Consider the following 67140-nt stretch of genomic DNA (forward strand, 5'->3'; position numbering starts at 1 on the left):
AGCCCCGAGGCACTGTCGCACACAGAGAGAAGCTTATTTAGCTCCTGATTCTGGACGTCCCAGTCCAAGGACGCCATCGTGTGGGGCCGTGGTGAGGGTGGCCCATCACGGTAGCAGGTTGGGGGACAGTCCAGTCACACCATGAGGCGGGACGCAAAATGAGGAGGAGAGAAGCGTCACAATCCCCTCTTGGACACTGCCGCAGTGACCCAGGACCTCCCACCAAGCCCCCTCCCAGAGGCCCGGCACCTCCCAGCAGGGGAACCGAACGGGGGACCAAGCCTTTAACTCAGGGACCTTTGGGGACACTCATTCCGATCTCAGCAAATGGCAGAGTGTGGCTCAGTGACAGGGCACAGGGCCTGGGTTTCATCCCCAAAGAACAACATGAAATGAATAAAGAAGCCGAGTCCCTGGCAGGGCCTCCCAGGGTCGTGTATTGAACCGCTCCTGGCTATCGGCTCCACATGGCAGAGCGCCCTCCTGCCTGCCCGGGGCCAGAGAATGAAGTTGGGGGCGGGGGGGGCTGGCGCCCCTGGAGTCCCCAGGGACCCTCTATCTTGGGGCTGTCCTCTAGTTTCTGGAAGCTGCTGACAATACTTGGGGCTCCCCGGGGAGGGACTGCCTCAGGTGCCCCCAGGAAGCGGCAAGGGACCTCCGGACTGGGGCTGCGGAGCCTGGCCCTGGGCATCCAGCTGCAGGGCCGGCAGTGACTGTGGCCTGTGGTCCCCACTGCATCCCAGGGGACTAGGCAGACCCCACCCGCCACCCAGTCACATCAGCGGCAAAGCACTCGGAAAAGCTGAGAGGGACATGGCTCCCAGCCAGCCAGGTGTGACCCTGGCTCCGTCCCCTGCAGGAGCTGGCTTCACCCTGAGCCTGCGCCCTGTGTACCCAGTGACCGTGTGAGGAGTCACCCACTCACCCCCCGAAGTCAGCCCAGCACGTGCTGAAGGTCAGGTGGGGACGTGCCGATGAGGAGTGTCTTTGGAGGGGACAGACACAGAAACTGCTGTCCGCCCGCCCACACCTTGAATCTGCAATGACAGTGCCATCTGTTAGACTCGACGCCCACGCCCCATCTGGCCTTCTGTCCCTGCCACTCTGCCCTGCTGGGAATGGTGTCCCGTGCTCCTCCTTCGTCTCCTGGTCACACCAGGCCACCGCTCACCCGAGGAGCTGGCCAGGGCTCCGGGCCCCTCCCGGGGCTCTCACCACCTTAGTTGGCTCACATCTGTCCACATGGCCCTGCCAAGGGCCACCTGCCCTGGACCCACCCTTCTCCAGCTCTGAAGCATGTGAAGGACGTCCCCAGGCCCGGCTGGGGCTCAGTGGCAGAGCACTCACCTGGCACATGCGAGGCCCTAGTTCGATCCTCAGCACCACATAAAAATAAATAAATAAAATGAAGGTACAAAAAAAAATCAATCAATTGCCAGGCACGGCGGCACAAGCCTGTCATCCCAGCGGCTCAGGAGGCTGAGGCAGGAGGATGGTGAGTTCAAAGCAGCCTCAGCAACAGCAAGGCGCTAAGCAACTCAGTGAGATCCTGACTCCAAATAAAACAGAAAATAGGGCTAGGATGGGGCTCAGTGGTAGAGGGCCCCTGAGTTCAATCCCTGGTACCAAACAACAAACAATCAATTGAAAGAGCTGGTCCCAGAAGCAGACACCAGTGATCTCAGCAACTTGGGAAGCTGAGGCAGAAGAGCGCAGATTTGAGAACAGCCGGACAATTTAATGAGACCTTAAAATTTAACAATAACAGAAGCTTTAAGGGCTGGGGCTGGGGCTCAGCGGTAGAGGGCTTGCCTGGCAGGGCGCCTTGCCCAGAAAGCCCTGGACTCCATACTCATACCAGCAGCAACAACAAAATCAACCAACTGGACAATTAAATTAGAAAGACCCCAGCTTGGTTCAGGAGCTATCCTGAGCTCCGGCTCCCAGGAGGGCCCCAAGGCAGGAGGGCCCCAAGGCAGGCGGGCCCTAAGGCGGGGTTGGTGGACCTCAGGCCCCAGGAGGAGAGGCAAGGCGCAGGCAGGCCGACAGTGCCACCTAGAGGCAGGACGGTGAACAGCCAAGGGCGAGTCGGCTTTGCAACCACCGAGCTGGAGCCCCAGAGCACTCTCCCAAGAAGGGGCACCAGCGGGTACCCTAAGGTCATCTCAGTTCTCAGCTCCAAGGACAGAATTGTGACCAGTGGGGACATCATAGACATGGATTCCTGGCCTCACACATGTGAGGTACTGGGTTCCATCCTCAGCACCACATAAAAATAAAATAAAGATATTGTGTCCACCTACAACAAAAAAAAATATTAAAAAGAAGAAGAAGAGGAGGAAGTAGTAGTATGAGTAGTAGTAGTAGTAATAGTAGTAGTAGTAGTAGTAGTAGTTTGGGCCTGGGTATAGTTCAGTGGCAGCATTTGTCTAATGAGTGGGAGGTCCTAGGTTCAGTACCCCGTGGGGGGGGGAACACTTTCTAATGATTGGATCTACTCTGAAGAAAGCAGATGGCTGAGAAGACCCAAAACTCCATGAACTGGAAGAAGTTGGGAGTGGAGGACCCTGTGGGCCTCTGATTTCTGCCTCCATTTTTTTCTCAGGAAGAGGCCAATGCAGGTAGGAGACCAGAAGAGAAGGTGGAGAGGGACCCAGGGAGCGGAGGATGGGGGTAGCAGAGGTAGAGGAATAGGGGGCACCATCAGATCAGAAAACTAGGAGTCAGACACAGTTCGTTGTTTGTACAAGGTCACACTGGGTAAAAAAAAAAAAAAAGATCTTGACTCCCCCCTAGGTCCGTGTCACTCCAATCAACGTTGCCGCTCCCCGGAGGTGAGGACATGCCCAGCTGGCTGAGACTTAGTTACCTCCAGTCCCATCTGTCCCCACCTTCACATCAGACACCCATTTCTGGTTCTCAGGTCCATTTACCCTAAACCTGCCCCCAGGAACCATTTTCCTGCCAACCGGGACCCCTGGGTTTGCAGGCCACAGAATCAGGATGGATTGAGTATAACAGTCTCCGGGTCCTTGAGCTCCAGTGGTCAAGGGCTCAACGTGGCTCAGTGGTGGAGCACTTGCCTAGCATGTGCAAGCCCCGGGTTCAATACCCTGCGTGGGGTTGGGGGAGGTTCAAGGTCCTTTAAGGTATTGCAACTCCGCTCCTCCCCCTCTCCCAGCTGGCCAAGAAGAGCAAGTTCCACGGCCTCCCCAACTGAGCCACAAATCCAAAGTCTAAGCCTGGACGCGTGGCACATGCCGGCAAGCCCGATTCCGGAGTCTGAGGAAGGAAGATCTGAGGCTGAGGCCAGCCCAGGCAACCGGGAGACCCTGTCTCACAAAGTAAAGGGGCCGGGCGGTACAGTGCTTGCCTAGCGTGCCTGAGGCCTTGGGTCGGTCTCTGGTACAAGAAGCATAAATATATAAATGAATTCTCAAAAATAAATACGAGGGCTGGGGCTGTGGCTCAGTGGTAGAGCACTTGCCTCGCATGTGTGAGGCACTGGGTTCGATCCCCAGCACCCCATTAAATAAACAAATAAAGGTATTGTGTCCATCTACAACAACAACAATAAAACAACAATAAAAAAGAAGACTTAAAAGAAGTAAATAAATAAATACGAGTAAGAGTCACCCATCATTTTTCTTTTCTCTCTTTCTTTCTTTTTTTGATTGCAGTGCTGGAGATAGAATCCAGGGCTTTGTACATGAGAGGTGTTCTACCACTGGGCCACACTCATAGCCCTCCATCATGAAATTCTGAGGAGACATTTGTTTGCCTGGGTGCCACCCATCACTGAGTGTGAACACAGTGCCACCCAACAAAGCACATGACAATGATGTAAAATCAGGACATAACTGTATACCCAATACTGAAGCGCATGACAGCGATGTGAAAATCGGGAAGGAGGAGGAGGGTGCCTCAGAATCCCAAAGAAGTTACCAGGCTACAGAGACCTCTGCATGTACCAGTTGGCTCTGTTGCTATAACAAAATACCTGAGAATAGGTCAGATGTAAAGAAAAGAGATTTATGGAATTCACAGTTGTAAGGGCTGAAAGTCCAAGATAGTACAACACAGCAAGCTGATCCCTGGTGAGGGCCCTCCTGACTATAGCATCATAACACGATGGAGGACTGGGGTGGATTACACTTAAAATCTTATTGCAAGACAGGAAGCCAGAGATGGGGAGGAACAAGCCCCTGGGCTTATGCAGTGCTGTGTTTTAGGTAGGTCTGTAGGTCCCCCAGTGGAACTATAAGAGGCAGAGACGGTGTGTGTGTGTGTGTGTGTGTGTGTGCAGTGGCACACCCCTCTAACCTCAGTGACTCAGGAAGCTGAGACAGAAGGATCGCAAGTTCAAAGCCAGCCTCAGCTACTTAACAAGGCCCTAAGCAGCTCAGCAAAATAAAACAAAAAGGACTGGGGATATGGCTCAGTGGTTAAGCCTGGGATCAATCCCCAGTAACAACAGAAAAAAAAAAGGCCAACCCAGGGGGAGGTCCTTATGTCAACTCCCCCCTTTTTTTAAATCCTTTTTGTGGTACCATAGAGTGAACCCACGGAAACTCGACCACTGAGCGACAACCCCAGTGCTTATAAACTTTTATTTTAAGACAGGGTCTTGCTATATTGTCCAGTATGGCCTCAAATTTGAGATCCTCCTGCCTCAGCCTCCCAAGCCACTGGGATTGGAGTAGTTTGCCACCACGCCCAGCTAGGAAACCCTCTTTTATAACACACCTTTCTCAGAACTAACCAGGACCCAGCAGAATCTCCCAACCCTGGGGGACACCCTCCAACCATATCCACCTCTTAGGACCTAGGGACCGCCCACCGACTCCACCTCTTAGGACAGAAGGACCGCCCACCGACTCCACCTCTTAGGACAGAAGGACTGTCCACTATACCTCTTAGGACATAAGGACCGCCCATTGACTGCCTCTTAGGACCTAAGGATCGCCCACGACTCTACCCCTTTAAGGCCCCACCTCTCCTTCGCTTCGCCACAGCAGGGACCAGGCTTTCAAAGCAGGCACCCTGGGGGACACCCTCCAACCATATCCAAAGCTCAGCACAGCAGAAATTTCAGGGAGCCCTCACTGGCCTGCCTTCCCACGGGTACCCTTGAATAGAGAGGGTCCCCTTTGGGGCTTCTCCTCCTCCCTGGCTCAGGGATGGAGGAAGCACCCTGGAAGGAGACCCCAGCCTCTCCCTCTGGGAGGTCACTGCCACACCTTGCTTTGACTCCGTCATCGTCATCGTGATGAAGGACCAAAAGTGGAGGCGAGAAAGTAACCTTTAAATATGGCCCAGCGGCCAAGCATGGTGACCTGCACCTGTAGTCCCAGGGACTCAGGAGGCTGCAGCCGGAGGATGGCTTGAGCCCAGGAGTTCAAGGCCAGCCTGGAGAACATAGTACATCTCATCTCAAGAAAATAATGTGCGTGCATGCCTGTGCACGTGTGCGTGCGCGCGTGTATGACAATGTATGTTATTTATCTCAGCACCTCATGCGCATGCATTTGGAGCCAATGGACGCCTGCCTGCGGGTGCCCTTGACACCCCCAGCCTCTACTGGCAGCCTCCACTTTGCCCTCTTTGCGCTTTCCTGTAGGCCTCTGACAGCACAGATACCCAGGCTTTTTGTAAATATGAAATATAAAAAGAACGGTGGGGTGGGGTGGCGCCGGCTGGTTGGGAGATGCCACCCCCATGATGCCCGCAGCGCAGCGAACGCCCCCTTCACATGTCCGCCTGTGCGCAAGCGCGCAGAGAGTCACGTTTAGCATCGGGGCTAAGGAGGCCGGCCAGCTGGGGGCCAGCCAAGCACACAAGGTCACAAGGCTTCCCTCCCTGGACAGAGCTGGCCCCGGAAGTGGCACACGCGGGTCACGCCTGCCCAGGAGCGCACCTCTTGGTGGTGACATGACTGCCTGCACATGGGGCTCTGGATGCTGGCCCCTCCAAGGGCTGCAGGCCACTTGCCCTCCCTGATCCTGCAGACACAGGCTGTGGATGTAGCCATGGGTCATCTGTTTCAGCCCTGTCTCCAGCTGGCCAGGTGGCCATACTTCTGCCCAAGGAACCCGCCTCTCCATGGCCATTTCTCTGCTTCCTAAGACCCTTCCTCCCCCATCGGGTGTCCAGCCAGCCCGCAGGCTCCCTGCTGATGCACTCAGCCAAGTTGCAGCCCTTTAAGAGTCCCTCAGCACCCCCAGAGCCACCAGAGGCATCCACCTCCTGCCTCCCAGGTGACCACACTCTCTCTGTTCCCCCACCTGCCACCTCCTGCTGTTCTTTTAACTTTATCCTGGGGGCAGTGGGGAGCCACGGAAGGCTCAAGAGAGCTGGTATGCCCAGACTTCATTGTAAAAGCTCACTGGCTTAGAGTCAGAAAGAAGAAAGGGGCTACTGGGGGCAGTGAGTTGATGTTTAATCGTGCAGCGTTTCAGTCTGGGTGATGAAGGTGTTTGGAGATGGGTGGTGGCCACCTTAGCACAACAACGGAAATGTTCTTAATGCCGCGGAACCGGGCACCTAAAAACAGCTGAAATGGTGAGTTTTCTGTGGTGTGTGTTTCAACACACACACAACACACTGAAACGCTCATTGGCTAAGGTGGAAGCAACCCAAGTGTCCATCAACTGATGAATGGATAAACAAACTCTGGTCTGCCCGCACAATGGGGTATTATTCAGCCTTAAAAGGAATGAGGCACTGATCCATGCGACGGCGGGATGAACCTCAAAAGCATTATTCGGAGTGAAAGAAGCCAGACATGAAAGACCACATAATGGATGATTCCATTGATATGAAGCGTCCAAAATAGGTAGATGCTTAGAGACAGACGGGTGGGGATGAATGGTGGTTGCCAGGGGCGGGGGAGGGGCAGTGCCGAGTTCCTGGCTATTGGGGACAGAGTCGCAGTTTTGCAAGATGCAAGGAGTTCTGGAGATGGGTGGTGGTGATGGTTAATGCAGCAAAGGGGATGCAGGAATAGTTCACTTTAAAATTGTTGATTTTGGAGGGCAAAGGTCGCAGTTCTGCAGTACAGCACTTGCCTAAGGTGGGAAGCCCTGGGTTCAATTGTCAGCAAGGCAAAAAAAAAAAAAAAAGAGTCTCAGAAATCCTGGGATCAAGGGTCAAGGGATGCATCCTACTGTGTCAGCCGCCAGATTATGGGCAAGTGGCACCACACCCAGCAAAAAGCCACTGGATAGATTTAGCAAGTCCTGTGTTAGATGGTTTCGACACCACTCTGGCCAACATCTGCCTCTTCTAATGTTGTATCAAGGTCAAGGAGTCTGGGAAGATTTTCTCATTTCTCCCAACTACAATGGAGGCTGAGGCAGGAGGATCGCAAGTTTGAGGCCAGCCTCAGCAACTTAGCAAGACCCTAAGCAACTTAGTGAGACCCTGTCTCAACATAAAACGAGCTGAGGATGTGACACTGGTTAAGTGCCCCTGGGTTCAATCCCCTGTACCAATTTTCAAAAATTAGTGTGTGTGTTCCCACACGCGCATGTGAGATGCTGGGGCCTCGCCTGTGCTGGGCAGGTGCTCTACAATGAGCCACACCTCTAGCCTCTGTGTCTAATTTATGAACTAAATTTTACCATAGGTATGTAAATATGGGCCAAATACAGTGTATTTGGGGCTTGGTCCCATCCACAGTCCACGCATCCCCAGGGGGCCGTGGGACATATTCTATGGATAAGGGGGACCACTGCCTAGGACAGAACCGAGCGTCCTGCTCTGCTCTCTCCCAGCCTGCCTACAGTCAGTTAAGGAAGAGAGGACAGCCTGGTGACCCAGGGTCCTGCATGGGGAGCTGGGCGCAGTGGCGCATGCCTCTCATCCCAGCCACTTGGGAGGCTGGATGATCATCTGAACCCAGGTGGGTCCTGGCAGGCTTGTGAGACCTCCTCTCAAAAAAGGGAGAGAAAACAAGGGCGCTCAGCAGGCAGGCAGCAGGAATGAAGCCGGTCCACAGTTAGCCCCTCCCGGGAGCATCCTGAGGGACAACGGGGCTGGGCAGGGGACTGTGGTCTTGTGTGTGCTGAGCACAGGCTGTGTGCCAGCACCTCCAGCCAGTTCTCCATTTTGCTTGGGGGAAGAAATGGCCAGAAGTCTTCTCCCTCCTGGAGCATTGGTGACGAGGAACCCGCCATATTGTATGTGGATAGATCTCTAAACAGCGTCGGGGGAGATGATATTTGAGTCCCAGGAGAATCACTGCTCACCAATGGGTGACATATCAGAGGAGGATTTTATTTTTATTTGGTTATTTGTATGGGGGGGACGGGACATTGAACCCAGGGGTGCTCAACTGCTGAGCACATCCCCAGCCCTTTTTTCACTTTGAGATAGGGACTCCCTAGGTTGCACAGGCTGGCCTTGAACTTGTAATCCTCCTGCCCCAGCCTCCAGCTCACTAGGATTATAGATGAGCACTATCGTGCCTGCAGAGGTGGATTTCAATCAAGTGGACAGGATGATCTGGTTTGGACAGACAACTCAGCCTCTCTCCCCAGCCGCCCTCCTGCTGCCCACAAGGGAGGTCACCATTAGCCATTTGGCCTGTGTTCTCGCACTCTGGTCTGACCACCATCGCGGCAGCTCAGGATTTCTGAGTGGCTCCAGTGGGCACACAGGGCACAGGCTCCTCCCCATATCCCAGAGGCCCCTTGTGCGGCCATGTCTCAGGTAGGAAGCTCTGGGCCCTGCTGGAGGCCAGGAAAGACCTGGCAGCCTCTTCCCACTGAGCATCCTTACAGCTTCTGACCACCCGGAACAAAGCTTGGGAACTTGCTTTAAAAAAAGAAAATGAGGTAAAATTCACATATATAAATATCCAAGTAGCATACGATTTGCATAACATTTGCATAACAATACCATATGATCTCACTTACATATGGAATCTAAAAAAGTCAAATTCATAGAAATAGTATCTGAAGCTGGGGGTGGAGGGAATGCGGACATGTTGGCCAAAGGACCCAAAATTTTCAGGCAGCAGGAATAAATTCAAGAAATCTACTGCACGTCAGGATGACAACAGTTAACAACAATGTGTTGTAGGTGGCCCACACCTGTCATCCCAGCAACTCAGGAGGCTGAGGCAGGAGGATCAAAAGTTTGAGGTAAGCCTCAGCAATTTAGGGAGACAGGTCTCAAAATCAAAAAGGCTTAGGTGTAGCTCAGTGTGTGTGCCCGGGGGGGAACCGACGGATGGACACCACTGAGCCCCAGCCCCAGCTTTTCTGATATTTTATTTAAAGACAGGGTCTCGCTGAATAGCTGAGGGTCTGCTAAATTGCTGAGGCTGGCTTTGAACTCGCGATCCTCCTGCCTCAGCCTCCAGAGCTGCTGGGATGACAGGCTAGGGCCCCCGGGCCCACAGGCTGGGCGAGTGCTCTCGCCTGAGCTCCAGCCCCAGCCTCCTCGGGTGTGTCTTGCGCGGGGGACTCCTGCGCCACCGCACACCTGGACGGTAGCAGGCGCACGGGCTCAGGGTCCAGCCTCCCTCCGGGAGCGCGGCCGCAGCCTCCGGCCTAAAGATGCCGGCTCTCGACGGCCTCCCTCTCCCTCGCCATTTCCGGCCTCCCCGCTGGCTCGAGCCCGGAGCGAGCCTCCCCCGCGGGGAGCGCGGCCAGGGGAAGGGGTCGGAGCCGTGGCTTCCAGGGCCGCGGCCGCTGGGGACGGCGGAAAGGCGGAGGCTGGGAGGGTCCCGCACCCCGCTCCCTCCCCGCCGGCAGCCGGGTGAGTCACGCTTCCCGCCGCCGCTCGGGTGGCCCTGGAGGGCGGAAGGCGGGCCCTCGCCCACTCGGCCTCGGGGGCTCCTCCCGCCCACGGCCCCGGGCTCACGCCCAGTAAATCCGAGGCGGGGCCGCGGCTCCCCACGCCCTCCCGCTTCGGGGCCACCACCGCCACCTCCCACCCTGGGAACCAGGAAGGAGGGAGAGGACAAGCTGACTCCACCCGCCGGAGGCCGCCCGGCACCCCTCTCCCCAGGCACCGGGCTGTGCCTGGCCTTGCTGACCACTCCCCAGGTGCCTGAACCTGCCAGTCACCCCCGCCACCAACACCGGAGCCCTGCCCAGGCTCCGAAAGCCCTGGGAAAGCCGGCTTGCCTGTGATCCCAGAGCCCGGGAGGCTGAGACCGGAGGATTGCAAGTTCTAGGTCAACCTTGGAATTTCGGAGGCCTAAGCGACTTGGCCAGACCCCGTCTCAAAATAAATAAATAAAAAGGGCTGGGGATGTGGGTCACTGGATCTAACCCGGGTTCAATCCGTGAGAGAGGGAGTCAGGGAGTGGGGGGCAAAGAAAGAGAGGCAGGGTTACCTCTGAGTTGGCACAAGTGTGCTGAAGCAGGACACCCACCTCAGCTTCCAGCAACATGGGGAGACACCTTTGCTTGTCACAGTGGTGGCTAAAGTTGGACTTGCAGTTTGAGGCCAGGAAAACTGTCCCCCCACCCCCCACACTGGGGATGGAATCCAGACTTGGCACTCCCCTGGGCGAGCACTCTACCCCTGAGCTGCAACCCAGGGGTTGAAATCAGGGGCACTCAACCACTGAACCCCATCCCCAGCCCTCTTTTGTATTTTATTTACAGACAGGGTCCCACTGAGTTGCTTAGCAGCTTCACAGTTGCTGAGGCTGGCTTTGGACTCGCAATCCTCCTGCCTCAGCCTCCTGAGCCACTGGGATTACAACTTGTGCCACCATGCCTGGGTCCCCAGCCCTTTTTAATTTTTCTTTTGAGACAAGGTCAAAGTTCTCCAGGCTAGCCTCAAACTTGCGATTCTCCTGCCTCAGCCTCCAGAGTCACTGGGATTCCAAGTGTGCACCCCCACGCCCGCTATTACTGTCATGCATAATCCCTCAGGCAAGGGCTGGGGGATTGAGTGGTACAGCATTTGTTGGGCCCTGGGTTCCATCCCCAGCACCACCACCAACTCTCTCTCTCTTTCTCTCTCTCTCTCTCTCTCACACACACACACACACACACACACACACACACACACGTTAAATAATTAAATCTCAGGCTCCCAGACCCATGGATCCAAATTCAAATCTGGCTCTTATCAGCTGAACTTGGACAAGGGTCGCAACACCCTTCAACTCAACTTGGGCTTCTCAATGGCTCAACTGCTTGTCTGGGCTGGGGAGGAACTGAGCTTCTGAGCTCACAGTGGTGACATACGCCAGGGACACTGAGGCCCCGAGGAAATGCTGAGCGACTACAAACTGAGCAGAAAAACCCAAGTGACTGAACTTGGAAGTGCCGCAGCCTGGAAGGGGCAGTAAGCAGCTACATCATCCTTTTTCTGGGTGCCACTGATGTCACTGTACCACGGCAGGGTGCACTAGGGACAATAGGAGTTGGAGGGGTTATGGGAGGAAGTGGCATTGACATCAGCAGGAGGGAGAGTGGCCTCCATCATGCCCGCATGGGGCATGGGTTGGCCTGGCCGCCAGAGGTCTGGGGGCAGTGGTTGGCAGAAAGGACATCAGGAGCACCCATTCTAGCTGAGGCTCTGTCCCCAGAATTTATTGCCAGCTGCAGAAGGGGAGCCACCGGGAGCAGGGGGTCAGGGTGAGGGTTATCCCAGGCCTCGCCACCTGCAGCCACCTGAGTGGGGGGCAGAGCTTCCCAGGAGCCCCATGTGGTGTGTGAGTGGCCTGGGGACACACTGGGCTAGACGCAGTGGCTTAGGTGTGGGGGAGGCCAAGCCTGCTCATCCAGTCTGACCGGAAACACGAGCTCAAATTTGTGATACCAGGCCAGGGGGGTGGATCATGGCTCCAGCCTTCCCAGCTTCAGGGACGGGGCGGCTGAGTCACAGTGGAACTGCTGAGGGGGAGGGCTATGTGTGTGCCCTGCCCCTCGCCCCCAGGGAGGTCTGGAGGTTTATGAGAAGAAGGGACAAGTCCAAGAAGGGAAGGGACCAGGGCGGGGGCCTAAAGCAGTGACGCTTTTTCTCACAAGGTTCACATGGAGCCAGGTGCAGAGGCGCAGCCTGTCATCCCAGTGACCCAGGAGGCTGAGGCAGAAGGACCACCAGTCGGAGGCCAGCCTGGGCAACGTAGTGAGACCCGGTCTCAAAATCAAAAGGGCCGGTGGTGTGGCTCAGTGGTTAAGCATCCCTTGGTTCAGTCCCCAGGACCAAATACACAGAAAAACTTTCATGTGACACAGGAATCTTCAGAATGATGAGTGAAGACCCAGGAAAGCAATTTATTCGCAGGCCTTGGGCTGGGGAAGAAAGGAGAGTGGTGCCGAGCGCGGTGGTGCACACCTGTAATTCAAGCCGCTCAGGAGGCCGAGGATCGCGAGTTCAAAGCCAGGCTCAGCAATTTTGCAAGGCCCTAAGCAACTTAGGGAGACCCTGTCTCTAAGTAAAATATTTTAAAAAGGGCTGGATGTGTAGCTGAGTGGTTAAGAGCCCCTGGCTTCAACCCCAGGAAGGAAGGAAGGAAGGAAGGAGGATAGCAGTATGCCAACGCGACTAGACAAAACGAGAACAGACTGAGGGGTGCAGACTCGTCTTGGCATCTCTGTGCAGCTCTCTTCCTCCGGGACGTGGGGCAGGACCCTCTGCAATGGACCCTCTGCAATGGGGGTCTCCGAGGGAGAATGGGTTTAGTTTGTCTCTTGATTGCAGTAGCTGCGGATGGGGCGGATGGGGCGCAGGGCCCCAGGGACGCTAGACTGCCCCGCCGCTGCGCTCACCCCAGCCCAGGAGAAGAAAGGGCCTCCTTCCAGGTTCCGTGGCTGGCGTTAGGGGAGAGGAGTTCTGGTTCCTGGGACCCGCTGGGGGTGAGGAATTCTGAGTCCTGTGACTTACTCGGGTGAAGGGCTAGAGAGAGGCTGGGTGTGGTGGCTCATGCCTGCAATTCCAGTCTGGGGATGGGGACCGCAAGGCAGGAGCAAGGAGTGCCATAGTTGGGGGGATCAAGTTCTGAGTCCCAACATAAGAGGGAAACTGAGAATGCGAGGGTGTTTGCAAATGTGGAAGTGCCCGGAACCGCTTCCCCTCTCCCACCAGCAGAGCAAAGCACAGCCCCGAGGTGAAGGCTGCGGGCCAGGGTGGGGCTCAGCGGGGAGCCCTCGCCTAGCAAGGAGGGGCCCTGGGTTCCATCCCCAACACACGAAGAGAAGAAAAGAAGAAAGAATTCAGGGCTGAAAGAAAGCTGTGCTGTGCCCTTCTGAACTGGCTTCATGGCCACCACCCTCCCAGGGGACTTCCTCCTCCCCAACCCGACAGCACAGTTGAAAATTCCAGTAGCTGTTTATAAGGCAGCATCTGCAGGGATTCAGCAGGTACCTGGGGGACACCAGGAATGTTGGCTGCTTCTCTCCACACTGCCCCAAGGGGGGACAGGGCTCCAGGAGCTCCCTGTCCACCCCAGGCTAACCTGAGTCTGAGAGCTGCAGCCGGCAGGGACCTGGTGGTGAGTAATGGCAGGGTCACTTCAGCCTTTCTGGAAGAGCAGGACATAGACAGGGCCAGGAGAGAAGAGAGGGACCTCAGGTGAGGCTGGTGGGCAGGGTGGCAGCCGGGGCTCAGTGGCTGGACAAAGCCCAAGCCCCTAGGGCCTCTGACACGCCATCCTGGGGTCCTCCAGACCCGCCCTCCCCTCTCTCAGGTCTAAAGGGCGAAGCGATGAGCCATTTCATTTCCTGTGTGCTCAGCCAGGCTGGGCTGGCCCCAGACACCAGCCAGGAGGGGGTGGGGCAGGAGCAGCCGCCTTTCAATTTTCTTTTTCTTTTCTTTTTTACTTTGCAGGCCTGGGGATGGAGCCGAGGGCCTCACACCAGCGAGGCCGCACCCCCAGCAACGGCAGTTTGGTTTTTCTCTGTAAATAGTGAGCATCTCAACAACCAATTTTGTCTTCATCAAGCCCCAGGGCTGAGCACGCACAAATTGGAAACTGGGGAAGTTTTCACCCTGTGGAAGGGAAAGAAAAAAAACACAGCCACTCAACAAGGAACCTGAGAAACCCGTGAGTGGAAGGCAGAAAAGGCGGAGAAGGGCGGGGGTGGAAGAGAACCCTCAGCCCCAGCCCCCCCCTGCTTTCCTTATCTGAGGATCAGAGACTGGGCTGGAGCTAAAGTCCACTGGCCAGAACAAAGATTCCTACTCCCTCCCCACCCCCAAAGCAGAAGAGGAAAAAAAAAAAAAGACCTTGTCTTTACTGGATGTGTGATCTGGACACATTGCTTAATCACTTTGTGGTTTAGTTTCCTCATCTGTGAAATGGGACTAATGACTGCCTGTTGCAGTCTGGCTGGGCACAAAATAACCCAGCCGCCACGAGGCACTTGTAGGTTCAAACAGGAACTACTTTATTGCCCGAACTCCACCAGCACTCCACCTGCACTCCCCGGGAACTCTCCCTGCCCTCAACGTGGCTCCGAGAGAACTCAACGGGAACTCCGGAGAAGGAGAGGGAACTCCGGAGAAGGAGAACTCGAAAGTAGCGGGCGCCCGAGGCAGCAGGAGCCTCCCTATTGCGGGACAGCAGGGGTCTATATACAACGGAATACACAGCCCGTTTCAATCCAGCATCATCCAGTCACAGCAATTATACACAGCTTAACTTAATTATCATCATCTTAATGGCTCGCTGGCATCACCTCTCAACCACTCCTTCTGGCAAAATGCCAGGCGACTCGGCTGTGGCTCTCAACAACTGCCAGGTGTGGTGGCACATTCCTGTAATCCCAGGAGCTAAGGAGGCTGAGGCAGGAGGATCAGGAGTTCAAAGCCAGCCTCTGCAACTTAGTGAGGCCTTGTCTCTAAATAAAAAGGTGTAGAGCTCAGTGGTAAAGCACCCCTGGGTTCAATTTGCAGTAACAACAAAAGTCTTCGGGTATAAGATTTGTCTGGTCTGTCAGTCACTAATCAGAAGCCCCCAAGGTAGATGTTGAGATATTAGGGCCCTCCTGAGGACCCAGAACTCTTCTGAGAGCACTTCTCAGGCTGGCTTTGTAAACAGAGGGGACACAGCAGCCAATTCCCCTGCATGGCTCCCCAGTGCTCCAAGGACCGCAAACTATTGCTAAGGTTTCTGGTCTACTCTGGTCCCTGAGGGAGGTCCTGGACTCCGTGGACTTTTTTTGTTTTCCCCCAGTACTGATGCTGGAACCCAGGAGTGCCTTACCCCTGAGCTACATCCCCAGCCCTTTATTTTCTTCTGAGACAGGGTCTCACTGAATTGATTAAGCCAGCCTTGCACTTGCGATCCGCCTGCCTCACCCCCCTGAGTCGCTGGGGTTGCAGGTGTGCACCACCCCACACCTGGCTCATTTTTGGAGACAGGGTCTCTGGCTAGCTGGCTCGGGCTTCCAGTCCTTCTGTTTCATTCTCCCAGGTAGATGGGATCACTGGTGTGAGCCACGGTGCCCGGCCCCCTTGCACTCCTGCCAAGTCCTGGGGAGAACTCCCCCGTCAGGGGAAACTGAGGCGGAAGGCAGCCCGGGGAACTGGCACCAGCGGGGAAGCCCTGAGGAGAACCTTGGCAAGTTTTCTAGAGCAAATGAGGATTCCACCTGGGGCTCCCGGTCTGCCTGCCCCAGGGCAGTCCTGCCCTCCCATCTGGGCTGCACAGCCTTCAGCAACACAGGGACAGGAGCAAGCCCATCCTCCTTCCTGGAGGGAGGGTGCTGGTGTGGTGGCATTGTCTGTACCCAGAGGCTCCAAGGCCGAGGTAGGGAGATTGCCAGGTGGAAGCCAGCCTGGCAAGACCCTCCTGTCTCAAAATACGAGGGGAGGGCCGCTCAGTGGGGCGCTGGCTGGGCCTGCGGGGGGCCTGGGCTCAGTCGGGGTGGGGGCTGCCCCTACCTCACTGCTAATCGCTTTCACAAACTGGACGGGAGCCCTGGAAGGAGAGAGCCTGTTAGCTTCGGTCACTCCCCGGGTGCCCCCTCCCCCAACACGGCTGGGCCACGAGATGCTCCCCCCGGGGCACCTCGGGGGAAAGGGTTAACAGGAAGCGCCTGGCGTCCTGCAGCCACAGAAGCTCCATTGTTCTCCAGCCTGTCCCTTCCCCCTCATCCAGGAAGACCCTCCGGGGAGCCCCTTCAAAGGGGCCAAGCACTGTCTCTAGGCTGCAGCCCAGCGGGCCCGGGGCAGAGACAGGAAAAGGAAACCGGCCGGTGCGGGCGGGCCGGTGGGGGTGGGGTGCAGCTGTCACTGCGGGGTCTCGGGGGATTTCCGAGGAAGGGGTGTTCCGCCCTGCACACCCCTGGGGGCGGGGCAGGCCTCCCGGCAGTCCCCATCTGGAAGCCAGAAGGCTTTGATCTCGGCTTTTAGGTACCGGCCGGCCTCCCGCCTCTCCGCTCCCCCTCCTGCAAACATCTCTGGGTCCGAAAGTTTCAGGCACGCACGCCCCTCCGCCTGATTTCGCCTCTCCCCGCCGCCCCGGTCAGCTTGTTCCGATTAGCCGACTCGGGTGGGGTGGGCTGGATCTGGGGGTGGGCTCAGCGAGGAGAACTGTTAGCAATTCCCCGGGAGCCTCCAGGGGCAGACAGGCCGAGGGTGAGCAGCTGGCGACCAGATGTGGATGGACAGGCAGAGGAGGAAATTAATTGGTGCCAGTCGGCGGGCGGGCGGGCTGGGCAGGCAGGACCCCTGGGGACTGGCCAGCCGCCGGGGTGGAGGAGGGGTGGGGGGACGCGGAATGCCGGGATCGTCCCCCAGAGTCAACCACACGCTGGGGGACCGGGCTGGCCCGGAGGCTGGGGAAATAAAAAGGGCGGGGAGGGCCGTGGGCCTGGACCCTGGAGGACTTCCGCGGAGAGGAACTCCTCTCTGGACCAGGGGGACCTCAGCTCCCCTCAACAGAGGTGGGTGGCGTCACCCCCGGGGCGGAGCCTCAGGAAACAGATACGAACGGTCCCAGGAAGAGCGCCCCTGGGAACCGGCGAGGTCGGGCCCCCCGGACACATGTCGGGGCTCCGGCGGCTGCAGGCTGAAGTAGGTAGCGGGAGGCTCCAACTCCCGCGAGCCCCATTCCCACTAGGCCATCTGCGTGACTGAGCCGAGCCCGCTCCCGGCCCCCGCGAGGTCCCGGTCCCCCGGCTCCGCCGCGCCCGCAAGCTCCGCCCTCGTATTCGTGGGGCGCGCGGAGGGAGGGGGACACTAGACTGCTGAGGGACCGAGCCGAGCCTGGAGGGTCTGGGCAGAATCCGGAAGGGACCGGTTTGCGGCGGAGAGGCGGGGCCCAGGCGACCGCCCACGCTGAGAGTTCCTGGAAGTCGCCGGTGGCAGCGCGCAGGGGCGGGGCGCCGAGGAGAGCGCGAGACCCGGCGAGGGCACGCCCCGCCCCTGGCGTGAGGGACACGGTCGCCCCGCCCCGCACGCCGGCCACTTACCCCACCCTCGCGTCCCGTCGCCGCTCAGATGTCCACGCCGAGATCAAGTTCCCACCCGGCCGAGGCCCGCTTTGTCCCCGCCTAGGGGAGGTGGAACAGGGTCCCGGAACTCGGTAAACCGGTCTGGGTACTTCTGTGCTGGTCCCCACCTGCGGCCTGGCCCTTTCCCAGTCCCGAAAAGACTGGCCCTTGCTTTTTAAAATGATTCTTCTTTCAGTGCTGTGGGTGGACATCGAACCCCGGGCCAGCTAAGCCCGCGCTCCGGCCACTGAGGACTTCGGTTTCCCCATCTATATATTTATATTTTTAAAATTGCACATTAGAAAGGTTGCAAATGTATCATTCATTCACAAGGTCGCTTAAGCACCTGCTAGACTCAATCCCTGCCATCCTGGAGACCTCAGGCTAGGAAACAAACCAAGAAACCAACAGAAAAGTGTAGTCATTATTACACACACACACACACACACACACACACACACGGCCACGTGGTGCGGTGGCGCCATGCCTGTAATCCCAGCTGTTCAGGAGTCTGGAACATAAATTCGAGGCCAGCCTGGGTAATTCAGAGAGACCATGTCTCAAAGTTCTAAAACGGCTGGGGATGTACTCGGTGGTAGAGCACTTGTTTAGCATGTGAGGAGGCCCTGGGTTCAATCCTCAGTGCAGGGGTGGGGGGATTTCTTAGTGTGTGTGTATGTGTGTGGGGGTGCTGGGGATTGAACCCATGGCCTTGTGCCTGTGAGGCAAGCACTCTACCAACTGAATTATATCTCTAGACCCCAAATTTCTCAATTTGAGTGTCAATAAATACAGAGATCATGGACCAAGATGGCAGGGGTGGGGGTGCAGACAAACCCCAAGGTTTTTGCCCTTTGAGCTGAGCTGATTTAACAAGGTGCACAGGCTGGGGATGTGGCTCAAGCGGTAGCGCGCTCCCCTGGCATGCGTGCGGCCCGGGTTCGATCCTCAGCACTATGTACAAAGATGTTGTGTCCACCAAAAACTAAAAAAAAAATAAATATTAAAAAAAAAGTTCTCTCTCTCTCTCTCTCTCTCTCTCTCTCTCTCTCTCTCTCTCTCGCTTAAAAAAAAAAGACCTATTTAACAAGGTGCACAGAGGCGGAAAAGAGACTGAGGAGGTCACAGCACATACAAAGCTCTTGTGGCTGGAATGATGGAGGAAGTATTGGAACATAACACAGGACAGTGTTACAAGGAGGTGATTTCAGGTTATTGCAGAAGTAGGCTGGGTCTAGATCAGGCTGGCTCTTACCTATAACGACCTAGGGGTTTTTTTGGTACCAGGATTGATCCCTGGGGCACTTAACCATTGACTGGCATCCCCAGCCCTTCTTTTTCTTTTTCTTTTTTTTAAAGAGAGAGAGAGAGAGAGAGAGAGAGAGAGAGAATTTTTTTTAATATTTATTTTTTAAATAAATATTATTTTTAAATAATAAAAGGCGGACACAACATCTTTGTTTGTATGTGGTGCTGAGGATCGAACCCGGGCTGCACGCATGCCAGGCAAGCGCGCTACCGCTTGAGCCACATCTCCAGCCCCCCCAGCCCTTCTTATTTTTTATTTTGAGGCAGGGTCTTGCAAAGTTGCCTATGGTCCCGCTAAATTGCTCAGGGCCTTTCTAAATTGCTGAGGCTGGCTTTGAACTTGTGATACTTTTGCCTCAGCCTCCCAAATCCCTGAGAATACAAGCATGTGCCACTTGACACAATTATATAGTATCCGTGTGTGTGTGTGTGTGTGTGTGTGTGTGTGTTGGGAATCAAACCCAGGGCCTCTGTGTGTGCTTTACCAACATAGCTACACCTCCCAGCCCCAGATTTCAATGTTTTTTAAATGACTTGGCATTGAATCCCTCAGTCTCTTCCTGTTTCAGTATGCTGTCCATATCCTTGGTAATGATGTGTCTTTATCACTTGCTAATCTCAGACAAAAAAAAGCTACCTGCAACATCAGACTGGCTACTGTATCTGAAGGATTTTACAACAGTTTTGTTTACATTGTAACTTAAAAGAAATGTTACAATCTGAGCATGGAGTGTGATTAAAAATTAAATCAGAGATAAATGTTAAGTAAATAATAGTAGAGCTATAAAGCAGATGAGAAAGATCCAGACCCTCAACCCCCAGAAGTTTGGGACTTTTTTTTTTTTGTGTGTGTGTGTGTGTGTGCTGGGGGATTGAAACCAGGGGCACTGAATCACTGAACTTCATGCCCATACTTTTTATTTTTTATTGTGAGACAAAGTCTAAGTTGTCTAGGCTGGCCTTGAATTTGCAGTCCTCCTGCTTTGGCCTCACAAGTAGCTGGGATTACATGTTTGCCTGACTGGGAGATTGGGAGCCGCAGGGAAGCCACAGGTTGAGTAAATCAAGTACTTAGTGGGCGGGACATGGGGCTGGACGTTGGTGGGACTGGCTGAGTGGGGGTATAGAACATATATGTGACGTGTATAGCATTTCAGAAGGTAAGCAGTGCTCTCAGGAGGGCTGAAGTGGGGTAAACGAGCACAGCAGCAGAGAGTGTGTGTGGGGGGAGTAGGTTAAAGAAAGCCTTCCCAAGGAGGCGACATTTCAATAGAAACTTGAAGAAAGTGAGAATAGGCTGGGCACAGTGGCATACACCTATAAACCCAGCTACCCCTACTCTATTCAGGAGGCTGAGGCAGGAGGATAGCAAGTTCAAGGCCAGCCTGGGCAATTTAGCAAGACACCGTCTCAGAGAAGGAGAAGAGAAAGAGTGAGGGTGCCCATGTGGGTATCTGGCAGAAGAGCACTGCAAGCAGACAGGGACAGCAAGTGCAAAGTCCCTGGGGCTGGAACATACTTGGCCTATTCTCCAAGCAGAGAGAAAGCCCATATGGATGGGACGGGGGTGTGTGTGGGGGGAACAAGAGTGGAAGCAGACATTTGTCTCTTATACATCACTCTTATGAGTGATGAACAGATTGGTGAAGAGGCAGGATGGAGGCCACTACCCTCTAGCAGGCAAAGGCAGCTCACACAAATGGACCATAAAGGTGGGGAAAGGCTTGGAGTCTGGTGAGAGGTCAAGTTGACAGCACCTTCTGCGGGATGAGGAATGAGGGAAGAAAACAATGAAAGAAGCTCTCAGGCAGTGGGTGTTACCATTCAAGTTGAGGGGCTGGAAGGGACAGCAGGAGTCCATCTTGGGCACTTACACTTATTGCTACAACTACTACTGCTACTGCCGTGCTGGGGGTTGAATCCAGGGCCTCTGCACAGCATGCAGCTGCACCCTTGGCGCTCACTTAAATTCTTTCAATAAAATTAAGAGACAGGAACTATTATTTCCCCCCATTTAGAGCCAGGGAAACTGAGGCCCAGAAAAGTGAAGTGATTGGCTCAGGGCTGCACAGCAGGCTGGGGAGTGTGTTCCTCAGACCACGCCTTCCGCAGCTGGCCTTGGTTACTCTGCTCAGGGTTCCTGGGCTGCCATCCGCAGGCCTCTCCTGCAGGCCTTTGGCCCTCTGGGGAGGGATTATGAAGCAGTCGCCGTGGCCTGGACCCGTCCTGTGGGATGGGCCCCATGGGATGGGCGTGGGGGCTGCTTCCCATTTGGTGGATTTCAGACACCAGGGGACCGCCTTTGGGGAGGAGCCTGCTGCGGGCCGGGGTTCCCTGAGGAGTGCGGGTCACAGTCTGGCAGTTTTATTTTTCGCATTCCCTCCCAGTAGCCCGCCCCAGGTAATGGTGTGGAAACTCCAGACCTCGCTGAAATTGCTTATTGTGACACTTTCCCCCCTGTTTTCTGGGGTTGGAACCCGGGTTCTCCCACAAACTAGGCAAAGGCTCTGTCGCTGAGCTGCAGCGCCCCCCTCCCCGTTTTAAATTTAGCCAGGTGTGGGGGGTCAGGGGGTCTTGACAAGGGTTAAGTCCTAGGGGGACATGTGTGGAGGTGGCTTCTTCCGGCCCTGTCGTCTGCCCCAACATCACTAGTCCCAACCTCCAGCGGCCAGGCACCGGAAACCCCCAGCGGGCCCCGCGGGGGGCCGGGGTCGGCCGAGCAGCTTCCCGCGGAAGGAAGGGCCCGGCGGTTCCTGCGACAGGATGCGAGGCCAGGGACTTCTCGGGCCGGCCAGGCTCTCGGGAATGTGGGGCTTGGGTCCCCCCACCTTGGGGAGTTGTGGGTTGGTCCTCGGAGTTGGTGGTGTTGAGTCCCCCCACGTTTTCCCGGAAGAAATCAGGAGGCCCCGGAGGGGGCGAGCTGGCTTGGTGGCCCTGGGTGCACTCGCCTCCCAGGGGAAGGGGAGGGGGGCCGGAGGGAAGCGCGGGCCTGGAGGACCGCGGCCAGGTTCCGGAGCCGGCCCACCCTCCACCGCACCCTCCTTCTACCCTCCGGCCTCGGGTCAAGTCCCTTGGGATCACGGGAGACCCGCCGTGGCAGAGCCAGCCATCCGGAGGCGGGGCAGGCGCTGTGGCGGCGCCTCCTGCCACCCGCTCCCCGCACCTGCGACTCTTTTGTCCTCTGAACAGCATCCCCCGCCCCGCCCCTTGCCCCTGGCGGAGCAGGGCCTACAGCCTCAGAGCTGACCAACGTGGGTGAGAGGCTGTCTCCACCCAGCGTGGCTGACCCGGAGCTGAGGCAGGACAAAGGCAGATGGGTAGGGTTTGCAGGGACCTTTCTAAATCTTAAGACGTGGAGAGGCAGCCGTCGGGGGCCCGTTTCACAGATGAGGAAAGTGAGCCTGGGAACTCACCTCCTGATCCCAGCAACGCGCCGCGTCTCCGGAAAGATCGGGATCCCCACGCAGAGGCGCAGGCCTGCCATCCCAGCCATTCGGGAGGCCCAGGCAGGAGGAGTTCCAGGCCAGCCTCAGCAACTTAGGGAGACCTCAAAATGTCTACAGAGGCCCTGGGTTCAGTCCTCAGCACCCATAAAGATGAATGAATAAAGGGGTCTGTGCAGCTGCAACCTTAGAAAGGGCTGGGGTGGCGCTCGGTGGTAATGTGCCTCTGGGCCCAGTCCTCCCCTTTGGAGGGGGACCCTCCAAAGCTCCTGCGCAACTCCACCCCCCTCGGTGGGGACCCCACCGGAGCTGGCTTCTTTAATTCAAGTCCAGAGAAGACCTTCGTCTTTCAAGGCTCAAACAGGAGCTATTGGTTCTTCCAATTCCGGGTTTGGGGCGCGGGACCTGGAAGTCACACCCCCCCCCATGTCTGAACTCGGTAAAACTTTCCCCGCCCCCGAATTTCGAAGTAAACCCCAAACCTGGGGGAGGGTACTGGGGAGTCGCAGTGGAGCACCCACGGCACCGAGGTTCTGCGGAGAGAAGGGGCCCATCCTCGTCCCGCCCACGTGGTAACTGGTCGGACGGGTTCCCAGAGGCCGGCTCCTGACCCTTTGACCCCGCCCGGGAAGAACAGCCGACAGGCAGCGCCTTTACTCAAATTGTCTTTATTCCCTGACATTTCTATCAAAACGCCAGGTGGATGGGGAATTCAGAATTCGTCACAGGAAAGGTAAACACCCTACAAAAGCCCTGGAGAGTTCCCGCCCTCCCCCGGCGGGCCAGTCCGGCCAGCGGCGGCTCCCGGCTCAGCAGGAGCGCACTTTGGACGCCGCCTCCCCCACTCCGCTTCCGAGGTTCAGACCCGGCATTCGCTCTGGGGGGGATGGTGTCCGGGGGTCACGTTTGGGACTGGGACCACACTCGCCACCTCCTAACGCACCAGAAGAGAAAAATTTTCAATCCAAAGAGTTCGGCTGCGAGGCGCTCCGCAGCAGCAGCACGCGGGGGCGAGTGACTCAGGCCGCGCTCCTCCCGCGCCCCAAGGCTGACCCACAGCCCACGCAGCAGCAGGAAGCTCCCCACGCCTGCCCCGTGACGCAACGATGACCGCTTGCACAAGTATGTCGTGGAGGGGGTCAGGGAGTGCCGGGGTCCTCTGCGCTTGGCGGCGCGCACATCGGCTGCTGGAAACCCCGGAGGGCAGCGCGGCCCCGTGAAAAGTGAAGTCCGACCTGAGGAGACTCCCTGCTCCAGCCGGAGGGGCAGGTCCGCGTCTCTGTCCAGAGAGAAAGCACCTGTGGGCGCCGCAGGTCGCGGCAGAAGGCGCCCGCGCCGCCGGCTCCTTGGAGCCACCGCAGCTCACGAGGGCGACGGCTCCCCCGGGGCAGAGTCCCTTCCGAGCCTCTCAGCAGCCCGGGCGGCGGCTCTTCTCCTCGGTTCCCGCCGGCGATCCCCAGGGGGACGTCGCCAAGGGTCTGCGCACTCGAGCCGACGGTTCGGCGCGCGCTCTGGGCTCCGGTAGCGCCGCTGGGGTCCTCAAAAGGCCACCACGGCCCGCACGAGCACGTTCAGCATGCTGTCCGCGGGGCGGCAGGCCGGCGGGGCCTCGCACGCTGGGGGCGCCGTCGGGGGCGCGGCGGGGCTGCAGTTCAGCAGGCCGGAGAAGCGCCTCTGTAGCACGCGGGCCAGGTTGGGGAAGGCGCCCTCGGCTTGTGCGGGAGCGGGTAGGAGGCGGGCAGGAACCTCCGACGACGCGCCCTCCTCCTCCTCTTCTTCCAGACGGGCTTTCTTACTCGGGACCAAACCGGAGTCTCCGCCGTCGCTTAGGCTGCTGCTCCGCCGCTTGCGGCTTACTTTGGCGAGAGGCCGGGCACCGCGGGCAGAGGTCTCCTGGGCTCCCGATGCCTCCTCCTGCGTGTCCATGGGCTCCGGGGAAGGCTGCTCTCCGTCGGGGGGCGCTACTTCGGCAGGGGTTTCCACCTCCCGCGGCGGGTGCAGGCGGGGGTCCGGGGACTTGGCAGGAGGCGAGGACACCTCGGGCTCCTGGGCTTCCACCTTGGCCGAGAGGTAGAGCTCCCGGGCGCTGCGCATGACCAGCGACAGCTGCAGACTCCGATGAAGGCGCAGGCCACCACGCTGCATGCGTGAATGGTACATCTTCCACACCGACAGGGTCATGATGCGTTGAGCCTCCTTCTGCACCTCCATGGCAGCTCGACGGTGAGGGCAGCAGGTACTCCTGGGACGGACAGGACTGGCAGCAGGTGTACTATGAACAACACGCCAACCCACGCAGTGACACTGCTAGAACGCTCTGCCCGGGCTCCGGCCACCTGGGCCCTTTTATACTTAGAGTGACGTCATGAAGACGCCCCGCCCAATCAGAGGGCCGCATCCGGGCTTTCCACCACAAGGTGGCCACTCCTTAAAGCGACAGGGTGAAATTTAACCAGCCGGGAAGAGGGACGGAAATCCCGGCGAGAGGGACGATCTCCTCCAGCACACTGAGCTCTTGGGTGGTCTCCTTTCGTAGAATCCCGTGCGCAGGACCCGGGGAGAGGAATCGCGGGTGTGTCTCAAAAGCCCACCTATGTGCTCGCATCCGGCGACGCCAGCGGGTCGTAGGCGGCAAGTTTCCCTTTTCACTGGGGAAAACCCGCGTTGGAACCCGTACATCCCCCGTGGGCACCGCTCCTGGCTTCAACGAGCCGTCTAATTAATGTTTTCTGAATCAGTAACAATGCTGCCACTTACTAAGCGCCTACTACATGCCGGGCTTTGCTAAGGATTTTCCTTTCATTAACATCTGATCCCTCATCTTCACAGAACATACAAGATGTGTGCTTTCTTTACTTAGGAAAAACGAGGTAGTCACTCGCCCAAGTATTTGCTAAACGAATGAACGGGCTGCTGCGATGAAAGGGGGCCACTGGGGCCTCCAGCTCTAAATTATCTAGCGAATACCAGCCCTCCTCATTTTCCTGGTATTTAGGTGGTAAAGAGGCGGATGGCGTTGGCTGGTTCCAGAGGGAGTCACCCGGCGGGCAGCGGATATCCGCGGACCCCAGAGCACAGCCCAGATTGCCGTCCCCCACCCAGTACCAAGCATTCCCATTTCCTGAGGCACGACCTCCACAGATAGGCTTGGCCCTCGCGAGCCAGTGGACCCAGTGGCAGGACTGTCCCAGTGAACACGTGGCTGCTGACCCCCCCCAACCACCACCACCGACAATTGAGCAGTGCTCCGCCTTTCCTCTCGGGGAGGCGGGATAGGGGTGGGAGCTGAAAACTCAAAAAGCAGAAAAATCACCATCGGGCACTCCCTCCGCCACGCGCTATTGCTCCAAGAAAATTTAATTCCAGTTGAGAGGGGAAGAGACACACTGTTCCGATGGTTCAATTGATTCATGGTGTGGGCCCTTTAAGGAGTGCCCCCAGACGCACAACTGGCGAGCAGAGGCTTCCCGCCACTGGAGCCCGCTGACTTCCACAGCTAAATTTGGAAGGAGTGACGTCGAGCGGGCGCCAGGGCTGCTTCCGGCTGCCCATATAAGGGCAGGGGCCGGGATCGCCGGAGCCGCGGGCGGCCGCAGGCTTCCGGGCGGCGGGGGCGGGGCCTCGGCCGTGGGGAGCGCTGAGGGGGAGGTCTCGCCTCCTTCCCTCTGGGGCCCGGGGAGGCGGTTCGCCTGCTGCAGGCGGCGACCTCAGGGTTACCGCCGCGTCTCCCGGCGACCCCGACAGCACGAGGGGCGGCCGGCTGATCACCCTTCCCTCCGGGGAGGCCCCAGTTGTCCCCCACAATGTCACCCGGTTATTCCGTCCTCCCCCCCGCGGTCTCCCCCGGCCTTTAGGCACCCTCACGACGTCCCGCCTCTCGTCTCACGTGGGAATCCAATTACTCCCCCTCAAAAGGCCCCTCCCCATTCTGCCATCCTGCCACTCTCGGCGGTGACCTGCTGGGGACGCCTCCCTCCCCGTCCCGCTAGCCACCACGCAGATTCCATACTGACACCCCCAGCCCAGGCGCCATCCGTGGGACCCCACGTGGGGGCGAGCCTTCCCCTCGGACACCCAGCCCCGATCCTCGGGGGGGAGAGCCCTCCGTTCAGGCGATGGCTTCCTTCCATTCTCCCCAAAAAAGTGCTTTCCCGGGAGCCCCACCGAGGCGGCTCTGTCGCACAGGAGGTGACCCAGTAAGTCCCTCTCTAGACGGAGACGCCACGCGCACAGAGGTCCCCTGGAGTCCAGTGCCTGCGCAGCACCCCGCTCCCCGGCTCACAGACCTCGCACTCACGCAGAGACGGGCCTGGGAACCCACCTGCACACACGCTCTGGAAGGTGACCCTCCCGGACATCTCCGGGGTCCCCGCTCACTACCACCCCGCCCCCAGGCGATCTCAAGGCGACCCCTGCTCTCTCCTCCCTCCCACAGGCCTTTTGTAGGGAAGAAGAGTGGAGAGTCCAGCGGAAGTCCCCGCAGAATTCCCACTCCTCACTTCGCCCCCGCGGGGAGGAAGGGCACCGGCTCTCCCCGCACCGTTCCATAACCAGCCACCGGGACCCGGGGCTGGGACGATCTCCTGGGACGGCCACCGGGTGCCGACACTGGAGTCTGTTAAAAGGTTCAATGCGAGGCTGGGGCTGGGGCTCAGTGACAGCGCTTGCTCAGCACGTGTGAGGCACAGGGTTCGATCCTCAGCACCACATAAAAATAAACAAAGACACGCTGTCCACCTACCAAAAAAAGGGGGGGTTCAAGACCTAACCTTGTCTGACTAAACGGAGGCTATTATTATTTTTCATTGCCCAGAAGGGACACTGAGGTTATGGAGTAACGGCCCGAGGAGTTGGGTCTCGAACCGAGGCTGGGATCTCGGACCCAAACCCCTCCCGACACAACTAGGACACCACCCCCCACCTGGGAGAATACGATGATGATGGGGCGGAGCTTGCGAACAGGAAGCCGTCTTTGCCCACAACCAAGATGACTGCGAGGAGGACGGAAGTTGCCGTACTTCGGGATTCCAAGGACTCTCTTTCTCTTCTGGAGGGCCCGCTCTCTATGGTAGCGCGTCGAGGGCCGGGTTGGCGGCGGATTCTCCTGGCTAGGAGGGAACCAGCTATCAGTCACAAGGAGGGGGTTCGACTGGGAGGGAGGGGGACTGACATGTCTCTCGAAGACCCTTTTTTTGTAGTCCGAGGGTGAGTGATAGTGCTGGGGGAGGGCGGAAGGTCATCAGTCCCTTGCCAGCCAGTGCATGGCCAGACGTTCTGGGCACGGCTGCACCATCGGGGTGCACGGGTCGCCCCGTGGCCGAGTGGGAGGATTCGCAATGAGATATGGAGGTCTCTTGAACCCCCCATTTCGTTTGGGGGCGAGCGAGAGGGCCGTCTGCCCACAGCCGCTCCCACTGTGCCCCTGCCCGCAGCGAGGTGCAGAAGGCGGTGAACACCGTCCGCGGGCTGCACCAGCGCTGGTGTGAGCTCCTGCAGGATGGCGCGGCGGTGGGACGCGAGGAGTTGGACTGGACCACCAATGAACTGCGGAATGGCCTGCGCAGCATTGAGTGGGACCTCGAGGACCTGGAAGAGACCATAGATATCCTGGGGTTTTGGAGGGGTGGCATGGGAGAGTCCATTGCTGTAGCATGTGCTCAGGGAGCCCACCTTCTGGGAGACTGGACACCGGGAAAGTATTGAAGGCTGAAAAGTGAAGGCCCAGGGGTGTATCTAGCTCTGGCCTTGACCCTTGACTCAGCCCACGCATAGTGGAAGCCAATCCAGGCAAGTTCAAGCTCCCAGCAGGGGACTTGCAGGAGAGAAAGGTGTTCGTGGAGCGCATGAGGGAAGCTGTTCAGGTGAGGAGAGGTCCTGATGGGGTGAGTGTGGGGAGGTTAGGAATGTCTGTACTAGCTAATGCTGCCCTCACTCCCAGGAAATGAAGGACCACATGGTCAGCCCAGCAGCCATAGCCTTCATGGAGAGGAATAACAGAGAGGTAATGCATCCAGACCCAGCACACACCTCTAAGTCTGTCTCGGGGACCCGTTGCTTTGAGTGCCAGCCCGATCCGTGTGTTTGCCTGCCTTCTCTGTGTTTCTACACCAGTCTCTTCTGCATTAATATCCATCCTCTGTGCTGTTCTCCAGCCGCCTACCTGCATGCTCTTTCTGGGTGTGTACACCTAAGCACTCCTTATCTGCAGGTTCCACATCCTCAGACTCAAGCAATCAAAAACATTTGGAAGAAAAAAAAAGTGTCTATACTGAATATGTGCCTGCTTTTTTCTTGCATTTCCTAAACAATACAGTAAAACAAATACATATTATTTACGTTGTATTAGGTCTAAGCTAGGAATGATCTGATGTCTATTCGAAGATATGTAGTGATTCTATATGAATGTTATGACATTTTACATAATGGGCTTAAACATCCTCAGATTTTCGTATCTGTGGAGGTCCTGGAACCCAAATCGTGAAAATATCAAGGAACAATCATAATTTCAGTGTGTAGTTCTCTAAGTATACTGGCTTTTTTTTTTTTTTTTTTTTTTTTGCAGGAGAGGGCCTGTATACACTTGTCCTTTGTGCTGACCCATTTGCTCAGTGTGCGGCTGCTTCCAGGATATATGCCTATGTTTTTCTCTTTGCATGCACCTGCCCACTGGGGTGTGTGCACTTGACCTCTGAGTACATCTCCATCTCACCTCCATGCGTACACTACTGCCCTCTGTGTCCGTGTTCTCATTCTCACTGCCACTTGTCTACCTTTTTTTTTTTTTTCCACACCAGGGATTGAACCCAGGGCCGCTTAACCACTGAGCCATATCTCCAGCCCTTTTTCATATTTTATTTAGAGAGAGTCTCACTGAGTCGCCTAGGGCCTCAGCAAGTTGCTGAAGCTGGCTTTGAGCTTTCAATCCTCCTGTCTACCTTTTCCCTGTGTGTTACCTGTCCATTCTCTGTATTGGAACACACCAGTCCTTCTCCATCCCCTCACAGATCCACACGATCAGGGAGTGTGCGGGTCTGAGGCCCATGTCAGTTTGCCATCCTGAAGCAGTGCCCACATGCCCTTCCAGATGTGCCGCCGTGGAGATTAAATCCAAACTCTGAAATACAGCTATTGATAAAATAATAACAAGTGTTCTGTCGAGTAAACACTCAGTGGCCAGGGGATGTAGCTCAATGGTAGTGTGCTTGCCTAGCATGCACAAGTCCCTGGGTTCAATCCCCAAGACCTCAAATAAATAAAATAAACACAGGCCAGGCTGTATCTTGTGCTAAATGCATTGCAATTAAAAAAGGGAAAAAAGAGGGGCTGAGCGTGTAGCTAAGGGTTAGAACTTATACTTAGCATGTGTGAGGCCCTGGGTTCAATTCCAGGCACAGAAAAAAAAATTAAAAAGCAACAAAATAAAATAAGTGCATTGATTGTATTTGTCTGCACCCAATCCTGCGAAACTGGGAAGCAGGGACTGAGGAACAGGGAGGAAGAGCCACTTGACTGTTGACTGTCTCTTCCCAGCATTGTGAAATAATTAAAAAATATAAAAGGCAGATTTATTAACAGTGTATAGGGCACTGTTCTAGGTGTTACTAATTAATGAGATTCTCATTCCAACCCCAGAAAACAAGAATTACAGATCTCATTTTATCAGGAGAAAACAGGCACAGGGAGATCAATGTCATGGCCTTGGGGCTATTTTGCTAGGAAGTGGCAGGTCTAGGAAGCAGTCCCACCTGAGACTGCTTCCTGATTAACTATGGATGTCCCACAAACATGCACCTGGCCCACTCTGCATGGGTGTCCCTCCCTGTATTCCAGGAGGTGCTGATGGCCAAGCTAGATGCTCAGAAGTCACACAGTGACCTGCTGGATGCCAGTGTGGTCTCAGCCACCTCACGCTACATTGAGGAGCAGCAAGCCACCCAGCAGGTTTGTTGTGGGTGGCAGAAGGCCCTGGGATCCTCTGGACCACTCAGGGGTCCCTGCTCACCACAGCTACCCCTCCACCCTGCAGTTGATCATGGAGCAACAGGACCAACAGCTGGAAATGGTGTCTGGGAGCATCCGGGTTCTGAAACACATGTCAGGCCGTGTTGGGGAGGAGCTGGATGAACAGGGCGTGTAAGGCCAGGACCCAGGGGGTGGGCTCGGTGCCCTAGTGTGCATGGGCCCTTTTGAGTCTGATGCCATCTTGGTCTTGGCAGCATGCTGGATGCCTTTGCTCATGAGATGGACCTCACCCAGTCCCAGATGGACAGGGTTCTCAGGAAGATGGCCAAAGTGTCCCACATGACCAGTGGTAAGTGCCCTTCGAAGGGGGTAGATCTTGGACTGGGGAAGGTGATGGGTGGTTCCACTTACCTTAACCTGTGACCTCTGACCCTTCTGTCCCCAGACCGCAGACAGTGGTGTGCCATTGTGGTGTTGCTGGGAGTGGTACTCCTGGTTCTTATTCTGCTCTTCTCTCTCTGACCTGGGCTTTTCCTGAGGCACTGGCCCCTGGTGCCCTCAGAACCACCCAGCCCTTTTGAGCTGACCCTGCCCCCTGGGAGGAGGGTGTGGAGCCTGGGGAGCTCTCATCTAAAGCCAGTAGGACTGTCAGGGCCACAGGCAGGCACCTTGCCACTGGTCCTGTCTCGAGTGCGCTCAGGGAGTAGTGGAGGCAGGGATCCCTGACACACTCCACCCCACTTCTAGTGCCCAAAGCCATTTGCCCTGTGCCTTCTACATGTGCCAACTTGGAAATAAAACCCTAGCTTTTCATAAGTTTGGATCATTCAGCGTGTTGACTATAATTGAGACTGACCCCTGATGGGACTCTTGTTCTCTTTTTTTTTTTTCCCATTTTATTTGCACGTATTTTATGCTGAATCGATTCCTGTGCAATAAGTTTTTGTTTCTTCTGGGATCTTTTTCTTCTGTGAAACCTCCTCTTCTGGTTTAGGAACTATCTGTTCCTTTTCAGTGATGCTCACTGCCATGTGGCAGGGGAGGTCACAGGGGTTAATCTACCAAGAGCTCTGTAAGTGCAGCAGCCCATTTTGGGTGCCCCGTTCACCTGTGTGTTCAATGATCAGAGAATCTACCTCTGAACCCTTCAGTTCAGCATTATTTTACATTTCAAAGCATGTGCAGCAAAATATCAGTATTCTTTGGGTTGCCAACCCTGTGTCTAGCCCCATGGTTTGGCCTGGGCTCACTTCCCAATTCTACCAGAATGGCACACATTGTTTCTATAAAAAGATGTAAAGCAGGCACTTGGTGACTTTTCAGATATGTATATCCTCTGTGGCCTGGATGATTTCACATGTGTTCTTAAAGTGAACAAGATGATTTGAACCTTTTTTCTTTTTGGACTGGGGATTTGGCCCAGGGGCACTTAACCACTGAGCCACAACCCAGTCCTTTTTAGAGACAAGGAGAGTCATGGAGCTGCTTAGGGCCTCGCTTTTGCTGAGGCTGCCTTTGAACTTGCCATCCTGTGTCAGCCTCCAGAGCTGCTGGGATTACAGGTGTGGGCCACCATGCCTGGCTCAATATCTTATAGGTGTCCTATATAGAGGATGATGGGACAAAATGGGTTAATAATGGAAAATTTGAAAATTTCTGCCCAGCATGGTGGCACACACCTGGAAGACCACACAAGAGAAAACATTTTTTGGTTCCAGATGTGGTGCATGCCTGTAGTCCCAGCTATTTGAAAGGCTGAGGCAGAAGGATCACAAGTTCAAGGCCAGGCTGGGTACTTTTTATTGAGACTGTCTCAAAAAGGGACTGAGATGGTCTGAGGTTGTGGTTGAGTGGTAGAGCGCTTGCCTAGCATGTGTGAAGCACTGGGTTCGGTCCTCAGCATCACATAAAAATAAAGGTATCCTGTCCACCTAAAACTAAAAAATAAAATAAAGGTTAAAGAAAAGGGGGACTGAGATGGAAGTCCCTTCTCTATCATCTTACAAGATCTCGGTTGCTGAGCCTCTCCCATGGAAAATGTCTTCTCTGGTGCTGCAAATCAAACACAGGAGCTTTTGCGTACAAAATGTACACTCTACCAGTTACACCCCAGTGTGGTTTCCACTATTTTTCCTTTTTGGGCACTGAGAACTGAACTCAGGGGTGCTTTTACCACTGAGCTGCATCCCTAGCAAACCTCCCTTTTGTTTATGAATTTGAGAGTCTTGCTAAGTGATCCAGGCTGGCCTTGAACTCACCTTCCTGGCTTATCCACCCAAATTGCTGGGGTTGCATTAGTGTGCCTCCACAAACATTTTCTCTTTTCTTCAAATCATGGGAGTGCTGGCTGTAAACGGGGTGAAGGGGCAAGTGTGTACAGGACTTCCTGGGTTCTAGAGGACTGAACTGTGGGGGCAGTAAGCCAGCATCACAGTAAATTCTAGATAGTTGCAGCTTTTTTTTTTTAAAAAAAAATCAGGAACTGAACCAGGGCTGCTAAACCACTGAGCCACATCCCCAGCCCTTGATGTATTTTTTATCTAGAGATAAGGCCTCACCAAGTTGCTGAGGCTGACTTTGAACTCATGATCCTCCTGCCTCAGCCTCCCAAACCAGAGATTACAGGTATGTGCCACAGCGCCTGGCTGCCCCTCTAGCTTCTGAGGGGCTGTCTAGGAACCCACAGGTGCAGATCAGAGGAGGAAGAGTGGTGGCTCGTGCCCACAGGGCTAGCCCAGGCGCACCCCCTGGAGTGAGCAGCATGCTGCAGGACTGTTACAAAGGCGTTCAGTTTATTCTCCTCATCAGCATCACTGATATTTTCATGGTTCACATTTCCCAACGCCGCTCCTCTCCTTACAGTAGTTAATGTGCAATCTCACTTAGGGCCGGGGAGGGGTGGGGGCTAGGCCCAGGGCAGGGAGGGCGTTGGCACTTCACGCAGGACAGGGTGGGCAGACCAGTGGTCTGTCCCCTGTGAAAGAGGCGTGGGTGGGTAGACGGCCAGTGGAGTTGGGGGAGGGCCCTACTTTTTTTTTTTTTAAATCTGGTAGGTGGATGATTCTCCACTTGTATTTCTTCCTGGCTGCCCAGGGTTGGGGGACCATGCAGCGCAGGGCAGGGGAGGAGAGGAGAGAGGAGGGGAGGGGAAAGCAGCTGGCCGCCAGGGCAGGGAGATGTAGGGGTGGCTCCGGGGGTAAGGCACAACCCTGTCTTTGGCTCTCCTAGTGAGGAGTTTCCTCCCCTGCACCCCCTGCCCAGACCCCTCTTCCCACCCCCAACCCCTAGACACCCTCACAGTCCCGGGAGCCAGGAGCACCTCCTGGGGTCCCTGAAACAAGTGGGCCCTGCCACCCAACCCAGTGCTGCGGGGCTCAGAGAAGGAGCGGGTTGGGAGAAGACCCTAGTCCCAGAGAGCTGCCCCCTCACTAAGGCCTGGAAGGAGGGGAGCTGACTGGAGTCCCCACCTGCCCCTCACCTTGGCTGGGCCCAGCTACTTGCCAAGTGACCAGGATATTGTGCTTTGGGATCAACGCTGGGGTGGGGCGTCAGGCCAGGGGAGGGGGGGGAGTGGGGGTGCGACTAAGGTGCTTGTGCTTTAGCTGGGGGTGTCGACTCCCCCCACACACTTGGGCCACCAGAGGCTAAGGTGCTGGGGACAGGTCAGGAAAGCAGAGTGTCGGGACCCCAGCCAGACCTGACACATCTGACAACCCCCATCCCTGCAACAAGCAGATATCTGGAGGGACCCCCTACAGTCTAGGAGGGGGTGCTGCTGGGTTGGGGGTAAAGGTCTCCAAATCAGATTCCAAGGGTCCAACCCTGGCTGGCCCCCACCCGACCTCCTGCCATCCCCTGCCTTGGGAGAGAGGTGGCTGGGAGCTAGGGGCAGGCAGAAGTTTGGGAGGAGGAGGAGAGGAGGACAGGGCAAAGAAAGCAAGCCGAGATGGCGAAATGATGATGTGTCTGTGTTGGGGACCCCGGGTTCACATGTAAAACTCAAAAAAACCAAACACTACCTCTAGGCGAAGTAAAAAGAGGAATGGTGAGAGAATTTCACAAATGACTGCTAACAATGAATGTGGGCCCTGCCCTGCCTGGCCACCCAGCCAAGGCCCGGGACATCCTTTAGCTGTCGCCTGGGTGGGGAGTGAGGGGGAAGCTGGTTGGACCACAGGAGCCCAGGTGATGGCTGAGACTAGGAACCCACAGTGGAACCACACCCACACTCCATGCACCCACACATTCAGCCTGACCCAGCACCCCCAACCTGCCTTCCACAGCCCCCCGGGGAATGAGGGGGACCTCAGACACAGTCCCGTTGGTTTGAAAAATAAAAGGAAATCTTATACTTCAATATTTCATTCGCTAAAAAAATGTTTTAAAAAGTATGTACAGGAGGTGGGGCTGGGAGCCCTGCTGTGGGGCGGGGTGGGGGAGTGGGCAGTAGCCCCCCCAGCCTGCTCCCCTGGGTTCAAACCCTGGTCTTACCGCCTCTCATGTTTTCACTAGTTTTTGAAAGCAAACCTACACACACACACACATGCACACCCACACGCTCTGCGAGCCCCGGAGAGCTATCCTGTCCTCTGAGACCCTCCCTCTGCCCCCAAGAACTCCCTCACTTAGGACCAGCCTCTCTCAGGCCCAGGGGACTGGCAGGGGCAACAGAGACTGAGCGCAGGGTGGTGGGAGGGAGGGGCACTGGGCCACCACTGGCCCCTGCCCTTAGTTCAGTCTTGGGATTTCTGAGCCTTCTCTGGGCCCCATTTCCTCAGCTGTAAAGTGGACAGTCCCTCTAAGCCTCGCCTATCCTAGCCCCCAGGTACAGGGACAGACGAGGGAGACAGGAAGGCGCTTTTGGAGACTTGGAAGCACTGGGAGGTGGTAGGAGGGGTCCTGAGAGCCCCCAGGGCCCCCTTGAGTCCCAAGGGGCTGCAGTGAGGGGACAAGGTGGCCCAGAGCCTGGGAAAGGGACCTTTCACAGGTCTCCCAGGCTGGCCCCTTCCCTGTGCCAGGCCTGGTGAGCAGGGAATGACTACTAAGGGTTAGGAAGGGGGAGCAAGGTGCTCCCCACTGCATGAGTGTGTTAAAGAAGGCAACAGGCCCTGGCACCACCTGCCCCATCCTCCCCAGCCTGGCTCGCATTGGGGGAAGGGGATGGGACAGGGAGGCAGAGGGGCTGGGAGCATGCAGCACCCCCCAAGGGTCCTGGGGAGGGACAGACAGTAGCTCGTGACCAAGATGGTGGGCGGGTGTGTGAAGGGAAGGGGGAGTGTGACAGCCCCTTGGGGAGGGTCCTGTGGGGTTACTGGAGGACCTCAGCAGAGGGGCCGGCCTCGCCGTCGTGGCTGGCTGTCTCAAAGCCGTGTTCCATGCTCATCATGTCCGGCTCCATCTTGCCTGTGTCACTGATGAAGGTGGTGTAGGCGTCACCCTCTGCCAGCATTGGCTTGGCCTTGGGCATCCAGCTCTTGCGCACCACGCGGCGGGCGTTGGTGCACATGTCAGCAGCAATGGCGTTCATCTCACTCTCCTTGAAGTTGGGGGCAAAGTTCTGGCAGTAGTCTGTGCAGGCAGAGCAGGTGGCTCAGGCCCATGAGGCCTGCCCTCCCACTGCACGGCTTTCCCAAATCCCCACAGGGAGACCACTGACCGCTCCCAGTGGTGGCTGACTGAGCTCCTAATAACTGGCAGCACTGTCTGGTGGCCACCTCTTTGGGGAATTTGCCTGGCTGTTTAAACCTTTCTGTGCCTGCCCAGGGTTTGAGACCCTCCTGCCACAGACCCCCTGGCCTCCCTTTAGCACTACCCAACTGTGGAGAAACCGCTGTAGTTACAGCCCTCTTCCCAACAAGCAGAGGAGATTGAGCCTCAAAATTCTAGTTTTTTTTTGTTTTGCTGGGATTATAAACATGTGCCACCACACCCAGCTCAGCATCCTTCTTAACACAAAACTGCACCCATCCATCAGCGCCCGCACTGGATAAAAACACAGCTGCCTCAAGTCTGCCTCAGACCCCAACCTGCACTCCAGAAGGCTGGATACTCACACTTGACGGCATGGAGAACACGACTGTCCAGTGGTTTGCGTCTGGGATCATTGGTGGAGGAACGGATGCCGGTACCACAGCTGTTGGCCAGAGTGTTCCTGGGGAATAGAGGGGATAGGGTGAAAGGAGTCAGGGCTCCTGGTGGTGATGGGGTAGAGGACACCCACCTCCATCCTAGGGCTCTGGCAAGGGTCTCACCGGTCAAAGAAGGAGGCCAGGAGCCGTCGTAGCAGGACCTTGTGCCGAGTGCCTGCGCTGACGTGGCAGTTCATGAGCTGTGCCCTTGTGATGTACACATTGGTACCTGGTAAGGGAAGCAGAGGTTGACCGAGGGTGCTCCAAACTGCCAACCCCCATATGGCCTGAGCCGGAGCCCTTCTCAAGCACCGCTCCTTACCAGGCCCTTCTGTGTTGGGCTTTGGGTCCCACCCACTGGCCCCAGAGCAGTCAGGTGGGGTTCCTCAGACCTCTTCTGCCATGTCAGTGCTCAGGAAAGGACAGAAAGAGTACAGGCACACCCATGGGGACCTGCCACCTGCCAGGCCCTGCAGCAAGTCTGGCTTGACACGTGTGTGGCAGGGGTTCTGACCATCCCCAGCCAAGGAGGCCAAGACTCAGCAAGGTCAGCTGGGAGCAGAGAGAGGCCCCAGGTCACTGTGGCAGTTAGCCCCGAAGGCAGCTAACCTACCCCATGTGTGCACCAGCTCCCAGAGCCAGAAACCTCAGAATCTACCTGAGAGGTGCCTCAGTTCATGTCACCTCCATTTTCTATGAGTGGTACTAGACAATGAACCAGGGTGCTTTATCACCGAGCTACATCCAGACCCACTGCCCACTCTAGCTTTTTACAACTGGAGACAGGGTTTTGCTAAATTGCCTAGGCGCCTTGAACTTGGGATCCTCCTGCCTCAGCCTTCTGAGTAATTGATATTACAGGCTGGGCCACCATCAGCCTAGCTAACTCACCTCATCTTTTTTTTTTCCTTTTTTCCATACTGGGGATCGAACGCAAGGCCTTGCACGTGCCAGAAGAGCACGCCAATGAACCACAGCTCAGCTCTCAGCTCATCTAACTGCACCCCTGGTCTTGCCAGGATGGGCAGCTACCAACATCAAAGTCCAGATGGGGAAACTGAAGGGCCGAGGGCTTCAGCTGCCCCAGGATAGTAGCTTCTAACCAACACAGGACATGAGGCCTGAGGACACAGAGCGGGGGGATCTAGGGAGACAGTGGGGCCAGCACACCTGTTACCAGCTCCAGCTTCTCTGAGGGGTCACCCTCATCGTAGAGCTTGGGGTGGCAACGGTTGCCTATCTGGTTGATGAGCTCAGCTGGGAGAGATGCCAGGTCTTGCCGTACCCGAATACGACTTCGGGACTCTGGGGCCACCTGTTCCGGGAGGGCCTCCACCTTCTCGGCTGTGGGGAGAAAGCAGAGTGTACATGTGAATGTGTGCACCTGAGGGCGTAGGGCAGGCGTCCCAGGCAGGGAGCAGGGCCTCACCCGTCTGGCCGACGTTCATCATGCTGTACATGGTGTACATGTTGCAGATCTGCCGGTACTGCTCGTCGGCGCCCTCCTCGCCCGCGTCCTCCTCCTCGTCCTCCTCGTTGTGGTAGGAGCCAGGGCTGTCACTGGTGTAGGCGCTGGAGGTGCCGGGGCTTGTCCGCTCTGATGTACTGGGCCCGCTCATCACACCCCCCGCTGCCACTGCTGCTGCCACCACCGGGGCCGGCTGGGGCGTCCGGTTTGTGGCCAGGTCCGGCGTGGAGAACTTGGCCATCTTGCGACTGCCGTTGCCACTGCTGCTGCCCCCAGCCTCCTTCTGGCTGCTGTCCCACAGCCTCTTTGCCACAGGTGTGCACTGCACAGAGTCCGACTCTTGCTGCTCCGTTTTGACCCGAGACACGAGGGGCAGTGGTGTGCTGCAGGCTGGCCAGCCTGATGTTTGTGCCACAGGGCTCTGGGGCTCAGATGATGGGGCCTCTTCGGCGTGCAGGCCCTGGGAGTCGCAGCTCGGGGAGCTCACCTTGAGGAAGAACTCAGTGCCCTTCTCCATGATTTCCTGGATCTGCAGGAAGCCAGCTGTGTATATGAGCAGGAACTGGTCACCCATGTTCATGCTCAGCCGACCCGTGTAGCAGAACGTGAGGATCTGCTGGAAGGACTGGGGCTGCACGGCTGCCGGCAGCTCCACCACGGCGCTCCGGCTGCTGTTGAACAGGTCCCGGAAGTAGGAGCTGCTGGCAGCCAACACAGCCCGGTGGGCCTTGAAGGCGTGGCCCTTGACCACCACAGACACGTCACAGTACAGGCCTTGCAGCCGCTGTTCGTTGAGGCACTCGAGGATACTGTTGCCAAAGTTTGGGATCTCCATCTGCAGGGTCTGGGCCATGGCGGCAGCTGCAGACAGGGAGACACGGGAGCAAGTTGAGCAGCAAAATCCAGTGCTGGCTGAACCCTGCTTCATGGACCCCGACTGCTGCAGGAAGCCACACAAAAGCCCAGACACCCACGCGGCAGAATCAAGCAGATTCCTTCTACACCAGCAGACTTGCCTTTATGAAACTCAGCTGTCCTTTGGTGGGGGACTAGTTCCAGGAACCCCAGTAGATATCAAAAATCTAATTCCCAAGTCCTTCAAATGGCACAGTATTTTACAGAACCTTTGCAATCGTCCTGTGGACTTTACTTACTTACTTGCCAGGGGCCTTATGGGTTTAACCCAGGGTTTGCACGTGCTGGGCAGGTACTCTACCTTTTATTTTAAGGCTGGGTCTTGCTAAATTTTATCCAGGCTAATGTCAAACTTGCCATCTTCCTGCCTCAGTGTCCAGAGTAGCTGGGATTAGAAGCAGGTGCTACTGCAACTGGCTTACTTTAACATTTTTGTGGCACAGGTGATTGAACCCAGGATCTCAGGCAGGCAAAGTGGACATTCTACCACTTATCTATACCCTGGCCACTCACATACTTTAAATAATCTCTAGATGGCTTACAATACCTGATACAATGTATATAAATATATTAATTAGGTAATAATGACAAGGAAAAGTCGCACGTTTAATGAGATGCAACACACACACACACACACACACACACACACATTTATTTAGCTGTAGTTAGACACAATAGTTTTATTTTACGTCTTGCTGAGGATTGAACCCAGGGCCTTGTGCACATGAGGCAAGCACTCTACCAACTAAGCTATATCCCCAGCCCCTTCTGAATATTTTTGATCCTTAAAATACTTTTTAAAAAATCTTTTCAATCTATTGTTGATTGAATCCATGATGCCAAGCTCACAAATACTGAGAGCCAGTCAACTGTACTGTCAAATAGGCAAAGCCATGCTGTGACCAGGGTGGCTATATTCTGTCCCCTGCAGATAGAAGACCCGTGGCACACTTATCCACATGTACTTGAACATTCAACAGGTCTACCTAAGTGCCTGGAAGGGAGACAGCTGAGATGCAGAAGTGCACCATGTATGACATCTCTGGACACTGACAGGTAAATACCAGGAGCCAAAGTCACAAGTGTCAGCTCTGCCAAGAGATTACACATAAGCCCGAGCTCCCCTCCAGCAGCACAAGGATGGACAGCAAGTGCTGTAAGGACGAGAAATCAGAATCCCCAGACACAACAGGCGAGAAGATGAAAGGGGGAAAGTCATTCCTTGGTGTTAAAGTCCTTCTGGGTTCAATCCCCTGTTCAAAACAAAACAAAACAACACACCCAACAGCCAAAAGGTGGAAACAGAAATGTCTATTAACTAATGAATGGATTAAAAAAATTTTAAATGTGGCACAGGGCTGGGCGGTAGCCTAGGCTACACGCTCACCCAGCATGCACAGGACCCAGGCGTGCACCCCCAGCACGTAAAACAAACCAGTATATACCCACAACGAATATGATTTAGCCATAAAAGGGAAAAAATTTTGACACATGCCACAACATGGAAAACCCCGGAAAACATTGTGAAGAAGCCAAAGGACTACATATCGTATGATTCCACTTACATAAAACATCCAGAATAGGCAAATCCATTTAGACAGAAAGCAGATTAGTGGTTTCTGTTTTTAGGGAGGGGAAAATGAAATGGGGCCTTGCTGAGAGCAAAGGGACATAGGGTTTATTCTTTATATACTGAAAGTCGTCAGATGGGCCCAGTGGTGCCCGCCTGAACTCCCAGGAAATCACGAGTTTGAGGCCAGCCTCAGCATCTTAGCAAGGCCCTAAGCTACTTAGTGAGACTGTGTCTCAAAATAAAAACAGCCAAGGACATAGCTCAGTGGAGCAGTATCCTGAATTCAATCCCCAGTACTGGGGGGTGGGGGTGGGGGAGTCTAAGTTAACTATGGCGATAGTTGCAAAGCTGAATATACTAAAAACTACTGACTTAGTGAGACCCTCAGCAATTAGGAAGACCCTGCTTCAAAACAACAACAAAACAAAAAAAGTAAAAAGGGCTGGGGATGTAGCTCAGTGATAAAGCACCCCTGGGTGCATCAGTACCAAAACCAAAATAAAACAAGACTCTGTACACTTTAAATGGATGCACTATATGGCATATCTCAAGAAAGCTATTAAAAAAAAGGCAGCCATGTAGCTCAGTAGTAGAGAACTTCCTAGCGTGTATGTAGCCCTGGGTTCCATCCCCAACACTGCAAAGGAAAAAAGAAACTGCAGCTGGTATCCTCTGGGCAAAACTAAGGAATGAGATCTGCAAAGTAGACTTTTTGGATTTTGCATTTTGAACCTGCTTATTTGCAAAAAAAAAAAAAAAAAAAAAGATAAGTACTATGTTTTTAAAAAGAAGAAATGGGAATTGATGCTGCTCAGGGAACTCACTCCCCTATTCTGGGCATCTCTCAATATGTGAACTTCTGTATAAGATCCTGTACTACCTCTTTCAGGGAAAATAAGTGAAAAGGTAGAAAGGCCAAGTCCCTTACTTGGGGATGATCTTCTTTGAAGGAAGAGAAGTGTGGGTTGATAAAGTGACCCCACTAGCAGAAGGGAGTCATTTGCAATTCTGTAGTCTGTAGAGGGAGGTGGTCCCAAATGGACAGGATGCAGGTAAGAAGGCTTCTGCTGGTGAGAGAAGCCTGAGCTGACTCTGGGAAAAAGAGGAGAAAGGCAGAGAGGGTATGTGCAAAGTCCCTGAGGCAGGAATGGAATCCCAGTTGTTCTTTCCTCACTCTGAGTTAGCTTTCATATTACATCTGGTTGATTCTGAAAGGGCTGCTATGAGGAACAGAAGCAGCTTGTGGCCAAGGCTCAGAGGTGCATGCTGTAGCCAGGTGCACCAGAACGAACCTGCTCCTGGGACCAGGGGCTCCAAATCTCTGCCTTCTGTCTGAAAACTGAGGTCTGTAAAGCCAGCTCAGTTCTGCAAACTCAACCTGAACTGAGATGCTATTAGGTGCTAGTTGCTCTGGTAGAGTAGGAGGGAGACCCAGGCCCTGCCCCTCCCTGGCCTGCATGACTTATACATTGTTGTAAACACTGTATATATAGTTGCTACAAATAGGGACAAGGAAAAAAAAACAGCTGTATGTATTCATCAGAGACAAAAATGTTTTCCCTAATTTTTAAAAAGTACTCTACCACTAAACTACATTTCTAGCCCTCTCCAGTATATTTATTTTTCAGTTTTCGGCAGACACAACATCTTTGTGTGTATGTGGTGCTGAGGATCAAACCTGGGCCGCACGTATGCCAGGTGAGCGCGCCACCGCTTGAGCCACATCCCCAGCCCCTCTCCAGTATTTTTTGTGGGGGGAAGTACTGGGGATGGAACTCAGGGGTACTTGACCATTGAGCCACATCCCCAGCCCTATTTTGTATCTTATTTAGAGACAGGGTCTCACTGAGTTGCTTAGCGCCTCGCTTTTGCTGAGGCTGGCTTTGAACTTGCGATCCTCCTGCTTCGGCTTCCTGAGCCACTGGGATTACAGGTGTGTACCACCATTGTCCAGCTTGGTGGCGCATATCTGATTCAGTATTTTTTGAGGTTCGGTGCATCTGAGTATGCAGAAACCGCAGATACAGGAGGGCCAACTGAACAGTTATTGCTTAAAGGAGGACGTCAGCTTCCTAAGGGCAGGTGTCCTGGCTGGTTCTGTTCAAGATTAAAACAGAGCTAGATGCTCAACAAATATTTGTAAATTTTAAGAGAACACTGTAGAGACGCCAGGCCTGTGGTGCACACCAGGAGCCCCAGCTGTTTGGAAAGTCGAGGCAGGAGGATCACAAATCCCAAGTCGGCCTGGCAATGCAGCAAGACCCTGGCACAGAAAATAAAGAAAAAAGAAAAACAGGAGGAGGTAGAGTGCTTGCCTCCCTGCGCAAGGCCACAGATTTCATGCCCAGCACCAGCAGAATTAAAAAAATAAAAATAAAAGCAGCAGCTGATAGAAAGCACCAAGATAGGAATAAATGACTGGAGTTCGGGACGCTGCAACTGGCAGAGAGGCCCAGCAGGGCCCCACCAGCTCCGCCCAGTGCCCAGTGGCGCTGCAGACTTCTCCATTCACTCAATGGCTCACAGCAGCGAGGCTTTAGAGGTGGGGTACAGCCCAATCCCTCCCCAGGAACAGGCACAGGAAAAGCTGCACGTGAACAGGCCTGGTGCACAGGGATCATTGACAATGTGGACTTTGAGGTTCTGGGGAAAGAGGAGGCAACAAGACACTAGTGGGGCTGAGGGAATCCGGGCCCCCCTAAGAGATAGGCCACCTCATGAGCCTAGCAGCCAGGACTGGGAGCTCTGACAGTGATTCAGGGGTTGGTGGTGCAGGAGTAACTGGTTTGCAGGCTCAGCTGATGGGCTCACAGGAACCCTCCCTGCTCCATGTGACTCGGGAGTAGGGCAGTGGGTCTGGGAGCTGCAGACATCTGAATGTGGCCTTGCCCCAGCACCAAGTGAAGAAGGTCACTGTCAACAGGGAGGATGGGGGTGGAGGGAGACTGCAGAGTGCACTGGGCCCCGAGCGTTCGCTCACACTGGGTCCGCAGGAGAAACAGGTCCTCAGCAGCTGGCACCTGGCCATATCGCTTGCTGGGTGGAGCAGTGGTGGCATAGTGAGGGAACGAGGCCTCTAAACCTGCCAGTGATCTGTCCCAGAGCTGAGCCCACAGAGCAGCCAGCAGTGAAGGATGACTCTGCTCTCGCTGCCTCACAGGGAGGACGGTGCACTTCCCAATATCTCCAGCCCAGGCCCCAGCACATCTCCCAACTGGACCCAAGGGCAGTCTCCATGACCTCCAGACAGTCACTTAAATATTTGCCAAGTCCCCGCTGGGGCATGAAGTACTTGGGAGCCCCGGTCCCTGCTTCTGGAGCTCACAGCCCAGCTGATGTGCCCACTCACGCAGGGTCAGGAACAGGACAGAGGCTCTGACTTTGCCCATAAGAGGTGACACCAAGATCTGGAGGGGCGGTGGTGGGCTGGGAGCGCTGGTACTTCTAAGAAATGTTGCTGCTTCTGGAGGATCAGCTCAGTTTCAGGGCTTTGTTACGGACTGAACTGTGTCAAAAGACAAATTCACATGGTAAAGTTCTAACCCTCAGTTGCCCATCTTTGGAGGAGGGATTCTTTTATTTTGTGGGGGTGGACACTGGGGATTAACCCAGGGACACACTGCCACTCATCTACTTCCCCAGTCCTTTTTATTTTGAGACAGGGTCTTGCTGAGTTGCTGAGGCTGGCCTCCAACCTGAGATTCTCTGATCCTCCTGCCTCTGTCTCACCCATCAGAGATTACAAGCAGGCTGGACAAGTGCTCTGCCAGTGAGCTACAACCCTGGCCCAGAGGCGGGGTCTTTAGAAGGTAATTAAACTTTGATAGAAGCAAAGGCTGCTGCTATTCGCAAACCAGGAGAGCCTTTGCCAGCACCCGGCCATGCTGGCAGCCTGACCCCTCACAGCACCCAGAACTGTAAGGAAATGCCTTTGCCCAACCCAGGCTCAAAACACTAGGTATTCATTTCTATTCAAAAGGAGCCTCTGGGCCACACCTCCCCATGGGGCCAGACTCACAGCCCCCACCCGTGCTACAGCTAAGCTCCAGTGCTCCCTCACACCTGCTCAGGCACTGCTTGGTCCTGACAGTGCTCAGCTGGGGCCTTCAACGTCTGGCCCTGCCTGCTCTTGGGCCTCCTTGAATGCTGTCTCCAAGATGGCCAGTGCTCTTCGTACCTCCCATTAAGCCCTTCCCAATACTAGCCCCGTAGGCTGCTCCCCACCTGAGCCTCCCTCACTAGTGCTCTTCCCATGACCTGGCAAACGAGGGTTTTTATTGCTGTGCCAGCTCTGCAGGGGTAGGGTGTCGCCTGTGTGGTTCACCTCTGTGCCCCCTGCCCCCAGGACACACAGTGAGTGCTTAATAGTCATCTGTGGAATGAATAATTATGTCCATTACTTCCAATCCAACTCCCATTTTTGTTCCACATCAGCGAGTCTGTAACAAGAGTGGGGCGCGCAGGCATTACCTCAGCCAAGCACATGCGTGCCCTCTTCTGATGGCTGCTACAGTGGGGTGGCCTACAGTCAGGGTCCCACTTGGGGCCAATGTCACTGAATTTCATATTGCTGACCACCACTCACACCAATCACACTGTGGGAAAGAGGCTGAAGGAGAATTCTGGAAATAGAAACTGCTAGCTCTTTGCAAAGAGCTCCAGAACCCCCCAGCCAGCAAGGGCATAGACTTGAGCCTCTTGAGGACTGTCAAATGCCTGGACAGATGCTTCCAGATGATTTTCAAAGAAAGTTGTTGAGATACTACTGGCATGTATTACGGTTTGAATGTTTATGTGCCTCCAAAATTGCCTGGGCTGGGGTAGAGCACTTGCTAGCACCTATGTGCAAGGGTTTGGGATCCATCCCCAGCACCACAAAAAATAAAAAATTCTATGTTTAAACAAATTCTTATGTTTAAACCTATCTCCAATGCAGTAGTTTAATGCAGTAGTGTCAAGAGGTGGGCCTCTGGGAAGGAAGTAATTTATAAGGGCTCTACCTTCATAAGAGGTTGATACCTTTACAACAGAGGCCAGGAGCTTGTTCACCCCCACCACCACCCCCCCGCCCACCCACACACACTATGTAAGGACACATGGAAATCTGTGAGGAACGGGTTCCTTCACCAGTCAGCTAACTCTCTGGTGCCTTGGTCTTGGACTTTCCAGCCTCCAGAACTCAGCAATACATTTCTGTTGGGGCTAAAGTGTAGATCAGTGGCAGAGCACTTGCCTAACTTCTCAGACCACAAGAAAAGTAAAAAACAAAACAAAAATCCCCCACAAACTTTCTGTTGTTTATAAATTACCCAGTGCAAGACATTTTATTATATAGCAGCCTAAACAGACTAAGGCAACATGTAAAACAGCTAAGGGAAAACATCAACTCCATGTTTAACGAGGAGGAAAGGCCCTGGAAAGTACCATAATCCTTTATCCAGCTCAGCAGGAGGCAGCTGGATCCTGGCCCAGAGCCACTCAGACCCTTGGTCAGGGCCAAATACGAAGCTGGCCTCCGCTAACATACTGCTAGAGAAGGACTATTCAAATCCTACTGTTGGCATCTGCATATTAAATGCATGCACATTTCATTCTTTTTTTTTTTTTTTTGGTACCGGGAATTGAACCCAGGGTGATTAACCACTGAGCCACATCTTATTTAGAGACAGGGTCTCACTGAGTTGCTTAGTGCCTCACTTTTGCTGAGGCTGGCTTTGAACTCATGATCCTCCTGGCTCAGCCACCCGAGCTGTGCATGCGTGATGGCACCAGCATTTTCTTTTTCCCAGATAGGCCAACATTAAATCATCCTTGGTGGGTAGTGCGTTTAGTGACTAGTTCAGCTCAGGTTTTGCTGGGCCTGTTGGGCTCCAGTACCCAGCAAAGGCTCAGGCAAGGTTCATTCACTCCTGACAGTTCCTGAGGAGGCCACGAGCTCTCCCATCACCTTAAGGATGAGAACAGAGGCCTACATCACATAGCTCTTAAAGGACAGACCTAGATCTGGACCCTGACTTTTTTGAGAATCAGGCAATGCTGTGAGGCAACAGGGTGAGGCAATTTCATAGATGGAATCACTGCTGGGGGCCCTCACCTCAGGGTCTCGGATGCCTTGCAAGGGTCAGACTGGCATGGTGCTGCTTCTGCTCCCTAGGAAGGCCTTCTTCCCTTCCCTAGCTGTTCTTCAGTTCTTCCCCGCCCCCCAGCCCACCCCCAGCCAGTCTCCAGGAAAGAGCAGTCTCCACCTGCTGTCTCTCCCTCCCACTTCTCCTCACAGCCCTCTGCAATCTGAATGGACTTGGTGCAGTAACTCCAGCTCCTTAGAGGACCTGGCAGCAGCCCCATGCCATGCACTGCCCCCAACTCTGACCATAAGCCATTCCCAGAGTGTACTTTGACCCAAAAGACAGTATGGCAGGAATAAACAGTAAGTGCAAATGCCCTGAGGGTCTTGGCAAGGAGGAATTTGAAACTGTGTCTCTGTGTGTGTGTTTGGGGATCAAACCCAGGGTACTAGGCAAGCACTCTTCCACCGAGCCACAACCCTGGCCTTTTTCTTTTGCAGGCTGGGGACTGAACCCAGGAACACCCTACTGCTAAGCTACATCTCCAGCCTTTTCTTAAAATTTTGCATCAGGGCCTTGCTAAATTGCTCAGGCTAGCTTTGAACTTGTGATTCTCTTACTCAGTCACCCAAACTGCTGGGATTATAGGCATACACCACCACACACAGCAAAAGAATTTAAATCTTGCTATGCCTACCTATAGACTCAGGAGGCTGAGACAGGAGTATCACAAATTGGAGGCTGGCCTCAGCAACTGAAATTTAGCAAGATCCTGTCTCAAAATAAATAAAAAGGGCTGGGGATGTAGCTCAGTGTCCAAGTGCCCTTGATATCTGTTCAGGATTGGTTCTAGGACCCCTAAAAATTGCAAAATCATGTTCAAGTCCATAATATAAGATGGCATATATTGTATAGTCTACATACATCCTACACTCATCTAAATTAAATCATCTCTAGATAAAGTTACAATAACTAATACAAGTAAATGCTGTGTAGAGTTGTTAAACTGTATTTTTGAATGATGACAACAAAAGTCTGCACATGCTCAGTACAGATGCAATTTTTTTCACATGTATTTTTGTTCTGCTGTTGGTTGAGTCTGGAAATGAGGGCCCACTGCATTTTACTCAGCTTGAATCCTTTACAAAGCTTCTCACTCAGTAATGATGCTTCGGGACAACATTTATCTATAATACTGTTGGCCTCCTGTCATCAGTCTCCCTGACTATAAAATGGGCTAACAGCAGCAGCCAACCATGAGGCTATTTCAAGAATCAAACAACTGAAGAACATGGGCAGACTGGTGCCCAGCTCATAGTCAGTGCCCAGTAATGCCAGCTGTAAGTAGTCATGTCCTCTCAGTCCATCCCTTTAGGCCCTTCCCAGACTGTAAATTCCCTGAGAGTAGGAGACATCTTTTGCCTCTTACTATCTCCCAGAACCTTGTGCTATTTCATGGGATTACCAAGAAGTAGCCCCCGAGGGTTTGCCAATGCATCCTCAGCATCAACCAACCATACTGCATACCTACCCCTGGCTTAATCCCCCAATAACCAGAAAACAGGCGATCCTGACCACTCCACTACTGCCCCTTGCACTGGATCATTCTTTGTGGTGGAGCTGGCCCTACTTGTTGTCCCAGGCCTCTAGGCCAGTAGCATCCCCTCCCATGACAACCAAAAATGTTTCCAGACATTTCCTAAGTGTCACTGGACAGGGCAGGATTGCTCCTGAAGAATCACCATGGGACAGACATGACTGCTTGTGCCCATTTGTTGGATGAAGAAACTGAGACTCAGAAGTTAATTCCTCTGTCCAGGGTCTCGTGGACAGGCAAGGTAGTACAAGTCATCAATTTTGACTCTCAAATACACAGTTCCCTCACCCCTACCTCCTGTTGGCTCGATTAAGAAAACACTACTGACACACGTCATCACAAAAAACCCTGCAGGTCTCTAAGGACTCTCGGACCTTTGCTGAGGCAGCAGCATGGGACAGATGGAGAGTGGACAGGTGATGGCAACCATGCACTGAGTGTAACCCCTGACACATCCTCTGTGCAGACTCACCCAGTCCTCAGCCAACCTGACACGTGGGTCCAGTTCAACCTCATGGCCTCTGCAGCTCACGAGCTTCTCCAGCAAAGACATTCTTGGCCAAAGAGACAGAGGACCACTCCCACAGGCTTCAGAAAGAGGGGAATCGGATGACTGGCAGGGGCATCCGTTTGAAGAAAGAACCAGAGTGCCTCAGTTTCCTTGTATGTCAACTGGTGATGACAACACACAGGTCCCACACTGATCATGGGCTTGTGCGAGTTCAAACATGGGAAAAGTGCTCACTGAAAAACGGGAGGGGAGGGTGACAAGGGGCAGGGAGGGTCCAAGAGAGGGAACAGAGAGACATGAATACCACCTGTTTTTGAGTCATCACCTCAAGCATAGCTCAGGTATCCTGGCAGGCTCCCATTGTCCATCAAAGGCTCTGGCGATGATGAACTCCAGGGTCAGACCTTGCCAAGCCAATTCCCAAACTCTGACCCTCTGTCTAACCAGATCCCCTGGAGCCTAACCTGAGAACATGCTGGGGCTCCCTCCTGCCCAACCAAGGAGCCAGATTAAAAACAACAACAACAACAAAAACAAAAAACCCTGAACGCAGGCCAAAAGGTCTGAACTTTCAACTGCGGGTGATGGGGAGACTCTGAGACAAGGCTTTTCTTTCCTTTGGATGGCACTAGGGTTCTTTATCGCCACAGTAGGGTCATCCTCACTCCCTTCCCTCATGAAGACAAAATGTTTCAAGCACTTAGCAGGAGCCTGGCACATACTCAATAAAAGCTTTGAATGTGCTGTCCTCTTGGCCTAGAACACCCCCACCCTCGCCTCAGCTAATTTCTTATTATTCAGATCACAGCCCTCCCGGAAGCCTTCCCTGACCACCCAGCTGAAATCTCCCTGCCCGCTCAAGGCCTACCGCTCCTTCGCCTTGTTATACCATCTTCATAAATACAGCAATCTGGAATTCCCTTCGCCACCTCTTGTCTGAGGTCAGTCACTTCCGCCAGAAGTTGCCAGAGAGCTGAACTGCTTCCTTGGCTTCAGCAGACACCCAGTGTATGGCAGTGACATCACACTCCTCTTGAGCCGCCTGCCTGCTGCCCTCATCCCCACTGTTTTGCACCCCAAGTTCTCACTGAAAAGCCAGTGCCTTCTCTCGCTGTGGGCAAGGCCCCTGCCTCTTCCATCTTCCACATCTGGGCCAGCTCCCACCAGTCTCCGCCTGTTTCAGCAGTGACTAGATGGTACCCATCCCTGTCCTCAGTACACAGCCCGAGTGAACCCCAGGAGGATCCAGTCTATGCCACAGCAACTCCAGCAGCCAACCCAGGCCCATCCAGGCAGGAAAGAAGGTCTCTTTGTATATCTATCCCAAGAGACATGGCTGCAGCAGCACAGGGTAGAAGTAACAAATGAAAAGTGCAAAGGTCCCAGGCAACACTGATGCCAACTAACACAAAAGAGTCCGGCAGGGATGGAGGAAGGGCGGTCCTTCTGGAGATGGGCTCGTTGAGATGTGTGTTCAGACTCAAAGGAAAGGTCATGGCAGAAAAAGGTGAAGGGAACAAAGAACAAGTGCAAAGTTCTCTCCCTGGGGCAGCTGAGGCCAGTCAGAGAGGGCAGGGCAGGGCCTGGGTTGCTACTGGTGGGGTATTCTGGGAACTGCAGGGAGACTGAGGGGTGGATTAGGGAGACAAGCCATCATTAAACCCAGGAGAACTGGATGATACCACTTGACCCAGCAGTTTGTGGCTCCTGCCTCAGGTGCTGTGGATCCCAAATCAAAGTCCCCAGGACACCCTGGTAACAGCCTTGCAATTAGTCGAAAAGAAAGAAGAGCTGGGCAATCTGATGAGGAACCAGAGTAGGGGAGAAAACAGCCTAGACAAGCCAAGTCACACCCAGCTCCAGAGCCAGTGGCATTCCATCCTCACAACCCCTTCCCCCACAGGCCCACAGCTCCATGACCCCTGACCTCTTGGCTCTCAGACCAGGAATGGGGAGAAGATGTGACCAGGTCTCTGAGAAAGAAGCTTCCACTGTTGTCCTTTTGGATACCAGGGAATATCAGTCTGTCTGCAAGGGAACTGAGCAGTCCTGGAGATGGGAAGCAGGTAAGTTTGGGACCAGGAACTCTGAAAGAATAGGGAGTTACTCCACTCATATCCCTGGAAGGGTGACCCAACGGCCCCAAGGGATTGGACTGAGGGGCAGTCAATCCCAGATGGGCCTGTCCAGTCATGTGACCCTGGAGGAACCACACCCCCCAGCTTCCTCCTCTGGACCACAGAAAATGCCTAAGAGAACCCTGTGGTGGTGAGCAATCCATGAGCTCATCCCACCAGCAAGCTCAGCACAGGGCCTGGTCCAGCAGGGCGCGGGGAGGTAGAGACCTGGGGCCTGCAGTCCAAAGCCTGGGCCACGGTGTAGGTGCCTTACTCCATCCCTTAGCCTCCACCATAACCCGCCTTTACCCCAGCAAGAACCTCCAAGACACAGTCAACAAACACGCTGTACACAGTCCCCTCCTAACTCTTCACCTCCAGGAGGGGCACACGGAATTCGGGCGTGGGAACTAGCACTTAAGACAACTATGGCCTGTGACTGTCAGGTCCTGGTCCACAGGCTTGAGCCCTGAGGCTCCAGTTCCAACGAGCGGAGGACGCATCTAGGAGCAGGAGGCTGCCTCCCGTCTGGTGCATGGGGTGGGGGCGGGCGAGGGCCACCCGGGTGGTAAACAAGATGCCTGAGCTAGGTGTTCCAGACCATGTCCGGAGCTGCCCACACAAACACCCACCCGCCGGCCCGCTCCTGGAACAGTTGGCGGAGGCTCCAGAGATGGGTGTGGGAAGAGGAAAGCCCTGGGTCTGACCCTGCGCGAACACTTGGGGTGTGGGGACCCGTCTCGGCTCGTCCCTGCTGGCCACACTAGTTTTTCCCGACCGGCCCCCACATCCCCACCAGCCCAACTCAAGCTTCAGCCTCCCGCAGCTCCCCAGGCTGCTGCCGCGGTCCCTTAACTTACCCGGCGGACCCTCGGATCCCGACTCCCCCCAAGCCCCCAGCCCTGACCTCGGGTGACCCGCGGCCCGCATCCCCGGGCGCCTCCTCTCCGCCCCCACCCACCGTGCCCCACTTCCTGGGCTCCTCCGCGGCCGGCCCGGCCTGTAACCCGACCCGCCACCTCGGCCGGCGCCCGGGCAGTACCTGCGGCGGCCCCTCCCCGCCGCTCCGGGCCGTTTCTCCCCGCCGCCGCGCCGCTCTCCCCTCCTCCCGCAGCGGCCGGCCCGAGCCCGGCTCCTCCCCTCCCCCCGGCCTCCCCGGGCGCCTCCTCACTGCTCCCCCTCGAGCCCTCCAACTTCCCGGGACCCCCAGCCCCGGCCGGCCCGGCCCCCGCCGCGCCGGGAGCGGGGCGCCTGGGCCCAATCCCGCCGCCCCAAGCCCCGAGGCCCGGCCCGGAGCCGGACGCTGTAGGCCGCCGGCGGCGGCCGGGTCTCCGCGCAGTCGCCGGTCCGGGTACAGGGTGGGCTGCAGGCCCGGCTCCCCGCCAGTCCCAGAGAAGCCCTCGGCCTCCCGTCTCAGCCCTAGCCGGCCCTCGGCCGCCCTCGGCCGCCCCGGCTGGAGGAGGCCAGAACCGGGCCTGAGGCAGGCCATCTCACCTGCGCCGTGGCCGCGCTCCGGGGGCTCCCGGCGGGCTCCGCAGCGGCAGCTGGGGCCGGGCCTGGGCCCGGGGCGCGCCCCCCTGCGCCGGGGCCTCGGCCTCCGCCTCCGCGGCCTCCGCGGCCTCCGCCTCAGCAGCAGCGGTAGCCGCGGCGGCCATTCATTGTGGGCCAGGCCGCCCCAGCCGAGCGCCGAGCGAGCGCAAGCAGCGCCGCCGCCGCAGCCGGGCCGGTGAAACGGCCTCGGCCCCGCCTGTGCACCTCCCCCAGGCCCCGCCTCCTAGGCCAGGCCAGCCGAGCTCCGAGCCCCCCCCCCCCCCCCCCCCCGCGCCCTCCCGCTCCTACCGGCTTCTCCTTCTGTCCCCTCTGGATCCTCGCTAGTACCTCGATTCTGCAGAGTAACTAATTCGAATTCCGATCCCACCATCTTCTAGTCCCACGACCTTGGGGCACGTCACCGCCTTTCCGAACTTTAGCCTCCTGTAAAATGAAAATAATGACTGCTATTTATTGTGCCAGGCACTGTTTTAGGCTCTTTTTTTTTTTTTTTTTTTTGTAATTAGCTAGTTGCAGAGATACGAGGAAACATGCTCAAGATCACACAGCAAGGAAGTGATTCCGTGTGCCAACATTTAAATCTTATTGTCGAATAAGAACTAAAAGAACTAAAAACTTTAAGATGCTTAAGTGATGTCCGCCTCCGTTAGCATTTTGCCTGTACTAACTCATTTAATTTCCACCACAACCCATAACGAAAACTAAAACGTTCTGCCCGTTTTACGAATAGGGAAACTTAAAAGCAGAGTTAAGAATTACCAACACGGTGAAGTAAGACTGGGACCCAGGGAGCCGGGTCCGCTACTCTCAATTTTTGGGACCGGTTAGAACCTATAGAGGGCTTATTATGTGTGAGTGGCTGCTTTGCACACTTTCCAGGAATTCTGTCGTTTTACTTTGCTCTTACTTGGAAGCCAAGATTCTGCTTTAACATGTAAGGAAAGTGAGGACCCGAGAGTTTAATTAACCTACTCAGAGTATGTGAGGGGGCTGGAATTCAAACTCAGTAAATCCGATCCCAGAGCCTGAATTATTCCTTCAAGATGCTCTGAAATAATTTGTATACTGCACCCAGCACACAGGACGCGATCAGCAGGTGTTGAGTTTCTGTTTACTTCTCCCTTTCCGAACCACAATATCTTCAGTTTGACTAAAGAGATGTGATGCGTTTCCTTCCCGGGGAGCTTTTGTGCTTTAAGACTACCTGCGCAGCACATTCAGCGCACTTTCTTGCCGCGATAAATTTTGATCCTATTCGCCCACCGTGAGTGTTGTCACTGACTGGTTAGCCTTGGTCATGTGACCAGCCCACCCCCCCACACACTGTGCCAATATGGCGGCTCCCAGATCCTAATTCGGGAAACGTGCATCCAGACTGTTCAGCTCTCTGTGCCTAAAGAAGTGAGAAGAACTTAGATGATGCCGGGAGCGATCTGGACTTGGGGCGGGTTCACCTGAGAGCTTTAAGCTCTGCAGGGGCTAATGTCTCTGGAAACGGAGGGTGTCAGTTTACTGAAGCCACTGGGTTTACTTAGTCCCTACTGTGTAGGCCACTCCTGGCCCCGGATGCAGCTCTCTGATCCTCCCTCTATGCCTTCCCCTGTCCCCGAACTAGATTTGGTGGGCAGAAGCGACCGTGGATGACCCATGCGAGAATTGTTCTGTGGCTGAGCCTCACTCTCCGCTCCACCCGCAGCCTTTGTAGAGCCCATTTTGTGGAGTGGCAGCCCCCAAAGCCCCCGAATCCTGGAGCAATGGAGAACGGTACTGGGCCCTGCAGAGAAGAGCGCCCACCCACGGCCCAGGAGACTACAGTCACCGAGGGGGCCGCCAAGATCGTTTTCCCCAGCTCCAACGAGGTCTTCTACAACCCGGTGCAGGAGTTCAACCGCGACCTGACGTGAGCAAGGGTCAGGGTTCAGCCTAGGAGAGGGAAGTAGGTCAGTGAGGCTGAGGGTGTTACCGGAATAAGTTGGCTGCCAGCTGCTCGAAGACCAATCAATAGGAGAGAAGAGTTAGTAGGAAGGTTTCGGGTTTATTCGAGGGTTGGCATCTCAGAAGATGGATGAGCTCAACCTCAAAGCTCCATCTTGAGGGGCTCAGGGTCATAGAGGACTTTTACAAGGAAGGGAAGGAGGAGCAAAGCCGGAAAGCTACTTGCTGAGTAGGGTCTTTGTCATCCTGAGCATGTGTCTCCTTTTTTTCTAATCTGGAACACTGCATTTGACCTTAATCTCCTGGGGCTAGTTCCTGTAGATCTTAGACATTTTCTGCAAGTTAAACCTCACAGTAATTTACATGTTTTGTGTTAGTTGAAATAAAGGTGTTGTGAAGGTCTTGAGATGTTCTGGGTTCTGTAAATCTAAAGAAAGATTTAACAATTAACATCTTAACTATTTAGGTGGGGCTTCTCTTTAGAATTTAAAATGCTGGACAAATGGGAGGTGACCTAAAAGGATTAGGGTGGTACTACATTCTTGCTGAAGGGCAAAGGGAATGACACTACCAAGGACCACTCCAAAGGAGTGGCCCTGTCAAGAGGTACCAGTTGACCTTCCATCTCCCACCAGATGTGCTGTGATCACCGAGTTTGCTCGCATTCAGCTTGGGACCAAAGGAATCCAGAGTGAGTGGAGGTCCAGGCTCCCAGTGGGCCAGGCAATCACACAGAGCTCTCTCCCTGTATCATCCCCTTCTCTCCCAAGACTCCAGAAAGGCCCTCTGCTCTGTCAGCCTTTCCCCTGGGGTTTTCAGAAAGATTTTCATCTGTGAATCTAAAGTATTCTGAAGTTTATGGGGTCTCAGAGGGTCATTAATATCCCCTGATTTGTGTCTTTGGTGACTGTAGTCAAGGTGCCAGGTGAGAAGGACCTGCAAAAGGTGGTTGTGGACTTGTCCGAGCAAGAGGAGGAAAAGGTTGACTGGAAAGATGGTGAAAACCTGGCCCCAGGAGATAAACCTCAAATAGCTGTCGTCGGGGAGATCTGTGAGGTAAGACCTAAGCAGAGGAGGTACAGGCTTGGAATCTAGTGGGTAGTAGGGGAAGGAGAGCTCTTGGAGGGGGAAGGGTTGGGGTGGTAGGGAATCTCTGGGGCCCAGAAGAGGAAGGAAATATGGATGGAACAGGGTCCTTGCTTCCTCCAACAGGAAGGCCTGCGTGTCCTGGAGGGCCTGGCAGCTTCAGGCTTGCGTTCCATTCGATTCGCCCTGGAGGTGCCTGGGCTCCGATCTGTGGTTGCCAATGATGCCTCTGCCCGGGCTGTGGACCTCATGCGCCATAATGTGCAGCTCAATGGTGTGGCCCATCTGGTACAACCCAACCAGGCAGATGCTCGGTAGGTTCTGGATGACTCTGCCCTGTGACTGTAAGGTACACTGTAGAGAGAGACTGTCTGGGGCCAAATCCTGGCCCTGTCACAGTCTTGACATATGACCTTGGGAGATTGACTGAGTCTATTTGAACCCTACTTTTCTTGTGTGCCAGAGAACAGTAGTTTTACACAGATTGTGGTAATGCTCAAGTAATAGAGAAGAATGTTTGGAGGGCTGGGGCTGTGGCTCAAGTGGCAAAACTAAAACAAATCCTAGTTCATGTGAAGCCCTGGGTTTGATCCTCAGCACCACAGAAAGATAAATAAATAAAGGTACTGTGTCCATCTAGAACTAAAACATTAAAATAAAGATATTGTGTTCACCTAAAACTAAAAAATAAATATTTAAAAAAAAAATAGTCCAAACTCTGCCAAAAGTAAGTGTAGTCATATGTTGCTTAACATTGGGTACATGTTCTAGGAAATGTGTCAGTAGTCAATTTTTGTTGTGGGAACACGAGGGTGTACTTACACAGACTAAGACAGCTATAATGTCAGTAGGTAATACGCAGTGTCATTGGCTGAAATCTGTATGTGGCATGTGGCTATGCTGTGTGGTCTCCATTTTAGACTCCTTGTCCCCCCTTTTTATATGTGTTATTGTGTGTGTGTGTGAATGTGTGTGTATATATATATATATTTAGCTGTTGGTGGACCTTTATTTGTATGTGGTGCTGAGAATCGAACCCAGTGCCTTGCACATGCTAGGCAGGCATTCTTCCACTGAGCTACAGCCCCAGCCCTTGTGCTCCTTTTATTTGTTCAAATGAACCGTGGCATATCCAATGTCTGCTGTGTGCCAGGTGCTGCTCCGGTGCCAACAGTGGGTTAGTAAACACAGTAGAACTTGTGACCTCTGCACGAGCTGCCTCACTGCCGCCTGGGGGGCTTCCAGCCTGGTTTCTCATGGATTCAGAGGGCCAGCTCTAAGTCACATCTTGGGATTGGCTGTTACCAAGATTTTAGACAGCTCAGTTGGGGCCTGTCTAAGGGGGAAAACCATGCTGTTAACAAATGCCCAAGATAGGACCTGCACCTGGGGAGCTGGCCCCTGAGTTCAAGGCCAGAACCACTACCCTGCAGGAGTTCATGCTTGTAAGGGACAGAGCTGGGGTACCTGCTGGGGGAGGCTGAGGACCTGGACCTTTTGTGCCTAGGATGCTGATGTACCAGCACCAGAAGGTATCAGAGCGGTTTGATGTCATTGACCTGGACCCCTATGGCAGCCCCGCCCCCTTCCTGGACGCAGCTGTGCAGGCTGTGAGCGAAGGAGGTGAGGCTGGGCTGATGTGGAGGTTGGAGCAGGGCTAGGGGTGTCCAGAGGGCCTCACTACCCAGTTCTTCCCCAAAGGGTTGCTGTGTGTCACCTGCACGGACATGGCAGTGCTGGCCGGGAACAGCGGGGAGACATGCTACAGCAAGTACGGGGCTATGGCCCTCAAGAGCCGGGCCTGCCATGAGATGGTGAGGGGTGCTCCCAGCCCTCCAGGGAGGGGAGGCACCAGGCTTGGAGAAACTCGCTGCCCCTACCCAGCACGCCTTCCTACACCTAAGACCTGCTCTGCTTCCTCCAGGCAGCCAGGGCTACATTAATCCAGGGGGTGACCATAAACAGGTCTTTAAGGGGCCGGGTAGCAGTAGGTGGTTGCGTACTTGTTCCTTTTTTTTAAGACGGAATCTTGCTATGTTGGCCTCCAACTTGTGATCCTCCTACTTGAGCCTCAAGTAGGTGAGATTGCAGGGGCCTGCCACTGTGCTCAGCTTAAGGAAAAAAAGAGTTGTTTTTCCAGGTTTGGTTCAGACGTTTGCTGGCAATTGACAGCACCTTTCTGGGCCTTGGTTTTGCATCTATTACACGAGCATGACGATGGTACCAACCCTAGAGGGTTGCTGTGGGGAGTTGAGGCAGGGGCTCCTTGTTCCTTGAGGCCCTGTTCCCAGGTCAGTCTGGGAAATGCCCACCCACCTCCTTTCCCATGTTGGAGTCTCATGGCAGCCTCTGGCAAGGAGAAGGCTAGGCAGTTCTGCATCACATAGTGTCCCCACTTCCTACATAGAGCCTTTGGGGCTAGAACTTGGGTCCTCAGCCCACAGTCCACAGTGAAGGAGGCACACTGACAAGGTCAACAGAAGGAAGACCATTCCTCATTCATTAGTTCCAGCAAGGCCACAAAGACACAGGGACGGTTGTGATTTTGCGGATGAGGAAACGGAGGCCCAGGGGTGCTGCTGGCTAGCCCCCGGGGTCACACAGCCAGGACACTTGTGACTGGGTTTGGAACCTAGGGAACCATCCTTGAACGGGTGCTTTGAGCACTGTGTGTGGCCCCTTGCGGCAGAGAGGATCCTGGAGGGAGGGCTGACCCCATCCTCCGCCCCCAGGCCCTGAGGATCGTCCTGCACAGCCTGGACCTCCGCGCCAACTGCTACCAGCGCTTTGTGGTGCCGCTGCTCAGCATCAGCGCAGACTTCTACGTGCGTGTGTTTGTGCGCGTCTTCACGGGCCAGGCCAAGGTCAAGGCCTCAGCCAGGTCAGCGGAGGGCAGGGGAGGCATGGTGGATTGAGGGGGAGATCAGGCCTCGTCCTGGGGACTTGGGGGTCCTAAAAGGGACAGAGCCAGTCTGAAGGAGGAGTTGGCGTGGCGACCACACTGGGAGCTCATCGCCATGCTCTGGATCCCACAGCAAGCAGGCGCTGGTCTTCCAGTGCGTGGGCTGTGGAGCCTTGCACCTTCAGCGCCTCGGCAAAGCAGCAGGAGCCTCTGGTGGCCGGTGAGCAGGGGTCCTTGGGCAGGAGGGTGAAGGTGTCCCAGGGTCACCACCTGCCTAACTGCCTTGCCCCTTGCAGGGTCAAGTTCTCTGCAGCCTGTGGTCCCCCTGTGAGCCCCGAGTGTGAGCACTGTGGGCAGCGACACCAGGTAGGACTAAGCCAGCGGAGGGAGGGGGTGCAGCAATCCCAGCGGCCACTCCCCGCCCCTGCTCACTGCTCCCTGTGTGTCCGCAGCTTGGTGGTCCCCTGTGGGCAGAGCCCATCCACAACCTGGATTTTGTGGGCCGCGTCCTGGAGGCTGTGAGCACGAACCCTGAGCGCTTCCACACCTCAGAGCGGATTCGGGGAGTCCTGAGTGTCATCACTGAGGTAGGGGTGGGCCGTGCCGGGTGGGGGGGCCCCACCTGTGCCCATGTCCTCTTGAGCCTGTCCTTTCCACCAGCTGCACAGCCCCTCCTGTGCCCCCTCAGGAGCTCCCGGATGTGCCCCTGTACTACACGCTGGACCAGCTGAGCAGCACCATCCACTGCAACACGCCCAGCCTCCTCCAGCTACGGTGAGGGTGGGGTGGGGGTGGCTAGGGTTCTCCAGCAAGCACACTGGCCCGCCAGGCCGCCCATGCGTGGCCTTACTGCTGTGGTCGCTGGTGTGCCACTCCCCTGCGAGGAGTCCAGTCTCCCATCACAGTCCCTGCTGTCCCCAGGTCGGCCCTCCTCCATGCTGGCTTCCGGGTCTCACTCTCCCACGCCTGTAAGAGTGCAGTGAAGACGGACGCCCCCTCCACAGCTCTCTGGGACATAATGCGCTGCTGGGTGGGTGAGGGCAGGCTGACCACGTGGGGATGGGCGGGTGCCAGTCCCCTGAAGGCCCCTTGGGCCCAACATCCACTGACCTCCGCCCTCAGGAGAAAACGTGTCCTGTGAAACGGGAGCGACTGTCCGAGACCAGCCCAGCATTCCGCATCCTCAGTGTGGAGCCCAGGTACAGATGGGTAACTGCAGGAGGGAACAGGGCAGCCCACCAGTACGGTAGGGGGACCCCTGTATGCAGAGGACAGACCCTCCCTGCACAGACTTTTTCAGCGAAATCCAAAGCCTGCCCGCTCCTCCCTCAGCTTCTGCCCTCCAGACCCACCTGGCTGTCACCATCTGCTGGGGGGGCGGGGGCGGGGCTGTGCATGTCTGAAGCAGCAGAGCACCCTTCCTCTGCCCAGAGCCCTCCATGGCTCCCACTTCACTCGAGAGAAACCAGAGTCCTATCTGTGGCCCCCCAGACCTTGAAGAGCCCCCCACCATCTTCTCTGTGCTCTCTGCTCCTTGTTGACTCCTAGTCTCGCTGGGCGGTCATCTCCAGCTTCTGCCTGTGCTCGCTCTCCACACGGCTTGCCTCTCACCTCCTGCCTCCCCAGGGAAGCCTGCCTTGACCCGACCACCTGGGCTGGCATCGCATCCCTCCTGGCTCCGGTGCCTTTTACCAGAACGCTCACCACATGTCCTGACACAACATTGTTTACCTATTTCTGATCTTACCCTTTCTGATCTGACCCGTTGCTTGCTCATCCGTCTCCTGTGCTAGACAGTCAGCCCCGCCCCGCGCAGGCCTATTCCCAGCAGAGAGAACCATGCAGACTTGATAGTAAAAGCAAAATGTTTATTAAATGAATGACAAACCCGGGCAGGGGCAGCCACGGCAAGCTGCTCCAAGCTGGACAGGCTCCACAGTGGTCCCTGGACACCCATGCCGTGGCTGCCCCAGTCCTTATTCCCATTGCCCAGGCTGCAGGCCAACTTCACCATTCGGGAGGATGCTAACCCCAGCTCGCGCCAGCGGGGACTCAAGCGCTTTCAGGCCAACCCGGAGGCCAACTGGGGTCCCCGGCCCCGAGCTCGGCCAGGGTGAGTGGGGTTGTGGCTCTGCCAGGGCCAGGCGGAGGCAGCCACCAGCTGGGGTCCCAGCACTCTTGTCTACTTGCAGGGCCAAGGCAGCCAGCGAAGTGCTGGAGAGACGCAGGCTCCTCCAGAATAAGCGGAAGGACCCCCCTGAGGATCGGGCCCAGCGCGCTGCTCGCCTAAAGACATTTCCTTGTAAAAGGTTCAAGGAGGTGAGGTACCTCCTCTCTCCCCAAAACTTCTGGGCATGTGGATACCCCTCTTGGCCTGAAACAACTGGGGCCAGCCACGTGCTTGCAGAGGGCTTCACGGCACCCTCTTCCCACCAGGGCACCTGTCAACGAGGAGACCAGTGCTGCTACTCACACAGTCCTCTGCCCGGAGCCTCAGCTGATGCCACCCCCACAGACTGCCCAGAGACCCCCCCAACCAGAACCCCCCTAGACCTGGGACCCGCTGCTGGGCCAGGTGTAGACTGAGCCAATAAAGACGTCATTTTCTGCTGATTGTCATTCTGAGTGGGGAGGCTGGCTGTGGGCTGTGAGGGCCTCCTTCCCATCCATCCAGCAGCGTGACTGGGTCCTAGTCCTCTGTCTCCTTTTTCCTTACCTGAGGTGGCTGTGCATCTGCCTGACTGGGGGATGTCTGTCCCTGCTTGACTGGGAATAGGAGCTGACCATGTGTGGTATGTCCCTCTGCGGCAAAGTTGCTTAGACACCCCCCAGAGCTGCCACTTGCGATTCCCAAGGTGACCACAGGGCGGCAGCCTTGCGCTCGCACCCGTGGGACTTCTGCTCCTCCCCCCTCCCTTGGAGTGCTCCTGGGCCCAGTGCAACCAGCGAGCCCCAGTGTGTCCTCCCATTGCCACTGCCTCCCCGCTGCCTGGTTTCTTTTGGCCCAGCTCTCCCGGGGCTGTGGCGGCGGAAGCTGGACCGGAACCAGGCACTCTGTACATCCGCTCCAGACCAGGTGCTTCCTGCCCTGTGGCCCAAGTGGGGGTGCTTGAAGAGAGGGGCCAAGCAGGCTGCTGCCCAGACACCCAATGAAGGGAAGCTGCATCCCCCTCCCCCGAGGGCAGGGGCTCAGTAACCTTAGGGGGAATCCTGGGGCAAAATTCCTGTCCACCACGTGCACCCTTCATCCCCAGCTGAAAAGGAAGACCAATTCTAGAACTCCCTTGTAGGGGCATCAATTAATTCACGGGCTTAAAACTTGAGTTTCCCCTGGGTGGGGTGGGGGACAGGAGGGCGGTTGGTTCTGGACTCCAGGGAGGGTGGTGGCTGTGGTGGTAGGTGGCAGTGGAGGGCCTGCCTGGGGAACGCCTGCCGTTAACCAGGTACAGGGCAAAGGAGAACAGATCCTTATGCAGGATAGGGGATAAGGAGAGGTCTGTGCTGCTACTTAGCTGTGACCAGAGCCCCTCCCTTTGTGAGCTTTCAGCCTGGTCCTGAACAGAACCATCATTCCAGGATGCTGCCAGCCAGGAGGTGGCTCCACCCTTCGTGGTGACTAAGTAGTCCAGACATCCAGGTTGTGGGGACTGATTGGGGCAGCCACTGAAGTCCTCTCCAGTCCCATCACCTAAGAACTGGACCTGGAAATGGGTGGAGTGTGCCCCAGAGCCCAGAACACTGCTCAGCCCAGCGGCTCAAAGCCAGGCCACCAGAACTGTATATCCTGGGGTGCCCCACCCCGTCATGGGGGTGGAGAAGTTGGGAGGGGATCTGTTAAAAAAAAAAAAAAGAGGAACCAACCAGGCGGGTTAGGAGGGGAGAAGGGGGCCCCCGGGTCACGAGGCCCCAGTGGGCCGGAAAGGGCCCTCCTCCACCCCATCAGCAGAGACACTCCATTAGGGCAGGGGGTGTTCAAAGCCAAAGGACAGATCCAGACAACATCAAAGGCTGAAGTTTCCATGCCTCGGTTTCCCCTCGGTATGCATCCAGGCCCTTCCCCCAGGCTGTACGCTGGGGCCGGGGTAGTCCGGTGCCTGGGGAAGCGGAAAGCCGGCCGGTGAGGGGTGACCGCCGAGTGCTGCCCGCGCCGGCCGGGGGCGGGGCCGGGAGGCGCGCGCTCGGAGATCCCCGCCCGCCGGTTTCCTCCGGGGTCAGCCCGGCTCCTTATCAGGCGCGGCCAGGCGGCCTGGCCCTTATCTGAGCTGGCCCAGCATCCTCTGGCCGCTGCGCCGGGGGTGAGAGGGAGGAAACCCGGCCGCCGGGGGCGGGGAGAGGGCGGGCCGGGCCGGGAGCCGTTCACTTTCCCTCGGGGAACCCACGCCGCCACCGGCCGCCGCGGCCTTCGGGAGCCCGATAGGAGGCGCGGCCCAACTCCTGGGCCGACGGGGCGCCCTGGAAGGCATTGGCTGAACCCCGACAGCGGAAACCGCATCCTGGCCTGGACTGCCAGTCCTGCGGAGACAGAGCCCAGGCACTCACCAGGCTGCTGGAACAGCGCCGGGGTAAGAAGGGAGCCGGCTTGAAGGTGGAGGGTCTCTGCCTGGGACCCCACCAGCATTCCTTTGTTCGTTCATTCATTCATTCATCAGCCAGGATTCCCTAAGCTTGGGGCCAGACCAGCTTCCCCAGCTGGAGAAGTCAGGGCAGAGGGGCAAGGAGTTCCACACCTTGCTGGGACACCCCAGACCCTGGGGTCCCACAAACAGGAATGTTTGAAGGGTGCAGGGCTGGGAGTGCAGCTCACTGGCCTTAGCATGGGCAACGTCCTGGGTTAATTCCTAGCATTGCAAAAAAGAAAAAAAAAAAAAAAGGGTGCAAAAGTATAGATGCTGGTGGGGGTGGGTGTCTAAGCCAGAGGGAGGGTATGAGCTAGACTGAGCTGGAGTGGGCACTGGAAACAGTGTTGTCAGTCCCAGGGTCAGTATCAGGCACCATCATCACCCTATGATAGTGGGATTACAGGATTAGTAAGGGGAACATTTTCAGCAGGAGCGAGAGTTCCAGAGCAATTATGGAGGGCTTCCAGGGTCAAATGTGGAGGCAGGGTGAAGAACCTCAGGGCCATACCTGAAGTCCATGGGGCCAGCCTTGGGGTGTGTGGGGGGGAAGGGGTGGCCAGAGAAAGAGAGTGGATCTTGGAGGGACTCCAAGGTCACATGGCACCAATGAGTCAGTGAAGGATCTCAGAATCAGATCTTCAGATCTGAGGGTCACAGTTTCAATCTTGGGGTTTCAGGAGATCCCAGGGTCAGTCGGGGGCTTCTTCTTTGTCTCAGCTCTAGGCTGTAGGTGAAAGGGAATTCTGGGAGAAATTGGAGGCACATCCCCTCACAAACAGCCCAGAGAAGGCATTGCCATGCTGCCTACCACCTGGTAGACAACCCCGCTCTTGTAGAGAATGCCCTCCGATGTCCTGGTAGTTTCTGGAATCACTTGTCTTTCCCACTGAGCTTCCACCCTCCTTCCTCCCGCTTTCTTTCCATTTGAAGGTTCTGTTAGCCTAAGCAGGTGAGGGGAGGTCACACCTGTTCCTCCTCCCACTGGCTCCCCTCCCTCCCACAGGTGAGCACCCCTCCTCGGGGTCCATGTGCCCACCCCAGGCCCTGGCAGAGGTGGGCCCCACCATGACTGAGAAGGCTGAGATGGTCTGTGCTTCCAGCCCAGCCCCTGTCCCACCCACTAAGCCTGCCTCACCTGGGCCTCTACCCTCAGATGAGGTGGGCCACAGAGGTGGCTCCCCATCCAGGTTGCCCCCTGGTGTACCAGTGATCAGCTTGGGTCATACCAGGCCCCCAGGGGCAGCCATGCCCGCCACAGAGCTGAGTGCCCTCCGGCCCCCCTTGCTGCACCTCTCCACTCTGGGAACTACCCCGCCCACCCTGGCTCTGCATTACCACCCTCACCCCTTCCTCAACAGGTCAGTGGGGAGCTGGGGCTTGGGGGTGGTGTTGGATATTGGGGGCCAGGGTCCTTGCCCACAAGGCATTTGTGACCCACAAACCCTTACAGCGTCTACATTGGGCCAGCAGGACCTTTTAGCATCTTCCCTAGCAGCCGGCTGAAGCGGAGACCAAGCCACTGTGAGCTGGACCTGGCTGAGGGTGAGTGTGTGTGTGTGTGTGTGTGTATACTTGTGAGTGGCTCTCTCTGCCTGGGCCCAGGTCTGTACCACACTCTTCCACAGGAAGATGTGTTTCCAATGCACACACATACGTGCACTCATAGGTCGTACCCAAGTACAAGACTACAGTCCCATAGTCCCCACTCGAGCACTGTCACTGAGCAGCCACGCCTCACAGCCGCACAGTCACAGCAAAACAAAGTTGGCCACAGTGGGGCATAGGAGCCACAAAATGACAGCTCCACTGGGACATACAGCCATGAAAGAGCCACAGGACCAAAGATACACAGGAGACATCCACACAACCACAACCACACAAGAGTCAGCCACAGAACCACAGCTATGCATGAAACATCCACCACCACATGATAGCGCCACACATGAGCACAGCCATCAGGTCGACCAGGAATCACCTGGCCACATGAGACCCCAACAGGACCACCGTCATCAACAATGCGAGTACTTCTCAGAACGATAGGCACACCCAGCTGCACACTGAGAATGTGGGCCGCAGGGGGAGTTTCTCAAAGTGACAGCTCCAAGGAAACGTTTCCTTGGGGACTCTCAGCCATGGTCATGAAGGTGCAGAGAAGTGCCCTGGTGTCTACAGTCTGGACTTAGGATCCTTCTCTGTGGGGCCCGTGGGCAAAGGGGAAGCTACACATAGACCCCACACATGGATCCCTTGTGTGGTGGTGCCACAATCCACCACCTGGGCGTAAATCCCATGAAGGTGCTGTGTGTGCCTAAGTGAGGTTGGGAGGGGGTGCCCTCTGGGCCTGGAGGGTAGCCCCGCCCGTCCTATCTGCAGGGCACCAGCCCCAGAAGGTAGCACGGCGCGTGTTCACCAACAGCCGCGAGCGCTGGCGGCAGCAGAACGTTAACGGCGCCTTCGCAGAGCTCAGGAAACTGCTGCCGACTCACCCGCCCGACCGGAAGCTGAGCAAGAACGAGGTGCTCCGCCTGGCCATGAAGTACATCGGCTTCCTGGTGCGGCTGCTGCGCGACCAGGCAGCCGCGCTGGCTGCAGGCCCCGCCCAACCCGGGCCCCGTAAACGGCCTGCTCACCGAAGCCCAGACGATGGCGCCCTCCGGGGGTCCGGGCGCAAGGCCGAGGTGGCCGCGCGCTCGCAGCCCGCGCCCGTGGCAGACTCCGACATCAACCCCAATGGGGCAGTACGGCCCATCAAAATGGAGCAAGCGGCTGTGAGTCCCGAGGTGCGGTGACCCCCATACAGCGGCGCCTCTGAGCCGTGGGTGCCACCGAAGACTCAGACAGGGACAGTGGAGGAAAGGTCTCGCTTCGCCGGCTCCCGAGCGAACTGTCAAAGAGGGACTTAGACACGACGTCCCCGATAGGGGAGAGATCCTGGGGGTCTGGAAGGGTGACCATCATCCCAAGGGGCCCCGCAGACTTTTTTCCGCCCTGTAAATTACCCAGGAAGCGCGGTCGTCGGACCCAAGTGGTGCCCCACCTCTGCACTTGTGGGGGTACTGGGGTCGCTGTGGGGGAGGGAGGAGTCTTCCCCTTCTCACGGCGCCCCCTCCTGGAGACTCAAGAACTGACTCTCGGGTGGCGTGTGCGGCGCACCTGGCGCCCGAAGAGCCAGGCAGCATAGACACCCGGCACCTAAGCCCACAGACTCGACCCGGTCCCGCACGATCGCGTTAGCGAAGGCTCTGGAGCTCTTGCTTTTGTTTTTCTTTATTTCTTTATTTCACATACACATTAGCCATTCAATGGAGAAGCCGGAGAGAGTCAGGCAAAGATGGTATAACAGAAGCGCAGTGACGGGGGCGGGGCGGGGCGGGGCGGAGAGGGAACAGACGGGCTGGCTGCCTACTTGCATTCCGCTAGGACACTGAAAACCCAGAAAACAAAACAGACAGTAAACTACCCTTGTTTCTTATGTATCTCAGTGCAGAGACGGGGGGCGGGTGGAGGGCAGAGAGGGGGAGACCAGGCTGAAGGAGGAGGAGCAGAGGGAGGGGGACGCTAAGGGGGAAGCACACCAAATCCATTAGTACTATATATAGAGATACTCGTATATACTGCGTTTCTTAGCCTAAGAAGAAACTTGTTTGACGGGACGGGCGGCCTTTGCGGTCCGCGATGCTGGTGCTGGTCGGGCGCACGGATCTCCCGGGAGGGGCTGAAGCGGGGCTGGCCCAGGCTGGCTTGCGGGGTGAAGGGGGCGCCCCAAGGGTGGGTGGGATGGGGGCAGCAGAGGTGGGGCTGGGGTGCCCCTCGGGCTCTCGATTGGGGGACAAAAGTTCTCGTGACTTTATTGCTCCTTATTTTCTCTCGTGTGTGTGTGTGTGTGGGGGGGGTCCGTTCAGCACGGTCGGGGTGGGGAAGTGGTGGGTCGTCTGAGCCACCCGGCCCCTCTGGGACCCAGAGCGCGGCGTCCGCTCCGCCAGCACGGGGGTGAGAACAAGGCACTAGGTCGGCCGGCCAGCGCGGGGGCGGGTGTGTAAGGCAGTCGACAGGGCTGGTTGCGGGATGGGGCGGGGCTATGTGCGGGGCCGTGTGCGTGCGTGCGTGCGAGCGCGGGTCTGGGCAAATCAACCTGTCAGCGTGGCTGGTCCTGTCCTGGAGCATCGAGCCTTCCGGGTGCTCCCCGGAGCGGGCCGGGGAAGGAGTGATGTTGAGTAGTGGTGGTGGTGGTGGGGGTCACCGGGGAAGAGGTTCGGGGAGGAAACTACCAACTTGCTGAGCGCGCTCCTGATAATGCTGGTGAGGGTCAAGTTGGCGTCTGGCTCGAAGAAGGGCGCTCGGGGGGGAGAGGGAGGGAGGGAAGGAACATTTGTTCGTTGGCATTGACCTCTGCAGGGGAGGGGCTTGGGACCCCCTGCCGCGCCCCTGTGCCCAGAAGGCGATGGTGCGAGGAGGGGGCGCAGTGCCCAGGGAGGGGACGCCCGGGGAGATCCGCGGCAAGAGCAGCCCAGCCGCCGGGCGCACGCCGCTGTCCCGTTCCGTTAAACTC

The 67140-nt window shown here is 55.9% G+C and overlaps 5 protein-coding genes and 1 long non-coding RNA gene across 11 annotated transcripts; 4 read left to right on the forward strand and 2 right to left on the reverse strand.

Annotated features, from left to right (window-relative positions):
• Positions 1–12004: 12004 nt before the first annotated feature.
• LOC124088130 (uncharacterized) lies at positions 12005–14848 on the forward strand. Its single transcript, XR_006850271.2, has 2 exons — positions 12005–13465; positions 13801–14848. It is a non-coding gene; the product is annotated as an uncharacterized LOC124088130 (long non-coding RNA).
• Positions 14849–22814: 7966 nt separating this feature from the next.
• On the reverse strand, positions 22815–24506 carry Ier2 (immediate early response 2). Its single transcript, XM_046436950.2, has one exon. It carries the CDS (start codon positions 24371–24373, stop codon positions 23702–23704), a length of 672 nt encoding a protein of 223 aa, XP_046292906.1. The 5' UTR covers positions 24374–24506; the 3' UTR covers positions 22815–23701.
• A 2730-nt stretch (positions 24507–27236) lies between these two features.
• Positions 27237–38843, forward strand: Stx10 (syntaxin 10). 3 transcript variants are annotated; one of them, XM_046436893.1, is made up of 8 exons: positions 27237–27367; positions 27595–27764; positions 27929–28023; positions 28101–28163; positions 29993–30103; positions 30189–30295; positions 30379–30473; positions 37191–38843. In XM_046436893.1, exons 1-8 carry the CDS (start codon positions 27333–27335, stop codon positions 37220–37222), a joined length of 708 nt encoding a protein of 235 aa, XP_046292849.1. In that variant the 5' UTR covers positions 27237–27332; the 3' UTR covers positions 37223–38843. The 3 variants fall into 3 exon arrangements, with proteins under 3 accessions (XP_046292849.1, XP_058432678.1, XP_046292848.1); XM_058576695.1 differs by lacking the exon at positions 37191–38843 and adding an exon at positions 32669–32904; XM_046436892.1 differs by lacking the exon at positions 37191–38843 and adding an exon at positions 30570–30940.
• On the reverse strand, positions 32898–52109 carry Nacc1 (nucleus accumbens associated 1). Its single transcript, XM_046436890.2, has 6 exons — positions 51993–52109; positions 37682–38581; positions 37423–37596; positions 36376–36481; positions 36178–36275; positions 32898–35692 (listed from the first exon to the last, which is right to left on the reverse strand). Exons 2-6 carry the CDS (start codon positions 38571–38573, stop codon positions 35433–35435), a joined length of 1530 nt encoding a protein of 509 aa, XP_046292846.1. The 5' UTR covers positions 38574–38581; positions 51993–52109; the 3' UTR covers positions 32898–35432.
• A 1237-nt stretch (positions 52110–53346) lies between these two features.
• On the forward strand, positions 53347–60585 carry Trmt1 (tRNA methyltransferase 1). 4 transcript variants are annotated; one of them, XM_046436895.1, is made up of 17 exons: positions 53347–53450; positions 53746–53949; positions 54620–54675; positions 54898–55040; positions 55197–55384; positions 56578–56693; positions 56772–56884; positions 57803–57951; positions 58106–58192; positions 58269–58338; positions 58425–58559; positions 58661–58746; positions 58894–59002; positions 59095–59171; positions 59966–60085; positions 60165–60291; positions 60409–60585. In XM_046436895.1, exons 2-17 carry the CDS (start codon positions 53804–53806, stop codon positions 60556–60558), a joined length of 1872 nt encoding a protein of 623 aa, XP_046292851.1. In that variant the 5' UTR covers positions 53347–53450; positions 53746–53803; the 3' UTR covers positions 60559–60585. The 4 variants fall into 4 exon arrangements, with proteins under 4 accessions (XP_046292851.1, XP_046292850.1, XP_046292852.1 ...); XM_046436894.1 differs by having other exon boundaries at positions 53367–53450; positions 53665–53949; XM_046436896.2 differs by lacking the exons at positions 53347–53450; positions 53746–53949 and adding an exon at positions 54029–54063.
• Positions 60586–61866: 1281 nt separating this feature from the next.
• On the forward strand, positions 61867–65851 carry Lyl1 (LYL1 basic helix-loop-helix family member). Its single transcript, XM_046436904.2, has 4 exons — positions 61867–62534; positions 63595–63949; positions 64042–64133; positions 64965–65851. The coding sequence occupies exons 2-4, from the start codon at positions 63618–63620 to the stop codon at positions 65378–65380; spliced, it is 840 nt and encodes a 279-aa protein (XP_046292860.1). The 5' UTR covers positions 61867–62534; positions 63595–63617; the 3' UTR covers positions 65381–65851.
• Positions 65852–67140: the final 1289 nt, after the last annotated feature.

Source organism: Marmota monax, unplaced genomic scaffold (assembly GCF_021218885.2).
Source record: "Marmota monax isolate L192 unplaced genomic scaffold, Marmota_monax_Labrador192_F-V1.1 WCK01_AAM20220418_F8-fsc00021, whole genome shotgun sequence".
Lineage (NCBI taxonomy): Eukaryota > Metazoa > Chordata > Mammalia > Rodentia > Sciuridae > Marmota > Marmota monax.

What these genes read in the sequence shown, in the direction of transcription:
- Lyl1 (XM_046436904.2), top strand. Translation starts at nt 63,618, where the DNA reads ATGTGCCCACCCCAGGCCCTGGCAGAGGTGGGCCCCACCATGACTGAG. An exon ending in CCTCACCCCTTCCTCAACAG is followed by an intron (nt 63,950 to 64,041) that starts GTCAGTGGGGAG and finishes AAACCCTTACAG; the next exon opens with CGTCTACATTGGGCCAGCAG. An exon ending in TGAGCTGGACCTGGCTGAGG is followed by an intron (nt 64,134 to 64,964) that starts GTGAGTGTGTGT and finishes TCCTATCTGCAG; the next exon opens with GGCACCAGCCCCAGAAGGTA.
- Trmt1 (XM_046436894.1), top strand. Translation starts at nt 53,690, where the DNA reads ATGACCCATGCGAGAATTGTTCTGTGGCTGAGCCTCACTCTCCGCTCC. An exon ending in TGGGACCAAAGGAATCCAGA is followed by an intron (nt 54,676 to 54,897) that starts GTGAGTGGAGGT and finishes TGGTGACTGTAG; the next exon opens with TCAAGGTGCCAGGTGAGAAG. An exon ending in TCGTCGGGGAGATCTGTGAG is followed by an intron (nt 55,041 to 55,196) that starts GTAAGACCTAAG and finishes TTCCTCCAACAG; the next exon opens with GAAGGCCTGCGTGTCCTGGA.
- Stx10 (XM_058576695.1), top strand. Translation starts at nt 27,333, where the DNA reads ATGTCTCTCGAAGACCCTTTTTTTGTAGTCCGAGG. An exon ending in GGACCTGGAAGAGACCATAG is followed by an intron (nt 27,765 to 27,928) that starts ATATCCTGGGGT and finishes GACTCAGCCCAC; the next exon opens with GCATAGTGGAAGCCAATCCA. An exon ending in GAGCTGGATGAACAGGGCGT is followed by an intron (nt 30,296 to 30,378) that starts GTAAGGCCAGGA and finishes TGGTCTTGGCAG; the next exon opens with CATGCTGGATGCCTTTGCTC.
- Nacc1 (XM_046436890.2), bottom strand. Translation starts at nt 38,573, where the DNA reads ATGGCCCAGACCCTGCAGATGGAGATCCCAAACTTTGGCAACAGTATC. An exon ending in GATGAACGTCGGCCAGACGG is followed by an intron (nt 37,597 to 37,681) that starts GTGAGGCCCTGC and finishes TTCTCCCCACAG; the next exon opens with CCGAGAAGGTGGAGGCCCTC. An exon ending in CTGGCCTCCTTCTTTGACCG is followed by an intron (nt 36,276 to 36,375) that starts GTGAGACCCTTG and finishes TCTATTCCCCAG; the next exon opens with GAACACTCTGGCCAACAGCT.
- Ier2 (XM_046436950.2), bottom strand. Translation starts at nt 24,373, where the DNA reads ATGGAGGTGCAGAAGGAGGCTCAACGCATCATGACCCTGTCGGTGTGG.